The 70,308-nt window shown below is 52.8% G+C and overlaps 2 protein-coding genes across 6 annotated transcripts in view; one reads left to right on the top strand and one right to left on the bottom strand.

Moving 5' to 3' along the window:
- TMPRSS3 (transmembrane serine protease 3) overlaps positions 1-15,817 on the bottom strand; it is a 21,181-nt gene extending 5,364 nt beyond the window's left edge. The window contains exons 1-10 of the mRNA XM_047847104.1: positions 15,693-15,817; positions 14,213-14,357; positions 10,109-10,219; positions 9,150-9,266; positions 8,655-8,778; positions 6,535-6,660; positions 5,284-5,327; positions 4,441-4,606; positions 3,533-3,702; positions 1,361-1,456 (exon numbers count right to left, since the gene is read on the bottom strand). Of these exons, the coding sequence (XP_047703060.1) occupies positions 1,361-1,456; positions 3,533-3,702; positions 4,441-4,606; positions 5,284-5,327; positions 6,535-6,660; positions 8,655-8,778; positions 9,150-9,266; positions 10,109-10,219; positions 14,213-14,357; positions 15,693-15,713 (1,120 nt within the window). The 5' untranslated portion in view covers positions 15,714-15,817. The remainder of the gene's footprint in view (positions 1-1,360; positions 1,457-3,532; positions 3,703-4,440; positions 4,607-5,283; positions 5,328-6,534; positions 6,661-8,654; positions 8,779-9,149; positions 9,267-10,108; positions 10,220-14,212; positions 14,358-15,692) is intronic.
- A 7,465-nt stretch (positions 15,818-23,282) lies between these two features.
- UBASH3A (ubiquitin associated and SH3 domain containing A) lies at positions 23,283-64,070 on the top strand. Of its 5 annotated transcripts, none has more exons than XM_047847052.1 (14): positions 23,285-23,462; positions 25,248-25,301; positions 28,021-28,207; positions 30,419-30,617; positions 34,021-34,190; positions 35,508-35,716; positions 44,065-44,191; positions 48,907-49,006; positions 52,325-52,447; positions 54,102-54,194; positions 56,658-56,802; positions 57,529-57,635; positions 60,119-60,225; positions 63,533-64,070. In XM_047847052.1, exons 1-14 carry the CDS (start codon positions 23,350-23,352, stop codon positions 63,668-63,670), a joined length of 1,872 nt encoding a protein of 623 aa, XP_047703008.1. In that variant the 5' UTR covers positions 23,285-23,349; the 3' UTR covers positions 63,671-64,070. The 5 variants fall into 5 exon arrangements, with proteins under 5 accessions (XP_047703009.1, XP_047703011.1, XP_047703008.1 ...); XM_047847051.1 differs by having other exon boundaries at positions 23,286-23,462; positions 60,116-60,225; XM_047847053.1 differs by lacking the exons at positions 60,119-60,225; positions 63,533-64,070 and adding an exon at positions 57,782-59,043 and having other exon boundaries at positions 23,283-23,462.
- The last annotated feature ends 6,238 nt before the right edge of the window (positions 64,071-70,308 follow it).

Here is a 70,308-nt window from a genome sequence, read left to right as displayed (position 1 = left end):
CTCAGCCCCAGTCTCCTGGCCCTCAAGACGACCACAAAAAGAATTCCCCGCCGAGGGGCTGCTGTGAGAAGCAGACGGTGTCTCACGGAGACATCCGGCTCGGCACCTGGTACGTGGTGAAACGGAGCTCAGCGTGTGTGCGGAAGAAGCTTCTAGTATGGGCGAGAGGAAGCAGCCAGCCACACGGGTGGGACCCTGCACGCGGAAGATCTGGGTACGCCCCGGGGTGCCTTGGACATTCGGGAGGGAGCAGACTCAACTAAAAAGCCTCGAGAGGGAAATCCTGAACTTTCTGTGTTGGGGTGAGCTGCACCCACCCCCCAAAAAACACGCTCACCCGCAACCCTAGAAGGTGCCCTTATTTGGAGTAGGGTCTTTGCGGATGTAGTTAAGGTAAGAATCTCAAAATGAGATCGCCCTGGATTTAGGGGGGCGCTTTAAGCCAAAGACTTACAGAGAAAGGGGAGAGATCTGCGACATGGGGTAAGGGGGCACGTGAGGCTGGGACAGAGACTGGAGGGATGTGTCTACAAGTCATGGGAAGCCAAGGGTGGCTGGAGTCATCGGAAGCCAGAGGAGGGGCTGGGGACAGGTTCTTCACCCCCAGAGCCTCCAGAAGGAACCGGCCCTGGGACACTTTGTTCTCAGACTTCCAGAGCCGAGAGACAATGAGCCTCTGCTGTTAAAGATCCCCTGTTTATGGACCTTTGCTGCAACAGCCCCAAGAAACCCACACTCTTCCTACCAGGGAGAAAGCAATTGGCGGAAAAACTCCACGGGTGGCGAGCACATGTGTGCCCCCCGAGGACGGATGGGGCGGGTTCCAACTGCGTGCACGGTTCTTACTAAGATGACTACTTCTGTTAGGATTAGAGTGGTAGGGTTCCGTTTGTCTGCTTTCTCTGCTTGAGTGAAATAACACATCTTCCAAAGTCCTCACCAGTTACAAACGTCTGTCTTCTGAACAGACCTCGGGAGGGGTTCTCTAGGGGGTCCTTGTGTGCTCAGCAGGGTGGGGAGGAGGAGGAAGGAGACCCCCCTGGTCATTCGGTAAAGGTCTCCCTGACAAGGGGCGGCCACGGTTCCCCTTTCCGATTTGTTCCTCTCCTGACAAAGTCTGCAATTTCACATCCCGAGACAAACGGAACCATGACTCTGACCCACAAGCGCTCTGCGAAGATCGTGTGTCCAGTGGTCGACCCGCACCCCCTGCCCGGGATTTGTGAGCCTCCGGGGGGCTGCGCTGGGGTGGGGGGGACACTGCGCTGGGACACGGGAGGAGCGTGTGGCCGTGGGCGTCCACCCCGACCTCACGGCTCTGGGTTCCGTGGACTTAGAATCTCGACTTCAGATGACTGACCTCCATCCTCCGTGGCCCCCCATCCTGACGTCCAGCACATTTTTCCATCAGGGAACTGTTCCTCGGAGTTAGGCAGACAGACTGGCTGGATCATCTCTGTTCCAAGGGGAAACAACAACCTTGAACTCGACTGAAGCAGAAACAACAGCTTTGAACTTGACTGAAACACTAGTCCAAGGAAACAATTAATCTCTCCGGTGTCTGCCTCTCTGAGGGGCTCAAACCGGCTCCCAAAGGAAGGTCAAGCCCTGGGTCGTGTTGAAAGCTACCGGCTCAGAGCAGGGACTTCCCCCCGCCAGAGCCGTAAACCTTTAAACACCCCTAAACCGTGGCACCGTGAGTGAGTCTGGACCAGGGGCTGGCATATTTTCTGTGAAGGGCCACATAGTGAATACCTGAGGCTTTGTGGCCCCGTGGTCTCTGTCATAACTGCTCCTATCTGCCACAGGGGCGTGAAAGCAGCCACAAATGCACCTGGTCGTGTTCCACGGAAACTCCATTTGCAAAAACAGGCAAAGGGTCAGATTCGGTCCCGGGGCCCCGGCTTGCCCGCTCCTGGTCTGGACCATGGGTACGTCGCCTTAGGAAACATCCCTCCATTAGTATTCCCGTCCCTCCTGACACATCTGGAGTCAAGAAGCTTGCCTGTCCCTGCCGGCCGTGTCACATAAGCCCTCCGCCAGAGGCAGGGTCATGGCTGCGTGAGGCTGTCAGGGAATACATTCTGACACGCTCTGAGTTTTTCTGCATGGGACGGTGATGGGAAGGCAGAGAAATAATAAAGGTGCTCGTTAACTTTTATCAAGGTACAGGTGCAGGGGTGCCGGGGGGCTCTGTCAGTTGGGCGTCTGACTCCTGATTTGCGCTCAGGTCGTGATCCCACGGTTCATGAGTTCGAGCCCCGAGTTGGGCTTGTGAACACGCTGCTGATTCTTCCAGGTCAAACCTGCCACTGACCTTGTGCCGGGATCCCGCTGCATAAGGGGCCCCGTTGACTGTACCTCCGCCCGCGCCCCGAGCTGCTGGGGAGGGAGAAGGGGGCTTTGATTGACTTAGCAGTGGGCTCCTAATCCTTCCTTCGCCTCTGCAAAGTGTTTGAGAGTTCTATCCTGGGTGGCTTTTCTGGTATTCTGGTAACTTCCGGAGGTCAGGACTTGCTGTCCCCCATGGAGAAACGTGGCCTGCTGAGCTCAGCCTCTGGGTGGGAGAGAATGTTTCTGAGTCCCTCTGGGAGCTGCAGGTGCCAGTATCTTCTGGCTAGTTAAGAAATGGCGGCGGGGGGGGGGGGGGCGCCTGGGTGGCTCAGTCGGTTAAGCGTCTGACTTCAGCCCGGTCACGATCTCGCGGTCCGTGAGTTCGAGCCCCGCGTCGGGCTCTGGGCTGATGGCTCGGAGCCTGGAGCCTGTTTCCGGTTCTGTGTCTCCCTCTTTCTCTGACCCTCCCCTGTTCATGCTCTGTCTCTCTCTGTCCCAAAAATAAATAAAAAACGTTGAAAAAAATTAAAAAAAAAAAAAAGAAATGGTGGAAGGGACGATCACGCTACAACCGCGGGCTGACCTGGGAAGACCACGCCTGAGACACCGGGCAGAGGAGTGGCCCCGGCAGGGGACCTCACCACAAGCAGCTCCAGGACAGGGCACAGCTCTTTGTCCCCACGGGCCAGAGACCCCCTTCCGCCACCTGGGGGCACCTGGTGGCCTGGCCTGGGGAAGTCCCTTTCATCTCCAGGTACCACCAACAGGAAGAAAAGTGGCACCAGCGGGAGCCCCAGTGGAACCAGACAAACCCAATTGACCCAAGTAGAGCCGTACAGTCTCTAAACTCCAACACCATCAGAAGCACAGCCCACAAATAGGAACATCACGCACAGTGAGCCTGAACAGGGTCACCACCCGCTAAACCCGAAGATGGCTAGGGACCCAGCGTCTCCTAACGCAACAGCCCAGCGTCCAGGATGCTACGGAAGGTGACTCATTGTACCAAGAACCGGGCAAGTCACAACTCCAGTGAGAAAAGACAATAAACTGAGGCCAGCAGCAAAACGAATCAACCAACCAGTGGGATTATCCCGCAAGATTTCAAAGCGGCTGCCATACAAATGCTTCAACGGACGATCACAGACAATCTTGGGACGCACAAGAGGAACGGAAAAACAGAGAGACCCGGACGTACCGTTGAAGGTGAGTGGCCCGGCCAGCTTCATGAGGGCAATGTCATTGCCCAGCCTCTTGGGCTTGTACTTGCTATGGTAGATGATCTTTTCCACCAGGTGGGAAGGGGCCGGACTGTCGAGCAGGGAAACCAGGCCCACCTGGATGGTCCACGACTTGGGGATGTACAGGCTGCAGTGAGAAGTCAGAGAGGGGGAGCGAGAAATCCCCAAATACTCTAACCCACGGACCTCAAACGTCCGGAGACCCTGTGCCAGGCGGGCGGCCGGGACAGAGGCTCCCCCCTGCACCTCCCGAGCTCGCGCTTGGCCTCTGACCACGCCCTCGTGCCCCGCACAAGTGCAAGTGTGCCCCAGGAGTTTCCCAGGCAGGCCTCTGGGACTTCTGGACCTTTGAGGCTGTGAGGGGTCTGTCAGGGCCCATTCTCCGTCAGAGAGCAACCGAAACAGAGCGAGGCAGAAAACAAACAAAACAAAACAGGCCATCGAAGAATTAGCCAGTGTTTGGGGACTCTCTCTGTGGCTTTTCCCCCGAGCTAATCCCCCTGCCAGCCTGCCCTGCCTCCCACCCTCTTGGCCGCCACACGTCACTGTAAGTGCCACAGGGAGGCTGGCGGGTTTCTCCCTGCACCAGAGCTTCCTTCTGATGCCTTCTACCTTCTCTGTACGAGCTGCAGGCCTGAAATCCTCAGAATGAGCTCAGAGTCCCCAGTCACAGCCAGCGGCGACAGTGGTGGTGGGTCCACGGTGGGGGGGGGAGGGGGGTCCCTCGGCTGGACGTTACTTTGTGACTATCTGGTCTGTTTGCCTGCTTTTTCCGGACCTGCTGCTGAGCCCTGAAATCTACCCAGTCTAGACGGAGATCTGCAAGCAATGAGGCCCACGCCCGGGAGGCCAGGGGCACACTCACTCGTGGACGCAGTGGGCAGCGGTGACCACCCACACGGGCGTGATGACAGAGCCCCCACACAAGTGGTAGCCCTGGAACTGGAGGCTGGCCTGCCACGGCCACTGCGCGAGCGAGGACACGTTTCCACCCACGATGCGCGAGCTGTAGCCCATTCTCAGACCGCAGGCTGCAGAGACAGAACAGGGTTCAGGGTGGATCCCACAGAACTTTCTGGGGAGACTGTGTCACAGCCACAGAACACCCCCTCCCTGGCATCCTGTGCCCTCCCAGAGCTCACAGCTGAGAAAGAGAGCTGGGAGGGGAGAGGAGGGAGCAGATCCCGGAGATGTGGGGGTGCAGTGGGAAGAACCCCTCCCTGTGGCGCCCGTGACCCCGGTATGACCACGGCTCACCGGGGGGGCACGGGAGCCCGGCTTCTGCAGCGCTCCCCTCAGTAATGCGGGGCAGCGTGCATGGGCCTGACTTCTCCAGACCCCGCTTGCTGGGGCGAACCCTCCCCGGGGCCAGAAGCAAGGAGCCTGGGGCACTGAACGGCCAGTGCAGGCTTTTCCTTGAGGCGGGAAGGGGGTGGGGAGGAGAAAGCAGCAGTTAGTCAGGCTCCTGGAGCCACCACGGAGAGACAGGGCCTCGTGGACCATGGTCCGTCCGCTGCTGAGAAGATGCTCTGGGCTGTCTACCACCCCGCCCCCATCAGGTGACAGGGGCCAGCACTGGCCTCCTCCTCCTGTCAGGTGGGGCCCAAGTGTTCCCACCTGGCACTCAGGAGAGGGGACCCCGGGCAGCCGGAGCGGGGCAGGGGGGACAGGAGTCTGTGAGCGACCTCTGTGGTTGGAGAACTCTTACCCATGCACTTCAAGGCAACCACGTGACCCGAGGCACATTCCTCCCTGAGGAGGAAAAGAGTAGGTTTGCGGTGAATACCCAGAGGCCTGTGAAACGGGCGCTTGTGTAGACTTAATCTTGGGGTGAAAGAAAAAGGAATTCTATTCCCCTGCTCTGGAATACAGACTGCAATGTTAGTCTACGACACGAGTGTGAGGTCACACATTCACCCCAAAACACTCGGCTACCGTGAAGGATTGTGCATGCGACAGGGCACGGGGCATTTCTAAGCTTCGTGTAGCTGGTGACAGGAGATACCGAGGACCCGTATTATACAAACGCACACCGGGGTCACGTGCAGGTGGATTTGACCCCAGTGTTCTTCGCCGGCCCCGGGAGGACACCAAGGGCCCTTTGGACCGCGTGGCAGCCTCTCCTGGCACAGAGTCCTTGCAGCCCGGATCCCCCTCCTCCCCAGAACACAGCCGCGATTGCTGCAGGAATGACACGTGCTCGCCCTGGCATGGGTGGGAGCCGGGACACCTCCAGCCGCGTCCCTTCGTGACCTTCCCTGCCTTTCGAGCCCCAGTTCGCTCATGCAACAATGCGAGAAAAAGGGAGAGTCACCAGACTGAGGTTTTAGGACACAAGGGATGCGCGGTCCCCACGAATCGCACGTGGGCCCCGGGGGGGAGGTGACTGTGAATTATGCAATGACAGGCTGACCAGCTGGTGTTTCCCAGAGCACAGAACACGCTCCTGGGATTGGGCCCGACGTGCCCGGAAGAGCGTATAGAGATGCCTGACCGTGGGGGCAGGGGACCAGGCGGGGACGCGCTGGGCCGCGGGGACCTGTCATTTAAGGGCATCTCATTTTGCCTTCCCCCACGAAGTGCTGGGGGGAACACAGAAGAGAAACGGGGAGTGTTAAGTACTTTACAGACAGATGACACCCGTCTGGGTCTTACTCTCTTTCTTTCTAGCTTCCTTGTCCCTCCGTCCTGTCCCGCACGCACACACCCGGCGCCTATGAAGAGAGGGCCCCGTAGCCCTCACCACCCCCTCCCCCTGCCGGGCCATCTTCGCCCGGTTCCGGGTGGGTATTCCACCCCAGCCGGTGCGTCCACCCAGTCTAGCCGCGGTGGCCAAGCCCCCACCTCGCATCCGGAGAAACGCTCGCCCGTCCCTTGGGTCCTCCTGGGGCCGCGCAGCTGGACGAAGCCAGCAGGCGACTCGACCCCGTGCAGACAGCGGCGCCGCCTGGCCGCCTACCTCACGTACACCGAGTGGTGGAGAGCCGTCACTTTGTCATCCGGCAGCAGGTGATTGACGGAAGCGAAGTCCCCCTGCAACCGCTCTTCCACTAAGTCGACCCTGAGGGCGTCTGAACTCACGTAGCTGCAAGCACATCGGGAACGCAGACCCCACGCGTGAATTCTCTCGGCTTCAAAGCCAACGCTCCGGTCGGTATGCCACACGTCTCACACTAGGCCGTGTCATTTCCCCCCAGCCCCCCCCCCCCCCCCCCCCACCGCTCCAGGACCACGCTGGGAGCCAGGCTCGCTCCTACGCGCTCCGAGGCCGCTCGAGTCTCACACGACCCTTGAGAGCGGCCGCTACTGTTCTCCAGATTTTCGAGGCCCAAGTCAGGGAACTGGGCGGAGGACACGGGGGTTCGAACCCAGGTGATCCGGCTCAACAGCCCCTCCTACTTCTGTCATCATAGACAGTTGACTCGGGACACAGCCGAGCAGAGAAAGGCAAAGAAGGGCTTTCGGAGGGAAGCAGGGAGAGAAAACAGAAAGGGAACAGAGGTACATCTTGGAATTGAAGCACCAAATAGGGAGGGAAGGACGGGTTCGTAGTGAAGGGAACGGGCCACGTTGAGGGGTAACCGGGGAACGTGGCCTTGGCCGCACGTCCCCTGAGGGGCGCATGCTGGGGTGGGCAGGACTCTCTCACCCTGGCCGGGCGGACAGGGGTTCAAGAGAAGGGGTCTCTGGGTCCTTCTGCACAGCAGAGGGAGGCTGTACGGTTCAGGGCAAGGGGTGGCGCTCCAGGAGGGGGAAGCAGGGGAGCCGGGAAGGGATGCCCCCCCCACCGTGAGTCCATGAAAGGGCCTCCGTAGGGAACAGAAATGCCGGTGGAGGCTTTCAGCCCTTTGCACTGATGGTGGGGGCAGTGGTGTGTGTGTGTGTGCATGTGCGTGTGTGAGTGTATACGTGTGTGTGTGCATGAGGCTGCGTGTTGTCTGAGTGTATACATGTGTGTGATGTAGTGTGCTGTGTGAGTATATGTGAGTGTATGTGACTTCATGTGTGTGTGATGTGCCTGATGTGGTCGTATGTGTGATATGGTGCGTGTGCATGTTGGTGTGTGGTGTGTGGAATGTGTGGTGTATGTGCATGTGCTGTGAGCGTGCATGTGTGTATGTATGTGTATGTGGGGTGTGTGCTGAGTGTACGTGTATGCTGTGTGTGGTGTGTGTGCATGTGTGTGGGGAGGGGTGTGTGCCTGTGTGAGGTGTGTGTGTGTGTATGTGTGTGCACATGTATGTTTGCATGTGTGTGCTTGTGTGCATGTGTATGTATGTGTATATGTGTGTGGTGTGTGCATATGTGTGGTATGTATGTGCATGTGTGTCTATGTGTGTGCACATGTGTGTGGAGTGCGTATGCCTGTGTGCAGTGTATGTATGTGTGTATGTGTGTGCATATGGGTGTGTAGTGTGTGTATGTGTGTGCATGTGTGTGGGGAGGGGTGTGTGCCTGTGTGAGGTATGTGTATGTATGCATATGTGTGTGTGCGCATGTATGTATGTGTATGTGTGTGCATGTGAATTGTGTGCGTGTGTGTTCCTGTGTGCATGTGTATGTATATGTATATGTGTGTGGTGTGTGTGCACATGTGTGTGGAGTGTGCAGTGTATGTGTGTGTGCATGTGAATGCGTGTATGTGTGTGCATGTGTGTGGTGTGTGTGCATGTGTGTGGGGAGGGGTGTGTGCCTGTGTGAGGTGTGTGTGTGTATGCGTGTGTGTGCACATGTATGTATGTGTGCGTGGCATGTGTGTGCATGTGAATGGTGTGCGTGTGTGTGCCTGTGTGCATGTGTGCATGTGAATGTGTGTATGTGTGAGCGCATGCGTGTGCATGTACGTGGGTGTGCGTGCATGTGCGCTTGTGCGCGCTCCTGTGTGCGGTGCACGGTGATCACGGCACTGAGCGTGCGGGGCCTCAGTGTGCGCACCTGTGACGTGAGGACACTGTCCAGCACCAACGGCTGCCGTGGGGACGCAGCCTGACGAGCCACCCGCCCAAAGGGAGCTTCCTCCCTCCCCTGTCCCCGCCATCCAACGCTTTACCCGGCAGCTGGCGATGCTCTTCACGTTACCTTGGAAACCCCAGCTGGGCACAGGCGACGTTAGCGTGGTGACCCCTCCAGTCGTCAGAGCACACGGTCCTCCAGGCGGCAGCCGTGAAGACCTGCAGCACCGCGTTCCGGCCGCTCACGCGGACTGGACGGCGCGGGCAGAGCGGTCCCTTAGCGGCCCGGAGGCCTGAGCCCGCGGGCGGAGGCCCCTCTGCCGCCCGCCCAGGTCCCTCCTCCGCTGCCTCTGGCCCGCCCCTCCCCGCCGGGGGCACGTCCCCCCTGGCGGGCGGGCCCGAACCCCCAGCTCTCTTCTGACTGCTCCTGTGGCCTCCCCAGGCGAATCTCGGCCCCGGATGACAGCCCCTGCCTTGTCCCAACCCTGCCACCCCTGGGGATGAGTGCCAGCCGAATCCCAGCTAAGGCTGAGACCTGACAGTGGTGTGGACCTGGACCCACTTCACGGATGGGGAAGGTCAAGGCTGGGTGGTGCTTCCGCAGGGAAGAGCGCGGCCTTACCGCAGCGGTACTCGTCCTCCCCATCCCTGCAGTCCGAGACCCCGTCACATCGAGCTGTCAGTTCAATACACTTGAAAGACGAGCGACACCTGTACTTTCCGGAACAATCGAAGTGGACTGAGGAAGGGAGAAGACAGGTGTGGCAAGGAAGGGCTTCTTCGGTGCTCAACACTAACAACCATCCACTGGCCACGTGGCCTTGAGCCATCAATAATGAAACCATCAATAATGAAACCTGCACTGAAATTGCAGCCTGTTTCCCTCAGCCCGGTTTCTGTGCCAAATTCCAGAGGGTGGGGCCGCTGTCTCACTATGTGGCCTGGAGCCACAATGCGGGGGGGGGGGGGGGTTCAAGGTCAAGAGAGAAAGGGCCTGGCTGTGGGCCGACTGGCTGAGCCTGCTGAGCAAGGAGCTCCGAGTGAGGGCCACGCAGCCCCCAATCTGCCACCTGTTGTCTCCGACTCCGGGCAAGAAGAGAAGGGACCATGGACCACACAGCCGAGCAGGTGGGCCGGTCATTTGAAAGAGGAAATGAGATACTGTTCCCTATCAGAGCCCATCCAAATGACTCACTTTCTCAAAAGCCACACGAACCTTCTTTTAAAAATAGCAGGTATGCCCGGCCCGGCATGAATGGCCTCCTTGTCTTCTCCTCCCGGCCACGCACCCCCTCCTGCCCACAGGATTCTATTTCATCAGCTGCTTTGGGACACTTCCAACTGAGCAGGTTCCTTGGTGACAAGGCCCCGAGTGTGGCCAGCAGCCCCTCCTGGGCCCCAGGCTGGCTTTACACTCGTGCAGGCAAATAAAACTCAAAGTCAGCAAACCCCAAAGACGTTTGCCTCCGGTAATTAAGGCTGAGTGGCATGAGCTGGGGGCAGGGGGATTGGGGGGGCTCATGAAAGTTTAAATGCCTGAATAGGCATTTGAGAGCCTACTAAATAATGAATCGTACTCACTGCCCAGACCAATGGCCAGTGCTAATATCAGTGCAATGATCCCGATGACGATGATCGGAAAGAACTTCAACGGCAGGAGGGACAGTATCTGTGCCGCGACCGCGTCCGCATCTGAAAATCGGAAGGCGGGGCAAGAACAGGAAGCCACAGAGCGGCGGATTTCAATAAAACAAAACCTAAAATTTAGCTATCTATTCCCCCTTCCCCCGGAGCAGAGAATGTTCCGGCCCAAAGCAAGTGGCCACCTACCTGGGGACACGTTGTCCCGGGGCTCAGCCCCACACTCTCCGCCCTTGGCCCTGTTGTGTCCATCCTGGGTTGGGGGGCGGTGTTATGGCTGAATTGTGTAACCCCCCCATCCCCGATTATGTTGAAGTTGAACCCCAGATATCATCTTATTTGGAGATGGAGTTTTTACAGACCATCAAATTAAAAAGAACTCGGGGCACCTGGGTGTCTCAGTCAGTTTAGCATCCAGCTCTCAGTTTTGGCTCAGGTCATGATCTCATGGTTTGATGGGTTCAAGCCCTGCATCGGGCTCTGTGCTGACAGTGCGGAGCCTGCTGGGGTTCTCTCTCTCTCTCTCTCTCTCTCTCTCTCTCTCTCCCCCCCCCCCCCCACTCACGCTGTCTCTGTCTCTCTCAAAATAAATAAATAAACTTAAAAAAGTGTTTACAAATTAAAATAAAGTCATTGTGTGGGTCTAATCTAATCTGACTGGTGTCCTTTACAAGGGGGACATGGTGCATGGTGTGAAGACGCACAGGCATGACCCCATGTGAAGATCCAGGCAGAGATTGGGGTGGTGAATCTACAAGTCAAGGAACCCTGAATGGTACCAGACAAAAATGGGGAGGAAGAGGTGGGAAAGAAAGGAGGAGAGGGAGAGGAGAGTAAGAGAAGGAACGGGAACAAGAAAGGCCATACACTTCATGGCCCGAAGGATACAGAGCAAGGGGGTGGGGGCAGAGGGCAAGGTCTTTGTTTTGGCCGCAATGAGCAGGCAGCTGCACTCTCAGAGCCTAGACCGACACTTGGCGGGCAGCGGTCCTTGGTCAATATGGCTGTCCATACAGCTGACCCTTGAACAACGCGGGTTTGAACTGCGCGTGGAGGTTTTATAGGATGGTCCGGTCAATGTATTTTCTCTTCCTTATGATTTTCCTAATCATGCCTTCTCTTCTCGAGCTTACTTTATTGTAAGAACAGTATATAATACGCACAGCAATCAAAACACTTGTTAAGTGAGTGTTGATGTGATCGGCAAGGCTTCTGGTCAACCGTAGGCTATCGGTAGTTAAGTCTTGGGGGAGCCAAAAGTTATACGTGGATTTTTGACTGTGAAGGGGAGTCAGCAACCTAACCCGACCCTGTGCTGTTCAAGGGTCAACTGTGTCAGGAAACTGAATGGGTGAATGGATGAATGACATCATGATAATGGAGGTTGTCTTATCTCCGCAGAGGAGATCAATTCCTTTCAGGGCGACCAATCTGCGGTCTTGAGTTAGTAGAGCAGACTCTTCCCCCCAATCCCTTCGCGCCTCTGGAAGCCTGCACCACATCACTGAGTCCCCCTTACTGAGAGCCCACTCTCCATTTACACTTTAAAAACCAGGAGGAACCCCAAGAATGACCTCTTATCATTCCAGTCGCTCTGTGTCTAAGAGTTGGATTTAGGAAACCAGTCCAAATGGTAGATTCAAAGATCGCTGTTCATTTAGAACGTTTAGTATCCATTCACATTTGCCCCTTGATAGTGCCTCGGCCATGGTGCCCTGTGGGCGGTACTGTGGCCCTGCTCCCTCTCCTCATTCTGTCTTTGAGGGCATGCTTGGAATAAAAAACAAAAATGCATAGCACCTCTCCAAAGAAGAAATGCAGATGATCAAAAAGCAGGAAAAAAACCTTCCACCTTCTCTGGGAATCTGGGAAACTGCAAATTAAATGTAACGACATATCAACCTCACAACATTTATCATTATTATTATTATCATCATCATGATTACATCCCCACTGTCATCCAAAGTGAAAAGAAATGGACCCCCACTTACAATCGATAGGAGTATACACTGTGGAAACTAACTTCTGAGAGTTCGAATCGGAAATATGAACCAAAAGGCTTAAGAAATGGATGGAGGTTTTGACATAGTAAAACCACTTCCGGGACTTTATCTTAAGAGGTCATCATTGATGCACACAAATTTCTACTGACTCGGATACTTAAAAAGGTAGCATGTGTAATACCGATGCACGGGAAATAGCCTGAATGTCCATCAGAAAGAACTGGTGACAGAACAGATGTGTAGAGTTAGTTACATGATAGGGAAAGGGGGTTGGCAAACCTCTTCTGTAAAGGGCCAGACAGTAAATATTTTAAACTTTGGGTGCCATATAGTGTCTGTTGCAACTACTCAACTCTACTATGGTATGAAGGCAGCCGTGGACAATAGTGAATAAATGTATGTGTCTGGGTTCCGATAAAACTTTATTTATAAAAACAAGTAGTGGGCCAGATTTGGTCCATGGGCCATAGCTTGCCGACACCTAAAAAAAATTTTTAATTATTTAATGCCATGGAAAGAATAACATAATATTGTTTGGTTTGGTGGGGGGGGGGGGTACCTTCAAAATCGTATATGTCACTTCCAAAGGAAAATGCTGATATGCTGGACAGAAAAAGGCAAGAAATACAATACTAAAGCACAAATAGGGTTATCTCTGAATAATGGTAAAATCGTGGGCAATTAAAAAAAATCTTTTTGGGGGCGCCTGTGTGGCTCAGTCCGTTGAGCGTCCGACTTCGGCTCAGGTCATGATCTCATGGTTTGTGGGTTCAAGCTCCGTGTCGGGCTCTGTGCTAACAGCTCGGAGCCTGGAGCCTGCTTCAAATTCTGGGTCTCCCTCTCTCTCTGCCCCTCCCCAACTCATGCTCTGTCTCTCTCTCTCTCTCTCTCTGTCATAAATAAATAAACATTAAAAAAATTTTAATAAAAAGTAAAAAAGTATTTTTGATTAACTGTGTTTTCTAAATTTCTATAAAGAACAATACATTGCTCATTTTTTTTAAAAAAAGCACTACTAAATTCCTACCACTAGGAATTAATCATGAAGAAGTCATCAAAAGTTAGCAGAGGTGACTGTGTATTGTGTTATTCCTGCTCATATTATTCGTACTATAAAAATATTAGAAACAATTGTATGTCAAATTATGATTTTTAAAAACCATGTAAATTACACATCTACTTGATGGGATGTTGTGATGTTATGAATGAAGGCATTTATAAAAACCAAGGCATACATGGAAAAACACCCGTCTGGACCCATACTATGCGTGAATGTGTACTTATCAGCAAGGACAGGAAGAGAATGAAGACAAACATAATATATCCTGGGGGTCAGGTGATAGGGTATTTTTTAAACTTATATTTTTGCCAACTTTTTGAGCTGTATTTTAAAACCTGTCCTACCTCAAGTCTTCTCCACCACCCCCCCCCCAACCACAATTGTCCAGAGGGTTTAAAAAGAATCATTAGGGCAGCCCCCACTCCGTGTTTTCTGGAACCTCAGCCAGAGACCCCAGGTGACCCCCTTTCCGGTCCCAGAGGTCAGCACTCCTGAGAGCACCCAGGACCAGAGAGCTACGGCTCACCGTGACAAGTCCTGTGTTTGTGACCTCTTTACAAAACCAGCTTTCCTTCCTTGTTGCTCAGAGCGGCTCCTGTCTCCTACAGTTGGATTTTAATCTGGGCATCGAATACCTTCAGCAATGCCCAGCTTATTTTAAATTTCTTGGAAGAGCTGGTGAGTCCTAGTTCTTAGGACTTTCAGGGGGAGAGGGGGCTCAGAGATTTCCCGGCAGGACTTGACTCCTAACTCCCAGGGGCAACTGGAGTCTCAATTTCTGAAAACCTCCATCCAGAGAATGCAAACTTCTCTCTCTGGGAGTTGGTAAGGGGCTGGACAAGGTGATGCCCTCTCCAGGGTTCGGTAAACCCAAGGAAATGCAAGCATCCAGGTTGTGGGTGTGAGAAATCCTGGTGGGGTGTGTGCCCAGAGGGACATTCTGGGGACGCTTCCCCAGAAATCATACCTGGTTCCACCTACCTGGTGCTACAGGACTTATTTTCAAATCGTCAAGTCCAAAAAGCGATCTGAAGGAGAAGGGGGCCTCAGCCGCGGGTGGGTCATTTTCCCCCATGGTGACTATTTCAGGACCTCTGAGACTTGGCTCCACATCGACCTCCACCTCCTTCACCGGGAAGAACAAAAAGCATTTGTTTCCCTGTTTATAGTTTTAGCATCAACGCATCTTTGACAAGTTAAATCTCTGAAATCTAACAATCCACATAAAGCACATTCAATACCGATTAATCAAACCATTTGTCCAGTGAGAACGCATTTTTTTCCAAGCCACAGCAGGTAACAGAGAAACTTCCAGAGTTAGTAAAAAACTATGAACTTACTTCCGCTAAAATAATGACTTTCCCCTTGTGTAGGCTACCAATCTTAAAACCAATTCACTAGCCATCTTTAGAGATATGCCTTTTCACGATTTAGAAATTACTGCACCATTATTTTTCAGAAGATAAGTCACTTTCAAAGCACTTTCCTTCTCTTGTCTGCATTCTTTGTCCCATGTAAACTCATCCCTTTGCCAGCACCTGTGGGACACCTATCGTAAACATGACAAGTTTTTTATACTCACGTAATGTCCGTGCCCCAAAAATGTAGATGGCACCAGGGAGGGGATGCTCACCCACCGTATTTGTAGTTTCCTGTAAACACAGCCCTTCCCGGGCTCACGCGGACATGACCTAGTTAAGGATGAAAATATCCATGCCTTCTGGATGCCCCGTCTCCCACACAGCAAAGGGAGGAGTGGCTGGGGACCGCTGGCTTGCATCAGAGCCACACTGGGGCTCTGTTTCCTCCAAGAGAATTGCACCTATCACAAAGCCAGAGAGGTCAAAAGCCTCTGGAAGTCATTCCTGCAACTCTAAGAGGGGTGGAGTGAACAAGAAAATGGCGGAATGTTCCCAAGGAAATCCCAACTCGCCCTCCCAGGCATCAGTCAGGCATGAGTTCTCTGGGAACCTGCTTCCTCAAAAGAGGTTCCTACGGGCATATAAGCATAGACACTTACATCTTTCTGTTCGGTTGGTGGCAATGTTTGAGATTTGAAAGGAAGCTACGAAGCCATTGAACGCACACTTTGTCTTTGTGGTCTTAGGAAAATCTAAGCAGGAGTTATGTGCTAAAAGGATTGGTTTCATTTCCATCTCAAGAGTGGCTTTGAAGGGTACCTTAGAAAACTAATAAATTCACATCCAGCATTTTTGCCTTTGATTCTTGCTGTTACTTGCTTCCTACTATCAGCATGTGGCAAATTACACAGCTTAACTTTATGACCAGAATAAGAACAAATGGTAAAATGGTTTCTGAAACCTTGAACCTGGGCACAGAAGTCCCTTCCCAGACAGGCCATTGGCGGTCGGTTTCAGAACACTGAAAAATGTTGAGAAATCCCCTTTCAGAAGAGACTCACTTCCCCAGCCCCACCCCCCCCCCCCCCCACTTTACTCACCATTTCTGGAGCCGCCATCATCCAAAGCAGAAATATTTTCCTTTTTCATTATAAAAGCAAGCGTGATGGTAAGCAGGCTGCCAACAGGGTAGTCCAATCGGGAAATACTTCCTTCCACCAAGTCACCCAGCCTTGTCGACTGAATCGTCACAGCGAATGGCATTATCGCGGGCATCTGTGTAACCCAATATGGCTGTGGCTATCAAATAGCCATTGGTGGTATGACTGCAGAGACCAGGGAGGGGAAAAAATGTGACTTGCCTTTAATTAGTAAGTAAGGTAAGCAAACCTTTTCAGAAACTTCGCATAAGAGAGTCTTCTGAACACAGACACTCCTTTTATAAAATAACAGATAGGTCCTGCCCCGTGCTAAGCAAGTGCGCCAAGAGGGGCAGGCAAAACGCTTTGGTGGGGGTTTCTATTCCTCCCTGTGACTGAGTCTGAGTTTAGACTCACAGCCGCTCCACAGACAAAAGAGAGGGAACCTGGGGGTGTTCTCACACAGTCAGCACTCTATAGAGACACTTGGCACTCTCTTCTGTGGGGGCCTCTAGGTCCCAAGGGGTTTCTGAACACAATACAGCTTTAAGATGTTTTATCAGGAGAGAACATAGCCCTGCCGCCATGGGCAGAGGACTGAGCCCCATTGGAAGTCTAGTGGAGTGGAGCTGGGTGTGAATCGAGCATTCACTTATTCACCTAATATTTACGGGCCATCTGCCATGAGCCTGGCATCTAAACTCAGAGCAGATGGCAGAGGGGACAAAGCACTCACCTGTGGTCTCAGGTGATGACAAATGCTAGAACAAGATGAGGCTGGGAGAGGCTTAGGGAGTGATCAGGCAAGGTGGTGGAGGAAGGCTTCTAGGAAGAAGTGGTATTTTAGTCAAGACCTCCATGGTGGGACAAAGTCAGTCTTGTGAGCTAAGATGGTTCCAAGCACGGGACCGTCAACTCCAAAGGCCAGGAGAGATGAGCTGGGGATGTTTGAAGAACCCCAAGAAAACTATGTGCTTGGAGATTGGCAGATCGTGGAAGGCCTGGGACACTGGAAGGACTCGGGTTTGGTTTCTTTGAGATGGAAAACCACCAAAGAGCTGAGCAGGGCAAAGTCGGATTCTACGCATGTGCAAGAGGTATAGAGTGAGAGGTGGATTCACAGAAAGTCAGGAGGATGCTACTGAAAACCTGGGTCACCATGGCGGTGACTTGGACCAGGATGCTGGTGGTGCAAAGGCTGGATTTGGGATTGGTTTTAAAGGTATCGGTGGCAGGATTTGCCACTGGCAATGAAGCCAAAGAAATATATTCAGCCAATTGTGGTTTCATTCAGTCTCGTTTTCCTGCCCACACCTCTCAATGTTTTTTGATTTAAGACCAGGAATCCTTCAAGCTCACCCATACGTCCTTTACATCTTTGTAACTACTGTCTCTAGCCCTTAAACCAACATTTGCCCTCAAAGACAGGGACGGAAGACTTAGAACTTAATTCTTTCTTTGTTTTCACCTGGGTTGCTGTAGATGGTGCCCCCATGGAACAAAGCTCTTGGAGGACAGAGTCTAGAATGTACTCTCGTGATGCCCGGCACAACGATGAGTGTGTGATGGGGCTCCACAAACACAGATGAGCTGATCACAAACTAGGTGGTGGAATAATACTGAGTAGACACGTGGAAAACCAAAAGCAATCATGAGCAATCATTCATATATTAACACGTTGACATCTTGGCATGTGTTTCAGATGAAGTCTGTTTGCCGAGGTATAACAGGGAGATGACCCGTGATGGTGGCTGAACTTCTATGACCACATAGCAGCCTCTCAGAAAGTTCACCTGTAAATCAATCCCATCAAATTCAAAATCAAATTTAGAGGAAATAGAAATCAGCATCTCCAGGGCTGGCATCTGACATTCACCGAGGCCGTGTTTTGCTGGGTTTGGTGCGGAGGTATGAGAAGGGACACCCTACCCTGAGGGTCCTCCACGAGCTGTGAAGCTTTTGTAACCATCTGCACCCAGCTTGAGGTCCCGGCATGGTCTCAGTCTCCACCCCGATGCTGTTAGTGAGAGAAGGGTAGCTTTGAGGGTAAGGCACAGGAAAAATTGTCAATCAAGAAGCTTTTGTCGCTTCACTGTTGGTCTTGGAAGGTAAATTTTCAAGGTAAGAAAAAGGGATTGGGCTTGAGAGGGCATTTCTTGGCTTACATAAATAAGATTTTTTCCAGAGAAATTTATATTTTAATATGTTGTAAGCACAGTTGCTCAAAAAGTGGTTTACTATTAAGAAAAGAAAAATATGTTTGAGTAGAGGCTATATTCCAGACCCAAAATCTGCTTTTTTTTTCTTCTGGATACCAAGTTTTGTCTACTTTGAGACTTTTAAATTTAAGATATTAAATTCATTTAATTATGAAATTGTTTTATCTTTTGGATTCCTCAAAGCAAAAAGATATTTTAAAACATAATTAAAAACTTACAAGTGCAGTATTGAAAACTTTTCCTCCGAAATGGGGGAATGCAGGGAGATGCACAGCATTGATATATACTGTATCTATTCAACATTTGGAGTTCATTCTAGTTCAATAAAAGAAGAAAAAGAAAAGGAAAAGAAAGAGGAAGAAGAAAAAAGAGAATGAGGAGGAGGAGGAGGAGAAAAGGAGGTAAATGAGGAGAAAAAAAGAAGAAAAGAAAAAAGAGAAGTAAAGAAAATTTAAAAGTAATGAATATGTACTGGTAAGAAAGAAATAAAAATACCATTATTCATAGACAACTATTTTTGTACATATAATATTTTTAAAATTCGAAAGATTATGAGAATTAATAAGGAAGTCAAGCCAGACATAAAATTACATATAAGTTCAATGTAAAATAATGTGAAAGCAATAATATTTTGATTTACCAGCAAGAAAGAGTATGAACATGAAATTTTGAAAAGATAATTTAGGGGCACCTGGGTGGCTCAGTCGGTTGAGCATCCAACTTTGGCCCAGGTCATGATCTCACAGCTCGTGGGTTTGAGCCCCGTGTCGGGCTCTGTGCTGACTGCTTGAAGCCTGGAGCCTGCTTCAGATTCTGTGTCTCCCTCTCTCCCCCTCCCCCACTCATGCTCTGTCTTTCTCAAAAATAAATTAAAAACATTTAAAAATAAATAAAAAGATAATTTACAGTGGCATCAAAAATGATCCAATACATAAGAATAATCTAATAAATACTGCAAGACCTCTACACAGAAAATTATGCGACAAAATCGAAAGAAATTTTTAAAAACCTGGCCTGCTATGCCAGGAAATTTGACCACTTCGATAACATTTTATCTAAGGAATTTATCTATCAAAATCTTTGAAAAACAACTTAATGAAACCAATACTAGAAGAATACTCCTGTATCCGTTAAATAAATTAAATCCATAATTTAAAACTTTCCAAGGAAATTCTAGGCCGAGATGACTTGGCCAATAAATCTTTTCAAACATTTAAGAAAGAAGTTATCCCCATCTTTAAAAAAAAAAAAAAACTCAGAGAATTGGAAAAGAGGAAATATTCCCCAACTCATTTATGAGGCCAGAATAACACTGACACCTCGAGTGACCAAGTGTTCTTGACTGCCTGGGACTGAGGGTGTTCCTTCAGTATTGTGACCAGGAAGTCTCAAGAGCATCAGAATGAGCTGATCACTCTACTGACACCAACATGGGAGAAGGAAATTATAAGAAAGGAAAACAACAGGCAAAGCTAATTCACAAACACTGATGCAAAAAAATTCTGAACAAAGTATTAACTAATGGAATCCAGCAATATACACAAAGGATAACATATTACGATCAAGGTTATATCTTAGAAACACAAGGTTGACTTAACATTCAAGAGTCAACTGTCGCAAGCTACCTCATTCACTGAATAAAGAAGGAAAACAATATAATCATTTCAATAGAAAAAGCCTTTGATAAAATTCATTATCTGTTAATAAATTTTTAAAAATACCTCAGTGAACTAGGAGTGAAAAATTCATTTAATCTGATATAAGGTACCTATCCTTTTTTTTTTTTTTTTTAAATTTTTTTTTTCAACGTTTATTTATTTTTGGGACAGAGAGAGACAGAGCATGAACGGGGGAGGGGCAGAGAGAGAGGGAGACACAGAATCGGAAACAGGCTCCAGGCTCTGAGCCATCAGCCCAGAGCCTGACGCGGGGCTCGAACTCACAGACCGCGAGATCGTGACCTGGCTGAAGTCAGACGCTTAACCGACTGCGCCACCCAGGCGCCCCTAAGGTACCTATCCTAAAAGCCCCTTTTATTCAACATGGCACTGGAGGTCTTTGTCAGAACGATATATATAGCAAGGAGAGGAAATAAAGTTTACAAATATTGAAATTTTTTAATATATCATAATTTTGAAGTATACCATCATTTGAATATACCATAATTGATTGAATATACCATAATTTATGTATGCATTCACCAGATGATGGACATTTGGGTTCTTTCTCGTTTGAGTCTACTGTGAATACAGCCATCAAGGACATTCACATACAAGTCTTTGTACGGTCACAGATTTTCACTTCTCTTTGGTAGACAGTTAAGAGTAAATTTGTCATATAGCAAATGTATGTTGAACTGTATAAGAAACTGTCAGAATATTTTTCAAAATGGTTGAACAATAAATAAAAGTTCCAATTATCCCACAGCATTGTCAAAATTTAGCATTGTCGATCTTGTCAATTTTTGCTCTTCTGGTGAATGTGTTGTGGTATCACAATGTGGTTTTAATTTATATTTCCCTGATGAATAATCAAGTTAAATATCTTTTCACGTCCTTATTAGCCATTTATGTACCTTCTTTTGTTAAGTGTCCCATTTTGATCTTTTGCCCATTTTAAGTTGGATTTTTTGTTTTCTTAGTATCAATTAAAAGAATATGCATATGCACAATTATGTTACATTCTATAAATTCCGGATACAAGCCCTTTTCAGATATATATGGTGATATTTTCTCCCAAGCTTACATTTTAATTTTCTTTATAGTGCCTTTCAAAGAGCAGACATTTTCCATTTTTTTAAAGTTCACTTATTTATTTTGAGAGAGAGAGAGAGCACGAGCAGGGGAGGGCAGGGAGAGACGGAGAGAGAATTCCAAGCTGCCTCTACTCCATCAGTGCAGAGCCCGATGCGGGGCTGGAACCCACAAAATCATGAGATCATGACCTGGGCCAAACCAAGAGTCAGTCGCTCAAACAACTGAGCCACCTAAGCACCCCAGAAGTCTTCAATTTTGATGAAACCCAACTTACCGATTTTCTTCTTTTACGACTCTTTTATGAAGCTTCGCAAACCTCAGCATAGCAAAGAGTTCTCTCCTAAGTGTTCTTTTAGAATTTTTGTAGTTTTAGCTTCTACATTTAGGTCCATCATACATTTTGAGCTAAGTTGTGTGCATCATGTGAAGTAGGCATTGACATTCATATTTTTCCCATATCAATAGGCAGCTGTCCAGCCTCATTTGTTCAGAATATTATCCTTTCCTTTATTGAATTACTTTGGTCCTTTTGTTGAAAATTAAATGACCACATACGTGGGTCTTTCTGCAGTCTCCAAAGGCACACTATGGTGATCTAATTTTTAAGTTTATATGAAACAACAATGGGCCTAGAGGAATTAAGGCAATCTTGAAGAAAACAAAATCAGAGGAGTTAACACCATAGTAATTAAAACCAGTATAGTGTAAACACAAAAATGAACAAACCAAGGAAGAGAGTAAGAAACAGATTAATATATATTCAGCCACCTGATTTACAAGAAACATCCAGTGATTCACTGGACAATGGATGGTCCTTCAATGAAAACAGGTGTAGGGAAATAAATGAACATTTACCCCTACCTCACACCATACACAGAATGAATTCAAATGGATCAAACAGCTAAATATAAACAGGGAAAATAGTAAACTTCAAGAAAAAAACACAGGGGAATATCTTCATCAATGTTGGGTTAACAATGATGTCTTCAATAGGATGCAGAAAGTTCTAACTATTAAAAAAAATGCTAAATTACTTTTCATTCAAATTAGGAGATTCTGTTTCACACAAAGACACTAAGAGATTAGAAAGGCAAACCACAGCCTGGAAGAAGTCGTTACCATTAAGCACATCCAAAAAAAGACTTACTATCTCCAGAGTTTCCACAAGTTGATAAGAAGAGCCCAAGAACCCAATTTTTCAAAGGCAGAAGATTTAAGTAGGCCCTTCCCCAAAGAGGTTATTCAAATGGCCAAGAGCCTGTCTCATGGGGCTCAATGTCATTGCCATTTGGGGAAAGGCAAATTAGAACCACAGCGGGACACCACTCCACACCCCCAGATTGGCTACAACTAAGAAGACTGACAGTAGAAAGATGTTGGTGAACCGGCCCCTTAACCCACTGCTAAGAGAGCAAATAGGAACCACCGTTTGGTAAAACCTCTTCGTAGTTGCTAATGAAGTACGCACATATCCTATGACCTAAAAACCCCAATCCTAGATGTGTACTCAGCATGAATAACATAAATCAGGCACTAAAAGGCATATACACAAGAGTGTCCACTGCAGCAAAACACCCGACAGCCACCCAAATGATACACCAACAGAGAAGTGGAGAAATAGGTTATGTTTCATTTATCGGATCGAAAAATACACAGCAATGCAGCGAACGAAGTATAGTTACAAGCAATCGCGTGGGTACGTTTCACACGCATAGTTTTGGGGCAAAAGAGAGATCACACACAAAAGGGTATACGCTCTACGGCTCTATTTATGTAAGACTCAAAAGTGGCCAAAGTTAATGTACACGTGAGCACAGCAGTTACCTTCTGGGAGGGAGGGAGGAAATAACTAGGAGTCGGGGGGAGGGGTGCTAGGGGGGAGGGGTGCCTCTGAGGTTCTGGGTGTGTTCCAGAGCAGATGTTGTCAACCTTGATGCTCTTGATATTTTGGGCTGGGTCCCTCTTTGCTGTGGGGTGCGCCTGCTCCGTTCCTGTCCTCTACGTGATAGATGCCAGTAGCAAATGTCCCTGCCTCCAACTGGGACCCTCAGAAGTGCCTGCAGACATTGCCAATGGTCCCCGGGGGTGGAGCCCAAATCCCCCAGGCTGAGGAGCCCCGTTTTATTGCTGGTCCTGGAGGGAGCTAGGTATGTGTGCTCACTTGCCAGGTCACTGACTTCTACATAGGATTTGTCAACTTCTCTGCACCCACATTAAACTTCAGAAGATTCTAAAATCAAAAACAGAGTCAGTGAATAATTAAAAGAACCAAAAATGTCAGAGCCCGCAGGGACAGTAGATGGCGTGTTGTTTAACATCTCGTTTGCAGGCAAGGGGGCTTGGGGTCACCCGGGGCCCATGGCTGGTGGCCCCAGTGGGGAACTGAGTCAGGGGCTGATCCTGCGCGGGGGCTTGGCTGGACCTCCGGAACGTGAACCCCATGTGGAAACAGGGCCGGTGGACATGGCGCCCCAGCACCCTGCAGAGAGTATTCTGAAAACCAACATCTCATGCAAACAGGATATTAGCTTTTGTCAGAGAGATCAAAACGGGCTTGAGGTTTTTCTTCACACCCTCAGCCTTGCCTGCGTGTGTCTCTATCTCTGGCTTTATCTATTCATTTCTGTCCACAGGCAGGAAGAGATGGCAGCCGGGGACACTCAGCTCTACGCCAAGGTCTCCAACAAGCTCAAGGTCCGTGGCCCGTCCTTGCTGCTGGAGCCCCTTCTGGGAATGGGCTTCCCGGTACACACCGCGTGAGTACTGTCCTGCTGGCCGCTGGACGTGCGTTCCCGGCCCACTGAAGCTTCTGCCCCCACCACAGAACTGCAGGCAGCTCAGAGCACTTACTTCCTGCCCGAGGGGTGCGCTTTGCCGAGCGAGATACGCTCTCAAAATACAGCCCTTCTCTGCTTTTTATAAATGACATACTCTTTGCCCTTTGGTCAAACTGTGCTGGCTGGCTGGTGGAGGGACCCTAAAAGTTGTGAAAGTCGGAAGCCGCGTGTTCCGGGGGCACCCCCATTTCTCAGGGTTTGGAGGGGCTTGGGCAGCCTCTTTGTGGTTCAGGGACCGAGACGACCCTGGGAGGCATTTCAGACTTTAGGCCGAAGGGAGCGGTGGAGGGCACCACCACCTAGGAAATATTTCTAAGTGGTGCGGGGGAACCAGTCACCCGTAGGCAAGATCTCTTCAGTGTCTGCTGGTGAAAAGAGGTGGTTAAGAAACTACCGGAACAGTGTTGATCGATCCTGCTTACCCAAGGAGGAGGTCCCCGTACAGAAAATGTTCATCGTAGGATCCACCCTGTCAGAGAGAGACAAAGTCCCCAGAAGCCATGAGCTATGGTTGGCACATGGGATACTGATTTTTCAGACTTATTCACTCCTTGGACTGGGGACCAAGGTTTCCTGAAACGTTATAACAAAGCCCTGAGCAAACTAGCTGCCATCACTTTGAAGTTTCACCCTTTTCTTTTTCTTCTTTAAAAAAATTTTTTTAATGTTTACTTATTTTTGAGAGACAGAGCATGAGCGGGGGAGGGGCAGAGAGAGAGAGAGAGAGAGAGAGAGAGTGAGAGAAACAGAATATGAAGCAGGCTCCAGGCCCCGAGCTGCCAGCACGGAGCCCGACACAGGGCTTGAACCCACAGACTGCAAGATCATGACCTGAGCCGGAATCGGACGCTTAACCAACGGAGCCAGCCAGGCGCCCCAAACTTCACCCTTTTCTTTTCTAACCCAAACCAGAACTTGGTCGCTTTATGTTGATAATAAACCGGGGGCCTTTGAAATGGGCAGCGGAGCCGTGTGCCAGGCCCCGCGCCGGGCACCTTCCCCTGGGTGCAGCCAGGGATACCGAAGCCAGAGAACACAGGCGGTGGAGGGGTGGGGCCCTATTCTTGGCACCTCTAAAGCCCACCCTTTATGATGTTCTCGAGGCTGGACTCATGCTCAGAATGCCTTGTGATTTAAACCAATGTCATCCTTGTCGGTATTCACCAAAGAGCAGCTCTGAGCAGCGTCACGTGGGTCCGCTGATCAACTCCAGCTGTCTCCAGGCTGGATTCCTGAGTGAGTTACCTTAGCCTCCTTCCATCCTGACCAAGTTGGCCCCGTTCAGTTACCCCAGTGTCTGTACGTCCTGGGTTATAATGATGAGTGGGACAGGGCTGGGCCTCAGGGACCCTGCAGGCCGGTAGAGGAGGCAAACAGACACAAGCTCATAGACGAGGCAGGGTGGCCCTATGTGGGCAGGCTGGGGGTGGGGGGGGGCTCGGGGAAGGTTTCCTGGAGGTGGGAGCCCCCGAAGGAAAACGATCAGGGGGGTGTGAGCAGGTCCGCGTTTTCAGAAATCACGGTGAGGCCGCACGGAGGCCTGGTCAGGGCATCCGGCTTCAAAGTCTAAGCAGTGCAGGTCCTCGTGGGGCCCCCAGCCCGGGTCCCATGTGCCACAGTGCTAGCCCTGCCTCTCCCGTGCCCCCCACCCCCAAAAAAGGGAAGGCAAGGTCTGAATGCTCCTCCCGGTCTGCTCTCCTGTAGGCTGAAGGCGCTGGCGGCCACTGGAAGGAAGACAGCGGAAGAGGCATCAGACTGGTGAGTGCGGCTGCCTCCACGGGTGTGCAGGGTGTTTGGCTTGAACTGCTCGGGCCTCGAGAGCTCCCCGGGGTGGGCGTGGGAGGGCCCCATACACCCTGGGCAGGCACCCTGCCCACCCAGCACCCAGGGAAAGGAATAAAGAGCCGGCATTTCAAACGGAAAACAGGGGCACCTGGGTGGCTCAGTAGATGAAGCGTCCAACTGCGGCTCAGGTCGTGATCTCACGGTTCGTGAGTCCGAAGCCCTTGTCGAGTTCTGCTCTCAGTGTAGAGCCCGCTTTGGATCCTCTGGCCCCCTCTCTCTGCCCCCCTCTGCCCACTCCCTCGCTCACGTGTGTACTCTCTCTGTCTGTCTCTCAAAAATACACATTAAAAAAAAGGAAAACAAAGTAGAGAGATTGAACTTGGAACAAGCCTTTCTTCACTTAAAAATCTGAGTTTATCCACATGTGACTGTCAAAGAAGGAAGAAACCCACACAATTTGTTGAGTAAATAGGGAAGAGCTATTTCTTCCGACATAAAATACAGGCCGCCACTCTCTCAGGCTCCCTCGGATGGGGAGAGAATTTACTGGTGGCCCCGAATGGTGCCTAAGGCATCGGCACCTTGCACCTTAAGGGGGCCGGGTGGTGGGGGGCGGGGTGTGGAGCTCAGGGTGCCAGGAGGTTCTGCCACAAACCGGCTACGCGACTGTGCAGGCCGCCCACTGTCTCGGGCCTCCGCTTTCTGCTCTGGTCCTTTTAACCCCCGGTCCCGCCTGAATGTGCCATGATGCCATCATTCTGTCCTGAGGCGGGAAGTCCCCTCACGCGCTGCTCTGGAAAACCACAGCGAAAATCAAACACTAAAAACCGGGTCTCACCCAGCTGCGGTGCCCGCCCCGGAGCAGGATGGCAAATGAGGACAGTGGGCCTCTGAGGGGCCAGTGTGTCCTCAGCGGGGACCTCCTTCTTCCCCCAGAACCTCTAGGCCAAGGACAAAACGTGCAACCCGTCTCCCAGGCAAAGGGAAACACCCAGAAGCTTCTGGGTGAGGCTACCTCTAAAGTCAGTCGCCAAATTTGAATTTCAGATGAAACCCACGGTTTCAAGGGCCACGGTTCCTTCCCCCTGGTTACAACAGGTCAGCCAGACCACGAGTCCCACCGAGGCCCGGGGAGGCAGTGGGGTCCCCTAGGCTCAACCAGGAGTGGGCCGACCTTACCGAATCGGGGGAGCGCAAATTCAGATGCCGTTAAAAACAGAGGGCAGCTTCAAGCGTCCACGCGCGGTCTCTCACGGTCCCGGTGGCAATCGCAGCCGACCGCCCGGTTCCACGTCCAAGTACATGCCGTGGAAACACACAAAGGGCCTAAAAAAACACGGACCAAGATCTTGATTACAGCGCCATGACATTTTTCAAAGAGAAACCAGTTTAAGTGTCCAGCAGCGGAACGGATGAGTGAAATATCACCCGCGAGTGTGACGGGCACCCACAGCCCTTCGAAGGGTCACTCGGACCCACTTAACCAGATGCCTCCGTGCCAGTGTGGATAAAGCACAAAAACGGGGTCGACGGAGAAAATGTAAACTGCAGAATAATTTAAGCAGCAGCTTGTGATTTATGCAAAACACACACGAGTGTTATCTATGGATTTGTTACTTGGGTTTCTAGGAGGAGAAAGCAAAGTGACAATAGAGGACACGTGTGTGCAGGGGGAAGGGGGTCAGGATAAAGGGTCAGAGCGCCCCCTGTTGGTATTTGTTTTTACTCTTAAGGAGACTATATCTGTGCGAAACTAGTGTTTCCTCGAGGGGCGGCACACTGCCCGCTAAACTTACTTTCACATCCCGGGCACGTCTCTGAGTCATTAGAAAGTTGTCAAAACTGTGGATCCTGATGAATACCTGGTAAATACACTCCTCGTCCTTCATCTCATGTTTCCTAACCGGGACCCGTAACCGTACAATAAAATATGCGTGCAGTTTTAGGTATACCGTCTGCTTCCTGCTTTGGAGAAATTTCTGGAAGTAGAAATGTTAATGGAATTGTAGAATCGTCGGATGAAATGGGTATTTTAAGGCTCTTGGTGCGTCCTGGCAATTTGCTCATGTACACACAAATTTGCGCAAATTCGCTGCCCCTTTGACACCACTGGGCGTAACTTTTATCCTTTCAAAGGCATTTTGTTAGTTTGACGGATGAGCAAAATAGCACCTTGGGGTTGTCCCCATTCTTGTTTTTGTTGTTAGTGAGAATGAACTTGAATTTGGGGTTGTAGGTCATGTCTCCTTGTCCTTAAAGCAAGCTTCTGAATGCAAAGAAAATATGTAATAGCCACCTAAATTTCGTCTATTTTTTTTCCTGCAGTTTTAACTTTTACACTCAATTTGAAGTCTGCTACAATTAAAATGTGAAGTTTTTCTGCAAACTGTTCTCAACACTAAGGGGGATGGCTGGGTCCCAAAGATCGCTTGAAGAGGTGCTGAGGTCTCCCGTCACCTTCTCTCATTTTCTTGGTCTCTGGCCTGGGAGTCAGACTAACGCGGGTCTGAGACTCGGGTGGCCCCTGAGCTGCTCCGCGGCCTGGGCCCGCTGAGTCCCGCCCGAGAGGGGCTGGGGGTGCAGCGTGGGTGCTGGACGCGCTCGGCACGGCCTGTTCCTCCGAGTTGCTGCCCTCCGTGGGGAAGGGTCCTTTCGTCCTGGCTTCGGGTGACAGCGCCGTTCTCTGTTACAGGCTACGTTGTCATCGCAACGACCCTTCTCTGGACGATCCCATCCCCCAGGAGTATGCCCTGTTCCTCTGCCCCACGGGGTCCCTGCTGGAACAACTTCAAGAGTTCTGGAGAGAGAGCAAGCGTCAGTGCACGAAGAACCGAGCTCATGAGATCTTCCCGCACATAACGCTCTGTGACTTCTTCACGGTGAGTCGGCCCCAACACGCCTTTAATGCTCATTACCAGGCCGCTGAAGCCATTTCCCTGAGATAACTAAGCGATGTTGGATACAACTGAGGGCAGCCACGTGATCTACTTCCCACGACTGTAGTATTAGCCGTCCTCTTCGTGTGGGACACCCTTTACTTTCCTCCTCAGCCTCATCCGGTCAACTCCAACGCATTCCGCAAAACCCCACTCACTTATCCCCTCCCTCTGTTAAGTCTTGCCCAGCTCCCTGGGCAGAAGGGGCTGCTGCCCTTTGTGCTCCCGTCATCTTTTGGCGTGTATCTCTCGTGGCACTGTCCATGTGGCGTGACCATGTGTCCGGTGCAGCCCTGCAGCCCCCACGAGGCTGAATCGCCACAAGGTGGACGCCTCACTCACCTTTGTGGCCCGAGACCAGCACGGTGCCCCAGAGCGGGTGTTGCGGAAATGTGTGACGGATGAACTAAAGAACGGTCGCTGCTGGCCCTTGCAAGTGCGGAACCGTTCCCTGCTTCTGTGGGGACCGGCCCTGATTTAGAATATGGCCCAACACGCAGCTTCACAGGGGTCCTGGAAAGGGGAGAAGGACCTGGGCCACTCAACAGAGAAGCAGGAGGGCATGAGAGAGAGGGAGGGGCCGACAGCCACTTCCTGTGTGGCTTCACACCAGACAAACCTGGAGAGGACACGCCCTGGCCGGCCGCCTCTGCCATCGGCAAGCTCTAAGGGGCCCACTCATTTCAGGGGTCCCGCCAGGGCCCGAGGAGCGCTCCGTGCCAGGCTCCACGGCGTGCACGGGAAGGGGGCTGCGAGCCTCCGCCGGGAATGTTTCCAGCAGATTCCCCGGGAGCCTTTGACGGTCACCCCGATTTACCAGGGGCTGAGGGGTGGGGCTCCCAAGGCACAGAACCTTCAGTGCTAAAACCAGGAAAGTCCCGGGCACACTGGGGCGCGTGGGTCACCCTACTTTGCCGGCAACGGCATTTGTGACGGTCAAGCTGTTTTCCAGCTTGTGCTTAGGAGCTCGTCAGGGAAAGGAAGGAGCCAGAGACTGTGATGAAAATAACCATCAAATGGGCCATGCTTCATCACTCCAGCGAGGGGGCCACCTGGGCCTTTAGGTCCTCTTCCCACGTCCACGTCCAGACACACACACACACACACACACACACACACTCCCCTCCCTTCTCCTGCATTAGCCGCCCCACCAACCCCTAGCCCCGTCCTACGCTGCCAGGCTGGCTGAGCAGCCGTTCCGGCGAAAGAGTGACAGGGAAATGCAGCCTCTGCTTTTGACGCTGTGAAAGGAAAAAGTCCAGCCTCCACGGGCGGGTGTCCATTGCGGCTCTGTTCATACACGACCCGGTGCCCCCAGACTACTGACCTGAGACCGAGAGACACGCTGTGGACAGACAGTCATTTATTCAGGGTTATACCGTCCGTGCGTCAGGCGCTTTCCCAGGACCCGCGAGGGCCACAAAGACGCAACACACAGGGATGAGTTTAGCGAGCCGCTGGTCAGGGGGGACGTGAAAATGCATCTTAAAACTACAATGCAGCTGATTCGAACAAGAATGAAAGGTGCTGTGGGAAATTTGGGGGGAGCCAGTGCCGGGAAGCACAGGGCTGGGCTAACTTCCTGCTTGGGGGGGCGGGGGAGGGTCTGCGTCTCACCGTGGTCTCACTGTGGTCTCACCGCGGTCCCACGTGGCCACGTGAGTCTTCCACATGGAGGAAGGTCTTCAAGCCCAGGAGGCACTTGGGCAGCGCTGAGCCCAGGAACCAGGAGTGGGGAAGGGCGGTGAGGGTCCGGCCGGTGCCCGCAGCCTGGCACTCAGGCTGAGCAGGGGGCCCGGAGCCGTGCATGCACCGTGGCTGCCTCCGAGTCTAGGAGAAGCCTCCAGAAGTCCGAACAGCTGAGCACAGCTGTGGGTTGAGTCAACATGACACAGAGGGACGAGAGGTAAGTCAGGGTGACAGGCGTTTCCAACCTGGACCCTTAGAGGACACTCCATTCCAAAAGGAATCTTACCTGGAATCTCTAAGAAACCGAGGCGGGGTGCAGAACAAATCCATAGCCCCAGACGCGGGGGCGAGAGAATCATGTTCCAGCACTGTGGCCACAAATAGGCTCGCGGGGCTGCCTGATCCGAATCAACTAAGCTAATAGCTGCCCTTCTGAAAAGCACATCCTTGTCTCTTCTCCCCTAGTGCGAGGACCACAAAGTGGAGTGTCTGTACGAGGCTCTAAAGAGAGCCGGGGACAGGATCCGGGGTTCCTTCCCCTTGGTCGTCCCTCTGGCTCTCCATTCTTCCATCAGCTACCTGGGCTTCTTCGTGAGCGACAGCCCTGCGGACGTCATCCGGGAATTCGCCACGACGTTCGCCATGGAAGTGGCTGTCTTGGCAGGTAGGCAGCCCTGGCCAGTTGCACACGAAGGTCGCGGTTGACAGGGACTGACTGCTCTGTGTCCGGGGCCGTGCTCTGCTCCTCAGGCGCCGCGGGCCAGCCGCGGGGGGAGCGGGCTGCGGGCTGCTCCTTGCTGCCGCCGGCTGGGCTGGGCTCAGGGGACGCAGACGCCCTGGCCCAGGACTTTTCCATCGCCACCTCTCCCTTTTCAGTCAGATCCTCCAACGTGGCCTTGCTCTGGGGCTGAACAGCTTAGCCGGAGCTAAATCTAATGAGCCAGGATGTCCTTCAGAAGGAAAGCAGACTCTGAAAGCAGAGGCCACATTTTCTCCAAGTGGGAATACCTTTGTCTGCATCGATACGGGTTTTCAGAACACTGGGTGCGCTCCAGCTGCCTGGAAAACTGTCCCAGGAGGAGACCTTGAGTGGTCACGTGATGACGGTGGATTACAGGCTGGTTCCCACACGGGGACGTCCGAGGCTCCCCAGCTCCATGCCCGCCTTGGGCAGATGCCCTCCCGGGGTCAGTGCTGTGTGTAAAACACAAGTCCTAGCTGGTTTTTGTTGATGTTTTAGGGAAGACCATAGTGTTTTCTCCATGGCCTCTCGGGGAAGGATCGTCGAGATTCACTTTGAGAATCTTTGAGCCTCCCTTTTTCCCCAACCCCTGCACTGGTCTGGAGACAGGATCCGGCTGGGGTTCACGGGAGGGACTCTGGACTTGACCTCAGAAGAGGAGCGTCTCTCCCTCGTCTCTGGTTAGCGCTGGGCCTTCATCAAGTCACATCAGCCCCAGAAGTCGCTCTTTCTCTGCAAATCGGCGAGGACTCTGGCCCTTCAAACAACGCAGCCTGTTTCTGTGGAGTTTCCCCCTCGGTCCTGACACACAGAAGAAGTACAGTGTTGTGGTGACTCCCGGCACCCTGGTGGAGAGACGCCACCCTACCCCTCCACAGGTGTCGAGGCCCCTTCTGATCTGGCCACGCCAGGAGGTCACTGAATCCCGGATTTCCACTTGGAGGCTGGCCTCTGGGCTCCGGGGTCCTATTTGCTGGACGATTAGCAGCTTACCCCATGGCTTTGTTGATTGGCGTCCTTTATAGAAACAAGAGTCAGGTGACGGCTCTTTAGTCTCCTTGTGGCCAAAAGGACAAGGTGGTCTCGTCCTGCCCTGCCCCGTCAGCCCCTCGCCTCAAGGCACACCGGGCACCTCCCTTACGCACTGCATCCCCCAGTTGGGTCTCACTGGCCCCATTTTAAAAATGAAGAGACCGAAGCCGGTGAAGGGGAACATTCCTGTTCGAGGTCATTGGCGCGGGGGAATCGTGTCCCCTGAAATTCCTGTCCACCCTGAACCTTAGAAACAGGCTTTATTTGGAAACAGGGGCTCTGCAGACACAATTAGTTAAAATGAAGCCAGACTGGCAGCCAGACTGGAGGGTGGGGTCTAAATTCAGCGACTGGTGGTCCCATGAGAGAGGAGAGAACACAGAGACACAGGGGTGGAGGCCATGGGGAGGACACAGGGACGCAAGGATGCGGCCACACGCCAGGGACCACCCGGAGCCCCAGGAGCTGGGCGCAGCAGGGAAGGGCCTCCCCAGAGCCTTCAGAGGGGACGCAGCCCTGCGGACGCCTACAGACTTCTGGCCTCCAGACTGCGAGAGAGCACCTTTGTGTGGTTTTAAGCTCCCCAGTTTGTGGCCATTTGTGACCACAGCCCCCGGAAAGCAATAGGGTCCCCTAAGCGGGGGTCAGAGCAAGAACCTTAGTCCAGCTCGGTCTTGCTCGGCCCCACCCGGGTTCAGGCTGACCGGCCCTGGGCTCCGCCAGGGAGGCTCCGACCCCACGGCTCTCACCCTGCCCTCCACGCCTGTGCCCTGGCCTGACCCCAAAGGGCTGGGAGGGGCCGGCCAGCTTCAGTGTGTCCCCATCAGGGCATCTGTGTCTGCCCCCAGAGACACACCCCCAGAGGCAGGGGCTGGGGAGAGCGGACAAGACAAGGGCCCTCGCAGAAGCCACGTGTGGTTCACAGATGACAACCAGCGTGGATCTTTCCCGGGCCACACTGACTCACGTGGCCAGGTGGTCCTCCGCCCACGGCCGAAACACCCAAGAAAAGAATGTCCCCGCCACCCACACGTGCTCTCAATTTATGCTTCTCGCCTCGGCGGTTTCTTGTTTGCCACTGAAGTCTCATGTAGCGGATGGGAGACATCACTGGGCCACCAGGTCTGGGCCCAGGAAGCAAGTGCAACATCCGGACCACGTTCCAGGGGAGAACGGGGCCTGTCTGTTGGTATGTGTTGCCCGGGGGAGAGGTGGCCGGTAACCAGTAGTTACGAAAAGACTCCCCGAGATGTGAATCAAGAGACGGGTTTCAGCGCCACCCCAGCAGGTGGCCCTCACCATCCTCAGGCTGCTGCTGTGCAAACGCAGCTCTTCCCAAGGTTGCCCCACCAGGAGAGGAGGGTGGCTCTAAAGCCAGGCCTACGTGACACCAAAGTCCGAGTTCCCGTCGGTCACTGCCTCCCCCAAACACAAACTACTTTGTGGCCCAGAGGCCGTCGGATCCTGGCTGACCTCAGGGCCCTGGAATGAGGACCAGGAGGGCAGGACCCACCAGGGCAGAGGCCTCCCAAAGACACCAGGGACCGACCACTCCGAGGGCTCCCTGCTTCGCCAAAGTGAGAGAAGCCGTCATGCTTGACACAGTTGGGTTCCCTGTGGCATTTTCTTCCCGAGATTCTGCAGCAGAACCAAAACCATCGGCCCAGAGTTCAAGGTTACGAGTCCAGGCAGCTGGGTAGTGTGTGCGCCCCGGAAAATGAACGGAGAAGCTGTGACTACATCCACTTTGATCAGAGGTTCGGGCCACTGGCTTGCAAACTGATAGGCTCCAAACACCCGGACCCGTATCTCCACCCCTCCTCCTTCCTCCTCCTTATAGGATTTGCAGTACCCAGCTATGTCCTCTATAAGCTGAACTCTGGGGGGTGCCTGGGGGGCTCAGTCGGTTGAACGTCTGACTTCAGCTCAGGTCATGATCTCACGGTTCATGGGTTCAAGCCCCACGTCGGTCTCTGTGCTCACAGCTCGGAGCCTGGAGCCTGCTTCGGATTCTGCGTCTGCCTCTCTCTCTGCCCCTCCCCTGCTCATGCTCGCTTGCTCTCTCTCTCTCTCAAAAATGAATAGACGTTACAAAATTTTTTAAGCTGAACTCTGTGAAATGGCACAATCTGGGGGGAAGGCGGGGGCAGAGGCAGGAGGCACCAGGCAGACAGGCTTCGCATACCAGCCCTGGGCACGTAGCCGTCGTGGATGCATAGCCACCCCACACACACGCGGCGCCCACGGTGGGGGTAAAAGCGCCCACCATCCTCGTGTTGACCTGGTTTTGCAGACTGCACCGTGAAGCCCTGCGCCAAGCAGCTGCACCTGACCCTGGCCCACAAGTTCTACCCCCACCACCAGAGGACGCTGGAGCAGCTGGCCAGAGCCATCCACCCAGGCCACAGCTGCCAGTGGACCGCCGTGCTGTACTCCCGAGACATGCGCTTCGTGCACTACCAGGTGAGCGAACCCAGGCCGGGAGCCTCGGCCGGAGTGGCCCTGGCCAGGCGGTTGAACTGGACACTCCCCAGGGGAGCCAATGGCGGCCCACCAGTAGATAGAGCACTTACCCCCAGGAGCCCTCCTCCTCTGGAGGTATTTCAGGGACAGGAAGCCCTTCTACTATTTTTTTTACGTCATTCCTATTTCTGTGCAAATTTAGAACTAGTATTCTTTTTTTTTTTTAATTTTTTTTTCAACGTTTTTTATTTATTTATGGGACAGAGAGAGACAGAGCATGAACGGGGGAGGGGCAGAGAGAGAGGGAGACACAGAATCGGAAACAGGCTCCAGGCTCCGAGCCATCAGCCCAGAGCCCGAGGCGGGGCTCGAACTCACGCGAGATCACGCGAGATCACGCGAGATCTCGCGAGACCGTGACCTGGCTGAAGTCGGACGCTTAACCGACTGCGCCACCCAGGCGCCCCAGAACTAGTATTCTTTTATGTATGACTGGCAGACACAAAAAAGTTTGAAAAAAAACACCAGTACCATTTCTGGCAATAAAAAGTGGACTATTGCAAAAATTTATGAGTACATGGTGTTGCTTATTAATTTGCTTAAATGACGATTTCAGTGAAACCTCACGCAAGACTTCCTCCCCCGAGATGGATGGTTTAGATGGAAAGCTTGCAGTGCTCCTTTCAGACCCGTGGAAGTAGCATGGATGAATCCACCGTGTTCCGTGTTGTATGAAAGGCTATAAATAACCTTACGCCAAGGGAGGTGGATGTGAATGTCTAATTCTGCTCTAAGATCTTTCATATTAGAAATAAGTAGTAATAAGAGATGATAGACATAGGTAGATAGATAGATGAATAGATCATTGATAGATGTGGATAGATAGATGATAGATTAGACAGGTAGATAAGATAAATGATAGATAGATAGATAGATAGATGAATAGACAATAGATACGAATAAATAAGTAGATTAGAGAGATAGGTAGATATGGATACATACGTAGAAAGATTAGATAGATAAGATAAATGGATGGATGGATGGATGGATAGATACATAGATACATAGATAGATACATAGACAGATGATAGATAGATGATAGGTAAATACCAGAATTCATTTCCAAACCTATCCAAAGAATTCTGTGCCATAGTGTGTCATCGGCTACTATCTGTCACCCGACACAAGCCTGGACAGGCCCTGGAGTCGTAGAGCACAACCGGGGAGCCTGGGGGCAAAGGGCAGATGTCATCTCTCTCATGCTGCCATCTTTCCCAGCCCAAGTTTGAGCCATGAAAATGCTCGCGTCTTTTCCAGACCCTCAGGGCCCTATTTCAGTACAAACCCCAGAACGAGGACGAGCTGACACTAAGCCCGGGCGACTACATCTTCGTGGACCCCACCCAGCAGGAGGAAACCAGCGAGGGCTGGGTGATTGGGACCTCCCAGCGGACAGGCTGCCGGGGCTTCCTGCCCGAGAACTACACGGAGCAAGCCAATGAGTCTGACACTTGGGTCAAGCACAGGTGAGTACTGCCTCTAGCGGCAGCCCAAACGTCTTCTCTCTGATTAGCAGCCAAGAACGTCCCTCGGAAAACAGTGGTTGCCGCGTGCTTGTAGACCATTCCATCACTGGAAAGAAAATTGCCTTCTCCATGCTGGTGACATTATCCCTGCAGGTATACGGTAAATATCTTGGCCAATCCATGGTTTTCTGCAAATAATGCTCAGAAAGCATGAATTGCTCTATGTGGCTTCTGAGATCGTAATCCCAAAACGACTGTAAAAACTTCCGTATTATGGACCCGACAGATTATATCAGAGAGCCTGAGCTTGGCTTTACCTAGCCTTCGGCTCAGCGTGTCAATTGTCAAGTCCGAAGGTCCATTACCAGTTTTCTACTGCTCTGTAGCAGATGACCGTGAACTCCCCAGCTAAAGCAGCACACGTTTATTACCTCATACTTTTCCTGCAGCAGGCATCCGGGCACGGCTTAGCTCGGGGTCTCTCGAGGCCACATTCAGGTTTCGGCCGGAGCTGGGGATTTACCTGAAGCCCAGGGTCCTCCCCCAAGCTCACGTGGTGTTGGCAGAACGCATCTCCCAGAAGCCTTGGGGCTCCTGGTGGCTTCTTCGCGTTCAGCTGGAGAATCTCTTCATTTTAGCAATTTTAGCCTCGTCTGGAGAGGCTGGGGTTGCTCAGAGTCATTAGGTACCGGTTCCTTTTGTCCCATTTACTTCCCTCCATTAATCTCTTTCCTCACATGTGTTACTGTGAGCAACAAAAGGAAACCGGTGCTTGGAAATATTCTTAGCGACGCGACCAACTTCACTCAACTTGCTGCCACTACATGGTAGGGATCCCCCTTCCTCCAGTTTCCTGGAACGTGTGACTCTCACCAGCATCCATAAGACCACGAAGAGTCTGTCCAAAGTAATTTTTTTAGCGTGTGTCTCAAAATTCTCCCCACCTCCACCCACGGCTCAGTCCCAGAGCTGCTCCCGTATTTTAGGTATTTGTCACAGCAGCACCCCACGCTTAATACCAAGTTGAGGAGCAGTTAAGGTTTAGCCAGAGAAGCAGTAATTTATATACATATCCACACATACAATAGAAATGCACTTATAAAATGTAGAACATTTTGTATTTAATATACAAAAAATTATCTATTAATAATGTAATAATTTCTATTTACATCATATTATTTATATTATAATGTATGGCCATGTTACACACCACACACATACACACACATTTAAGGAATTGCCGTGTGTGACTGTTGGGGCTAGCTAAGCAAGGACAGGCAGGCAAGAAGGGAGGGAGGGGACCACAAACGTTGGAAGCCATGACTCCTGGAAGCACTTGTCTGCCTCTGACAATCGGGGAGGAAGCCCCCCAGGCAGGTGGGAGAATGGTTGCAGGCACAGCTGCTATTTGGAATCACTGAGCTCCAGGAAGCCCTGAGCCTTTTTTAAAGACCTTCCAATGAAAGAAGTCAGGCTCCCCTCCCCCCCCACCCAGGATAATCTCCCTTTTCATTAATTTAAAGTCTGCCAACCGGGACTTTAATAGCATCTGCAAAATCTCTGCACAGCAGCACCCTGCTTAGTGTTTGGTTGGCTAACCAGGAAAAGGTGTGTGTATGCTTCCCACCACGACCTAAACTTCCCCTAAAAGAGACCGTTAAATCATGAAACAATGTATTAGTGAAATAAATTAGGATATATCCGTATAAAACAATACTTGCAGTCTTTAAAAAAGGTCACAAGAAAGTATTTTACGTGCTGATATGGAAAAATCCAAGATAGGTTGCAGAACGCGGTGTATATTACAGAGCTATTTGTGGGGAAGGGTAAAGTAAAAAACCATTGTCTGTACATATATGTGCTTAATATGGATTTATATGCATGCCTGTGCCTAAACATTGCCCGGAAAAGAGAATCTCTAGAAACTTCCCACAGTGGTCCCCTGGGAGTTGGGAAAGGGGCTGGGGAAGAGAAAAGGACTTGGGGAAGGGACTTCACTCTCTACCATCCATGATTTGTAAGTATTTGAACCATATATATATATATATATGTATTACTTATTCAAAATATAAATTCATCCATTTTAAATTTGAAGAAAAGAATATAAGGACATGGGGTCAAAGAGACAATAAAGGGGGAGAAGTCAGACAAATCCAGGGCTAGGTTGCAGCCGGCATGCATGCTGTGAGATCCCTTCCCACACCTGATGCAAAAGGGACACAGCTTCCACAGAATGGTCACGGCCAACCAAGATGCGGTAGACCAGTTGTCTGCGAGAAACACCACCGTGTGAGGGCAGACACGGCCATGGGTCCTGTGGGCTACCACAAAGTCATGGGCCATTGGTGCCACAAGGGACTGCAGAGATAATCCAATAGGGCCTCCTGTCCTGGAGAGTCGAGGACACTCTGGCCCAGGGAGGTGGGGAGGCTGGATGATGTCACACAATTAAGGAAGAACTTGTTTCCCTTGAGAACCAACTCCATCCACCATCCAGTCTAATGAACTGTTTAAGAAGTCAGGAGATACTGGTTATACCCTAACTGACCGTCGCAGTTCCAGGAAGGGTGAGGCAGGTCCTTCACTCTCTGCTCAGGATGTGAGAGCTTCACTGCCACCAGGAAGTTGGCAAACTGAGATATTTCTAGAACTACATGGCGAAGATTCTGTAGAAGATGAGTTTTTGGCTCCTACATTTTTGCTTCACAATTAATCCTCCAGCCACCTGTGGCCAACGTAACCATTCTGGACTTTACCCCTGACATTTCTGGGACTATTCTTCCTAAAGACACGTTTCCCTTATGAATTAATAAATACTAAGGACAATCGAAACAAAAAGAGAGAAAAATAAGTCATAGTAGGCTCGGCGATGGGGTGTCTGACTGGCCATGTTTTGGAAGCACCCCCATCCCCTCTGGGAGCTTTCAGGACTCCCACTTGGCATGTGCAACCACTGGCCTTACAGTGCCCGAGGACAGATGTGCACGTGCACCGGGAGCAGCCCCTACCTGCCAGAGGAGACACCCTTCTCGGTATGAGGTTGCATAGGTATGTTCTACCTATGCACATCTAGGTGTGTTCATTGCTTGGCGATTGAAACATCAGTCACCCATCATCAATACAATGCCAGCCTTTTCGAAATGGTCCCAGGCGTCTTTGGATTCACTGGGCAACAAAATCGCCCCCCAAAAATCTGTCCACGGCCTTGAAGAAGGAGATCAGAGGGGACCAGCATGATACGATGAGGGAATGTCTTCCTGGTTCAGAGTGGTTTTCAATGCTCTACGTAAAAGAATGGATATAGCATAATCTAGAACAAACAGCAGAGAGGTTTTGAAGGTTAGAGCTCAGAGAACAGTTTGTCCTCTGGGCAGGGTGAGAAGATTTTCAAAACTAAAGCCACACCTGTCCAGTAATTTCCAAAGCCACAGAGCGAGTCGGTGGCAAGTATCTCAGATGTAATAAAGGCACTGTCATGGGCTGAATCGTCTGCCCCAAATTTCTATGTTGAAGTCCTGGCCCCCAGCACCCCAGAACGTGACTATAGAGACGGGATCTTCACAGAGGTGATTAGGGTAGAATGAGGTCCCTAAGGTTGTCCTGACCCAATCTGACCAGTGTCCCTGTGAGAAGAGGGGATGAAGACACAGACACATGCAGAGGAACGACTGTATGAGGACACGGTGAGGACAGCATCCACACCTCCGAGACAAAGGCCTCAGGAAGAGCCAGCCCCGCCCACACCTGGATCTTGGACCTTGAACTCCAGCCCTGAGACAGTAAATGTCTGTGGTTGCAGCCACCTGGTCTGTGGCGCCTTGTTATAGCTGTCCCAGGAATCTACTATGAGGATGTGGTCCACACAACCCCACAGACTGCAGTTACGCCCTTTTTAAAAGCCACGGTGAATTTAAACCCATCTATTTTCATGGTGTAAGTTGGCCATTAAGTAGTTCTCTTAAGTTCAAGAGAAAATCCGAACTATTTAAATGTTCAGTTATTTCCTTTCTCCTCTCGTTGTAATCTTGATTATATTTCCTTTGTTGGGGGGCCCGGGTGGCTCAGTCGGTTAAGCGTCTGACTCTTGACCTCAGCTCAAGTCTTGAACTCAGGGTCGTGAGTTCAAGTCCCACGTTGGGCTCTGCCCTGGGTGTGAAGGCTACTCTGAAAAAAAACTTGCGTTTGACAGACAGGCAAAAAACAATTTGGTTTTCTCTCTGACTGTAGACTTCACAGATGTTATTTATAGATAAGGAGGCTTCGCTGTCTGTGAGGTAGAGGAACACTAGCAGGATGTGCCATTCCCTCCCCCCCCACCCCCGCCCCGGAAGAGGAAACCACGACGTTTCCTTTGTCAGTAGGAGACTGCGAATGGGGCCTCTGCTACGGGAGGAGGGAAGAATGTCAGCGGTCTGGACGTGGATTCCAGTGTTCTTGGTCCACTTATGGCCAACGAAAGCCCGCACCTCTCAGGAGCTGGCCACCGACACTGTGACAATACATGAGCAGAAGAAATCCATGTGACCTGGATCCCGCCAGTGGGAGTTTCCAGCACAAGGCAGGGCAACAACCCGAAAACAGAAGGTACAACTTGCAGACATTTTGAGAAGTGCACTCACCAAATCAAAACGCCACGCAGGCACGAATGGTCCAGGGCACGAGGCGGTGTGTGTGGGGGGCCGGTGGCCAGAGCCTGGGGTGCAGGGGGCATGCTCCCGGGGAGCCCCAGAATCTGACCCTGGTCAGGTCTCAGCATGAACTTGTGGGGGCTAGCGGTGACTGCGGGCGAATCGGGGACATGACGTCTGTATGGGAGAAATACAGACATTCACACACGGGCCGAGGAAGTACAAACACACCACGTTCATGACTGAGGAAGAAGAATCGTGAATGTATCGATTCCTCTCGGATTCACTTCCAGGTTTAATGAAATTGCAGGAAAAGATCCCAACGGAATCATTTGCTGGAACTCTACCGAATGGTTGAAAAGTTTATCTGGAAGAATGTATGGGAGAAGAGCTGAGAAAACTTTGAAAAATAAAAATAATGAGAAGAGATAGTTACTCTAGGATGTTAAAAACCTATTATAAACCGACGATATAGTCCTGGATTGAGGGAAAGAGAAAAACAGATCAGTGGCACAAAACAGATACCAGAGCGGGGAACCTGGCCCGTCAGGAAGTTTACAACCTGCTCGACACATCAGAAGCAGAGGAAGAAACGGGCATAAAACGAACAGTATTTTATGTGACCTCACCTCATACACAGAACTCCATTCCCGACAAAGATGAGAATTGAACGGAAGCAGAAAATCATGTCAGGTAGAATGCACTTTAAATGAATGTATTTCTGATTTCTACACTGAGGGGAGCTTTGAAAGCATACAAGTAGTGGAAGGAGTCTTTTTTGTGTGTTTATTTTTGAGAGAGCACAAGCAGGCGAGGGGCAGAGAGAGAGGGAGACCCAGAATCCGAAGCAGGCTCCAGGCTCCGAGCTGGCAGCACAGAGCCCAATGCAGGGCTCGAACTCACGAACAGTGAGATCAGTCTGACGCTTAACTGACGGAGCCACCCAGGCGCCCCCAGAAGGAGTCTTAATCAGAGACCTAGCAGATCGGTCTTTAACACTGACTGTTAAAGGCTTAGAATTTAAGGGTTTGGGGTGTTAAGAACAATGAAGTACACTACAGTCGGAAGGTCAGGAGGAGAGCAATGCTCTTTGGAGCACAGGAATGAGGACGATGAGCCCTGATCGGTCGTCCCCGTGAGCACATCACCTCCCCTTCTCTCCCTCCGTGACCACACCGGCTGCGACCTGGGTGTCCGCCCTCTGGGTGATTCGTTTCTGACGTTTTCGTTTCCCCAAGAGGTCACCTACCGTATTCTTCACTCTTGGCCACAGTGACAGGTGAACAGTCAGAAGAGAGGCCACCAGCTCTGGCCACCAGGCCACCCGCCCACCTGCAGCCTGGGCCCACGTGCCCTTCTCTCCCATCAGACCACACCGGGCTTTTGGAACTCCTGCCCAGGGGCCCACGGCGCCCCACACCCCGTGCCCCCAGGCATCCCACGCCCTCCGAGGGCTCCGCTCCAGCATCTGCCCTTCCCAAGACTCTCCCCCCGCGTCATTCCCGCCAGCAAACAAACACGCCGCTATCCTTAAAAACAAACTCAAGCACAAGCCCTTTTTTCTTGTTTCCCTTTCTAGCTACTGCTCCTCTTCTCCACTCAGATTGTAGGTTTTTTTAACTAAATTAATTAATTAATTTCATCATAAGTATACTCTTTGATCCCCATCATCTATTAACCCATCCCCCACCCACCTCCCCTCTAGTGACCATCAGTTTGCTCTCTGCAGTTGAGTCTGTTTCTTGATTTGTCTCTCTCTCTCTCTTTTTTCCCCCTTTGCTCATTTGTTTCCTTTCCCAAATTCCACATGAGTGAGGTCATACGATATTTGGCTTTCTCTGACTGATTGATTTCACTCAGCATAATACCCTCCAGCTCCATCCACGCTGTTGCAAATGGCAAGATTTCATTCTTTTTGATGGCTGAGTAATACTCCATTGTATCTATATACCACATCTTCTTTATCCATTCATCAGCTGGTGGACACTTGGGCTCTCTCCGTAATTTGGCTACTGTAGATAATGCTGCTATAAACATAGGGGTGCACATATCCCTTTGAATTCGTGTTTTGTGTTTGGGGGGTAAATACCCAGTAACACAATTACTGGATCGATGGGTAATTCTATTTTTAACTTTCCGAAGAACTTCCGTACTGTTTTCCAGAGCGGCTGCACCAGTTTGCATTCCCACCAACGGTGCACGAGGGCTCCCCTTTCTCCACATCCTCGCCAACACCTGCTGTTTCTTGGGTTGTTAATTTTAGCCAGTCTGACAGGTATGAGGTGATAGCCCACTGTGGTTTTGATTTGCATTTGCCTGATGATGAGTGATGATGAGCATCTTTTCATGTGTCTGTTGGCCGCCTGAACGTCTTCTTTGGAGACATGTCTGTTCGTGTCTTCTGCCCATTTTTAGTTGGATTATTTGGTTGTTGACTATAGATTATTTTTATATTTATTTTTTTTAAGTTTGTTACTTTTATTTTGAGAGAGAGAGAGAACATGCACACAGGAGGGGCAAAGAGAGAAAGAGAGAGACAGAATCCCATGCAGACTCCACACTGTCAGCACAGAGCCCGACACAGGTCTTGAGCTCACAAACCATGAGATCGTGACCTGAGCCGAAATCAAGTCAGAGGCTCAACTGACTAAGCCACCCAGGTGCCCCGACTGTAGATTATTTCAACATAGAATTTATAAACACGATTTCTCCTTTGATAAAATGAATTTCCCATAGGGAACTTGGCCAGTTTCTTGCTCGTGGAGCAGGTAGATGACCTTCTCTGTCCTCCTCTGGCCACTCTCCCTGTTCCTTCCAGACACACTCACTTGGGGCACCTGCATGGCCCCTCTCATGTTGAGGAGCTCACCCCACTCTATTTAGCTGTAACTTTTCCCCCTCCGTCCTTCCCAGGCCACCTGGAGGCGTGCCCACCTCACAGCATCTCTCTTGGTTGGTCGGACAAGTAGCGATTTCTTCCCTGCGTCCCACCCCTTTCCTCCGTGTTTCTCTAGATCTTAATGTGTCTCTTCACTGCTTATTCATTCTTATATCCCAACCACACCTATCTTCCCACTGTTGGCTATTTCAGAAGGTGAATCTATGAGGATGTGGTACTGGGTTGCCTGGACCACCCTACCGCACAACAGACCCGGGGGTGGAAACCACCCGCATCTATTCTGTCAGGGTCACAGGCTGCAAGTCCAGGATCAGGGTGTCGGCAGGCCTGGTTCCTCCAGAGGCCCCTCTCTTTGGTGTGTAGACGGCCACCTTCCCGGTGCTTCTTCATGGTCTTTCCTCTGTGCCAGTATCCGTGTGTTTCTCTGTACCTCCTGGTCTCTTCTTATAATGTAGAATCGGGCCACACTGCTGACCACATTTTACCGTAATTACCTCTTTACTGTAATTACCTATTGGAAAAGACCCCGTTTCCAATAAAGTCATGCTCTGAGGTACTGGGGGTCAGGACTCCAAATGTCAAGGAGACGCGGCTCAGCCCATAACCGGTGGCGACAGTCATGACGGACAACCAGGATTTACTCGGGATTTGTTATGCGCTGAGCACTGAGCTCCTTGAACACGCCATTGTGTTGTGTCCTCGACAATGACCTTACCTGCCCATCTTGTCGTGAGCATTCCCACACACATGCGTGACCAGATGCAGGCAGGTCACTTCCCAATGCCTTCATGACAAGAGCACCCTCGTTTCTTCCTCCACAGGACGTACACCTTCAGCCTGGCCATGGACCTGGTCTCCAGAAAGGACGGGGAAGCCAGCAGCAGGCGAAACGGAGAACCGCACCCTCCACAGACGCCGAGGGACGTTAGCAGCATCCAGGCTTTACAGGTGACAGAATTCCCTGCTTTACAAGGTGAACGAAGGGAAATCACACTTTATGTCAACTGCCTGGGAGACTCAGGCCCTCGGGTATGGCTACAGACCCGGGGGGGCAGAGGGATGGACGCCCCATAGCTGTGAGCCGGCCTGCGAGCCCCTCACGGCAGCCTGCTGGGCATTGCAAGAACACAAAGCACGTGTCTGTCGTTCTGTCAGTAATGATGCCAGGACATAAGGCAGGGAAAACGCAGGGACACAGCCCTACCCAGAATCCCGGACTCTAATACCAATGATCTCATCAGCAAGTTGTGTGGCCCTGAAGCAGCCACCTCCCCCAGAGCCCCAAAAGTTGGAGGTTCTGAGGTTTCAAGTCTGCACTGGGAGAGAGGATGCTGGTGCTCGGTAATCATGAGGGCCAGAGGCCGCAGGGCCAGGCGTTGGGGCACAGCAAGGGCACGGAGGCCCTGCCACCCGCAAGGCGTACGTGCATGGGTGAAGGCTGCCCGCAGGACCTCCTCGGGGCAGGCAGCCCCTCCTCCAAAGCACACAAGTGACATGGTGTCCCCGACGCCGTCAGGGCGGTGGGCAGGCTGGCCCTCTGGTTCCTTTCCCAGGAAGCCCCAGGGGGCAGGCCAGCACGTGCAACCAGCCCTTGACCACTTCCCGCTTCGGTGGGGGTGCCTCTCTGACCTGAGGAGTCTCCAAAGTGGTCCCTCCACGCCCCGCCTCCTGTGCCCCCACACTGCGCGAGGACTTCATCCCGGCCACCTCCAGCCAGCATGGGATATGTCAGCCCTCATGTTACAGATGGGAAGACTGAGGCTTACGGACGGGAGGAAGCTTGCGGGGGCCACTCAGGCACGTAAGCGCCCCTGAACTTGGGTGTTTTGGAGGATTACGGGAAACAAGGTGCCCGCCGCAGGCCAGGCCCTCAGTGCTGAGAGTCTGTTCCTGCGCAGAGAGCAGGCCTGTGCTGTCTGGCTCGTCCCTGTGTCCTCAGCACCTGGCTCGGGGCCTGGTTTGTAAGTCTCGTTGGATGAATCACCGAACGACCAAATGAAGACCCTCATCGGGACTCTTGATCGAATCACCCTAAATCCAAACTCGCCCTCCTTCCCCAAGAAGCCACCAGCCCCTCAGAGGCTGCCTCCAGGCTGAGGTGGGCTTGGTCCAGACGAGAGCTGAGCACAGGACACTGGGCACTGGGGAGGCCACAGATCGTCCCCTGTAGATGGATCTCCAGTTCCAGAACGGCCCTGGGCAGAGCGGCCGCTGGCTGGGAGCCAGAAACAGACAAAACTGGGGCTCCTTTACCCAGACTGCCCAGACTCCGGAAGGCACAGTGGAGGCGGGACTTGGCCCCCTTGGTGGGCTGCAGGGGGGAGGGCATGGACTGGGGTGGGGCTCCCTGAGGCCATGCCCCCCTTTCCAGATGGAAGGCGGGAGAAACTGGAACGGGAGGGTCGGCCCACAGATTGGCCTGTGTCTGAACTTGCCGCGGCTCTAAATGGGCGAAAGCCTGACAGACGTCTCCCTGCAAGCCGAATGCTCCTCACCTGGTCTGAGGTCCCCCCTCCACATGGTAAGGAGAGAATACAGTGGCATCAGCTTTGGTGAATGGACGTCAGTAGGCTGAAGAATGGCCCCAAAGATATGGGGAGCTAATCCCTGGAACCTACAAATGGTCTCTTATAAGGAGGAAGCGTCTTTGCGTATGGGGCTGAGCTAAGGGTCTTGATGGGGAGTGTCCTGGGGGGGCCTAAATCTAATCGCAGCAGCCACTAGGAGGGGGAGAAACAGGGGATCTGACCCACAGGGAAGAAAAGAGCACGCAGATACACAGAGGAGGAGGCTGTGTTGAGTATCGGGACAGAGACTGAAGTGTCTCAGCCAAATCCAGGGATTGCTGGGGCCCCGGAGCTGAGAAAGCCAGGAAGGATCACCCCCTAGAGCCTCAGAGGGAGCACGGCTCTGCTGATACGGTGACTTCGGAATTCTAGCTTCCAGACTCTGAAGGAACACATGTCTTTTGCTCTCAGCCTCCAGGCGGTGATGTGTTGTTACAGCAGCAACACTTAACCTCCACCCGGGGACCTCGTGTCTAAAGAGGCGACACGGCCCTGGTATCCCCTGGACCCCCAAAGCAAGGTCATTCCACTCCCCGTGGACCCTGCACTTTTTCTTGATACGCCTGTTGCAAAGCTCTGCATTTCAAATTTCAAATGCTCCAAATTAAAAAACCCAGGGAAGAAGATGCTCCAAACTCAAAACCCCAGCCCAAAGCGATCAACAGTACTTGGAGACTCAGTAAGCAGACTAAGGCTGGGAGCCCTGTGTGTCCTGCAATCTGCCTGCAGACAGGGGGCAGGGATGAGACATTTTAATGTTCATCCTCCTGGGGAAAGGCATCCTGGTGGAAATAGGCATCAACCATACTTCACAAGTGGAAGACAAGACCAACTTCCCTTTGGTGCTCTACCCGAGAAGGTGGGTGTTTGCCTCCAGAACCAAACGTCTGCGCCCTGTATTAAGAGACCATCATAATATTGGCTTTACTTTGACCATATGTCCACTTTGGAGCATGGGTCCCGAGGCCCTGAGAACCTGTGCATGGAGACTTGGAATGTTCCACGGGCTCACAAGCAACACATTTCATGCACACATCAGAAGGCAGACAGACTGGCCAGGAATGGCCAGCGGGTTAAGCCGCTGGAGACTGTGCGTGGCTGTGGACTTCACGAGGGACGAGGGTCTGGCAGGAGCTGTCCGTGGTACTGGCCCCAAGAACACCATGAGGCACGTGGTGTTTGCCCGCCACCTCCTTCTCAGCACGTCCCAACACATGGTGCCACTTGACCCTGCCGACAAACTCAGAGAAGTGCTGAGAAAGGAGGCAGTTGGTGCAGACCCTCCAGGCTCCACTCTATTTGAAGAATCAAATCTGAAAGGGAACGGCCAGTAGCATTGCCTGGGGTACAGATGTGTCATTGTCTCTCCAGGGTGCTGGGTGTCCAAGGCATCTGCGTTTTCCATTCTAGGATTTGGGAGAAATCAGAGCAGGCCTGGGGATTGGTGATGGGGCTCCATGCTGAGGAGGGCCATGTCTCGCCGCCTCCCTTCCTTACTCCACTCTGCAGGAAAAACACACAATATCAGCTCCTTCCTTCTCACCTCTAAGCCCAGCCTCAAACTGCTATGAGGCCAAAGATGGGAAGCAGGAGGAAAGGGTCCATCTGTGGAAAAGGAACTGGGCAAAGACAAGCTGACCACCAGCTACAGCTGCCTGCCCAGTGCCCTTCTCATTCTGACCATCCCTGGTGAGCTTGGCCAGTCCATCCTGGTGACTTTGGCCCATTCATCCCCAGTGACCTTGGCCCACCATCCCCGGTGACCTTGGCCCCAGGCATGACCAAGTTCCATGTCCTACCTGAAGTCCCCCCAGCCCTCCTGCCGTGGTAGGACTTGCCACCTCTGCCTCTCATCTTCTTCTACGACTCATCTTTCTATGTTTTTCCCTTGGTCCCAATGAGATCCAAGGTCCCTAGGTGGGGAATCTGTGAATTGAAGCTTGTGTCCTAGTCTCTGACATGCATGCTCCCAGTATGCTAGGCCCCAGGGATGCTGACAGCAGTATCTACATGCAGAGAAAATACACAGTATCTATTATATGATAATATATATGTATAGATAGAGATAATGTCCTAAGAAGTCACTATGGAGCGATACTCTTGTCTGAATGTTTGCGTCCTAACTGCCAATGTGCTAGCATTAGGAGGTGGGGCCTCTGGGACTCGATTAGGTGAGGGGAGGTGGGGCCTTCATGATGGGATTAGTGCCCTTATGCTGTTGCATCCACATGACTCCTGAAACAGAATGCTACAGGCACCAGTGACAGTCACAACAAAGTTTATTGCAGTGAGAGGCAAGGCAAACCAATTGATCGGGACCGACACTCTTGACCAGAGTGCGGTCTTGAACAGCCGGGGTACAGAGTTTTTATAGCCCACCACATCATCTTATTATCACCTGGGAACAGAACAAAAGAATAGTTCCCAGGTGGAAACAGTTCAAACAGGCCCTTGTCCCCATCCAATAAAACACTAATCTTTCCCTTGATTGATAGGATAAGGCTGTTATCTTTTAACCTATAGTGTTAAAACAAAGCTGTTATTTGTTAAGGCTACAGGTTAGCCCTACACTACAATTTAACCCTTACAATACAAGAGACCCCACAGAGATCCCTTGCCCCTTCCCCCATGTGAGGACCCAGCAAGAAGTCAGCCCAGAAGATCACCAGGCACCCTGATCTCAGATTTCCAGCCTTCAGAACTATAGGAAATAAGGATCTGTAGCTAATAGCCCCCAGCCTGTGGTGTTCCATGAGAGCAGTCTGGAGGGACATGGGGTAAGGACCTAGAAGAAACAGAAAGGTAGACAAGTTGATGTGCGATGTATGGCATAGGTTATTCCTGTGGGTTTTCTTTCCCTTTATAATGTCATAATGCCCAGGAAACAGAAAGTGGCCAGAAATTAAAGAGATTCCCACCTTCAATTCCCAACCTTCTTTCATTGCAATGACTTTGGTGAAATGGGCTACAGTCCCTGAGAAAGGAAGACGAGACTCTGTTTCTAGGCTACCTGTGGGATGACGAGGGGAGGTGCCCATTGAGTAAGTCTAAGAATGGGGGTGTTAAATTGCCCATGTCTTTCCTCCACCATCTCAGGCCACAATAGCGAGGAAGAGTGTGTTGGTGGTGCGCCACGGGGAGAGAGTGGATCAAATCTTCGGGAAGTCGTGGCTGCAGCAGTGTTCCACTCCTGATGGTAGGTAACATCCTGGCAGGATCTAGCCCCAGAAAGTATATAGATCTAACAAATGACATCACTTCTCCGTTTCCTGAGCCGGGTCCCCTGTGGCACCGTTCTTCAGGGTGATAGTATATGTGGGAGGGGTACGTGCTATATCTTTCTCCAGAGATATTCTACACGTGCACACTGTCTGTAAGTATCTTACCTCAAATGCCTTGTGGAAGATGGGGGAATGGCTATCAACAGTAAGCAATCAGCTGGTGTGACCCATGGACAGTCGTCTTTATTCTGGACGCACACGCGGCAAGTTGGTTAGCGAGTGCAGCATTGAGTTGACACTGTGTCACTGTGACCTGCGGTCTCTGAACCCTCAGCTGCTGGCACAACCCTATCTCAGTCTCATTGCTGTATCTCTCTGAGATAATCTTCGCTGCTGTGGTCACTTCCCTGCAATGTTTAGCTGTGCAACTCAACCGATGGACATATTTTGAACGTGTGTCTTGCTTATCCCAAGTTCACCCCACTGGAAACCAGGAACGAAGGACAGTGCTTATAAATACAGCCCACCCACAACAATACGCATCTATACCAATGCACATCCCTGAACGGAAAGCCCAGCATGCCACAACATCTAAGCCACAAATAATTGTACAACTGAAGATACTGAATGAACAGAGTGATAAAATCTATTCACAGTAACTGGTCTAGCTAAGCTCTTTTGGAATTCCTCTGGGAGCCCAGCAGGATAAGAAAAGGGGGAAATGAGTAGGGGAAACCACTGGCAGATGACCAGCATGCACCAGGAAAATTCTGAACGGATTACATCATGGCCAAACATATCTACAAGACCCTACAGAAGTGATGCTATGTTTGTCTCTATAAAACAAGATCCATCACAGACGCAAAGGCTCAGGAAAGAGACAACAGGATGACACGTGGCTGTGAGGACAAATTGACATTCAGACGTGCAATGAGAAGAAACTTCCCTATAATACAACAATTATTGAAACCACAGATTGAAATGGCACACCACGTCAGTGTGCGTGTGGCCGTGGCGGTGTGAGAACCGACACAAAACAACCAGCGCCAAAGACGTTCATTGGACATCGTGGAAAGAGGAAGAATATTGGGGCGCCTGGGTGGCACAGTCGGTGAAGCGTCCGACTTCAGCCAGGTCACGATCTCGCGGTCCATGAGTTCGAGTCCCGCATCGGGCTCTGGGCTGATGGCTCAGAGCCTGGAACCTGTTTCCGATTCTGTGTCTCCCTCTCTCTCTGCCCCTCCCCCGTTCATGCTCTGTCTCTCTCTGTCCCAAAAATAAATAAACGTTGAAAAAAAAATTTTTTTTTAAAAAAAAGAGGAAGAATATTGACAAAAGACTGAGTCATCTACAGGGGAAAGACACCGGATAGTCCCAGCTGGAAGGAGGCTCCTGGTGGGTCTTTCCACAGGCCGAGCAGGCCTTGATAACGTCAATACTGACAGTCTAATTTGTCCAAACTTTGCGTATTACATTGTTTAATCAATTACAATGGGGTATTCAGGGGGTGCTGCCAGACACTCCTCGGACCCCAGATTTCCTCCTCGTTTCTGCTCACTTCTGGCCCTCATATGGCCCTTCATTTCTCAGTGGTGCTAGCCAGTTGACCCCCCTCCATCTGTGAGGCTCTACACCATCAGACCCTAACTTTGCTCCAATCTTTATCCTCTTCTGAGCTCCGCTCTCTGCTTCTCACAGATAAAGCGTCAACGAGGACAAAAGACCTACGTGGAACAGGTTAACAATACCATCAAGGGACCTTCTCTGGGAAGAAAACAAATACGACTTTCCCCAGAAAACACAAGATATGTTTTGGCATTTAATGAAAGCCTTTCTTCAAACAAAGTCTCTGCCAATGGAAATGCCAAGGAGGGAGCTTCCAGGAAAGTCATGCATGAAAGCAAGGCATTCAAAGTAGCAAGCTGCCTCTTTGCGTTTGTGAAGGGCTAGGAGGCCATGTGGAGGGCTGGGCTGGTGTGCTCGGGCAGGGTTAGTGACAGGGTCTACCCCAGGATGTGCAGCAGGTCTCAGGAAAGGAGGCTGGGCTGCTAGAAACTACCAGCAGCCGGAAGGTTTGGGGTTGCTTGGGGGGATGTGAGGGCTTGGTGTGGCATAGTGTCCTCTGTAGGGGTAATCAATAATTCAATATGAGGTTGAGCTTACCACTTATCGACCACCTCCCCTGAGCCAGGCGTTGGGATCCGGGCATTACCACATTGATTCGTTGTAACAGCTCTATCATTTCTCCCTTTCACTAATGAGGGAGAGTAAGTCAGTTGACTCTAATCATACAACTAGTAACTGGTGGTCCCAGGATTTGCACCTGGGATTGTCAGATCATAGAGCTCAAGGTCAAAGTCAGGGTAAGCATTTTGCAGCCTCTGGTTGGAGGGTTGAGGGGAGACCCCACGGATCCACCTGATTTCCAGCAATCGACTGAAGGAGCATTCTGGCCATGTGTACTCTGTCCCCGGGGACAATGTAACACACTGTCTGCTGCAGGGATGGGTAGAATTTCCCTTCCGTAATTAATGCCAACTTGAGATGTCTATCAAGTTAAGCTCAGTCAGTAATGGAGACATTCCTTTCTTAAGAAGATTGTATGAGTGAATCTTCTTGAGGAGACCTCAGGGGACACAGAGGGTCTCGAGGTTTCTGGGGTTGACATCTGTGTCCTGTGCATTTGAAGAGATGTGTCACGGTTGACTCCACATCGCAGAGCACCTTTAAGAAAAAACACAGATGAGGGGAGCCTGGGTGGCTCAGTCGGTGAAGCGTCTGAATTCAGCTGAGGTCATGATCTCACGGCTCGTGAGTTCGAGCCCCGCATCGGGCTCTGTGCTGACAGCTCAGAGCCTGGAGCCTGCTTCGGATTCTGTGTCTCCCTCTCTCTGTGCCCCCCTCTCCCCCACTCGAGCTCTGTCTCTCTCAAAAATATATAAACACTGGGGCGTCTGGGTGGCTCAGTCAGTTAAGCGTCCGACTTCAGCTCAGGTCATGATCTCACAGTTCATGGGTTCAAGCCCCACATCAGGCTCTGTGCTGACAGCTCAGAGCCTGGAGCCTACTTTGGATTCTGTGTCCCTCTGTCTACCTCTCCCCCACTTGTACTCTGTCTCTGTCTCTATCTCTCAAAGATAAATAAACATTAAAAAATTTTTAGAAAAAAGAAAAAACACAGATGACAACAATTTGAATGATAACCTTTCTTCCGATGTGGGTCGTGATCTTGGGGGCTTCAAACCTGCACTAAGTCGGTGGACCTGAACGCCTGGTGATTATTTATGCTTCAGGGAAATACTACCGGCCAGACCTGAATTTCCCTTGCAGTCTGCCCAGAAGGAGCAGTGGAATCAAAGACTTTGAAAATGATCCTCCACTATCATCGTGTGGAATTTTCCAGTCCCGCATGGCAGGTATGTTTGGGGATCATTCTGGTAGAAATAGTAACATTAATCACAGCAATGATGATCACTAATGCATACTGAGCCCTTGCTACATGCCCGCGGAGGTCCGTGTTAGCATTAACCCCATTCTGCTGAGGAAGCGGCTCAGGCACAGAGAGGTTAAGGAAGTTGCACAAGGCCACACAGCTAGTAAGTGCAGGTGCAGGGGTTTGACCCAGGATGGATAGTTGGGGGGGGGGAGGGGGTCGGAAGGAATGAAAGATACAAGAGAGGGGAGGAAAAAGCAATGAACACTAAAAAAAAAAATTTTTTTTAAAGAACATATCCTCTCTGATTTTACTTCAGAATCTGTCAGTCTGGGCTTATGCTTTATGTCTGGGGTTCTGGCCCCACATGGTTGACTTTTTGGAGCCAAAAAAAGCCAACGGGTTCATCTGGTCTTCATTTTATGAATGAAAAGACCCGAATCAAGAAATGAGGGAGGTGTGTGGGCTTGCACACTGCTGGTTACCGGAAGGAGCTCAGGGTCTCTGAAGGGGTGTCCGTGCGGGCAGTTTTTGACCTCTGCACTCATTTCCGGGGACGCCCTGATGAGGTGCCACAGGTGGAGTGGCTCCATCAGCAGAAATGTGTTTGTTCTCTTGCGGTTCTGGAAGCCAGGCGTCTGAGTTCCTCCCGAGGCCTTGAGGGCGGCTGCTCCAGGCCCCTCCTCCGGGCTTATAGACGCCGCCTTCTCCCTGGGTCTTCACGTCGCCTCCGTTGCCTCCTCGCCTCCCTCTGTGCCCATCATGGCTGTGTCCCAACACCCCCCTTTGAGAAGGACGCCGGTCAGATTGAACCGGAGCCCCCCTACCCAGTGACCGCATCGTAACCTGACTGCCATTATAAAGACACCGTGCCCAAAGAAGGTCACACTCTGAGGAACGGAGCGTGAGGACCCCCCGCAGATGAATTTGGGGGGTACGATCCAGCCCGTGACAGCCTCCCCTACAGCCTTGCCAGCTTGGCACCGTGCATTTCCTAAAAAGGTCCCCTTCTTTCCCAGGGGCCAGGCCCTCTAATTTTGCGAGAGGAAATGTGAGCTCCGGGCTTGTCCCTCTCTGCTCAGGATCTCACAGCCTGAACTCCAACTGTCAGCAGGGCTGAGCTCCCATCCGGAGCCTCTTGGAAGCAGTTGTGGTTTCCCCCAAAAGACTGTTGGGGGAATTCGGTTCCCTGCGGTCGGTCGTAGGACTGAAGTCCTGGTTCCCTTGCTGGCCATCACCAAAGGGCTTTCTTTTCTCAGCTCCCACGCTCCTTGCCATGTGGCCCCCTCCATCTCCGAAGCCTGCAGTAGGGAATATCTTGCGTGCGGAACCCGCATACCTTGGACTCTCTGACTTTTTTTCTGTGACAGCCAGAGATAAATCTCTGCTTTTAACGGGCTCGCCCGGATGGGTCAGGCTTACCCGCAATTATCTCGCTTCTGCCGTAGGACACAACACTCCCACATTCACAGCCTCCAGCCACACTCACGGGGACCTTACGGGTGGGTGCACCAGGGGCTGGAAATCTCGGGGCCATTTAAGATCCTGCCTACCTCAGGTAGCGAGCCCGCCCTCAGAGTCCTCCCCATGGGAGGTTACAATTATGAAGAGGGGTTTTTGCACCTGCTGTTTTCCAGGAGAAGCACTACGGGACAGCGGCATCAGAATCACCTCCGTCTTCACCTCCCCAGCCCTCCGCTGTGTGCAGACAGCCAAACACATCCTGGAAGGTCGGTAAGAGCTGCAGTGAGCATCGCAGGTGGCCCTGACCTCACGGTTATTCTCCAAAGGGGGGAGGGAAGGGAACGGGGGTAAGAATCGGATGAGTGGCAATGAATGGCCACAGCAGTCGCAAGACAGTTTTGGACCAGTCCTCTGAGAGCTGTTAGCAGACACTGAGCCCGTCAGCATTTCTGGAATGCCAGGATTCTAATCGAGTGGCAGGAGCCTATCATCACACTGTCCACCTGCATCTGCTTGTATCCAACATATGTTTAAAAAGAGAGAGAGAGAGAGAGAGAGAGAGCAGAGGAGGCGCAGAGAGAAAAGGAGAGAGAGAGGGTCCCAAGCAGGCTCTGCACTGTCACTGCAGAGAGCCCCACGTGGGGTTTGATCCCACAAACCGTGGGATCATGACCTGAGCCGAAGTTGGACGCTTAACTGACAGAGCCCCCAGGCGCCCCTGCCATGTGGCTTTCAAAACAGCATCTGAGGAGGGTTTTCAAAAGCCCACAGAGCTGGGAACAGCTGTGGTCCCTTCTGAGGGCCAAGCTCATGACTCTTGCCAGGGTGAGAGGAGCGGCTGCTGGGAGCTGTCCAGCACCACTGAAGGCTGATGTCCCTTAGGAAGCCCCCAGACCACCTTTCGCAGCTTCTGCCTGCAGGAAAAAGAAAGTTCCTGCCAGAGAAGTGCAGCCTGTTCTGGTGGCCTTGGTTCTTCATCTGCTGCTGGAGCCCTGCCCTGCCCTCTTGGAGGGAGGGGGCAGGGGGCAGTGGACATGATGTAGTCAGCAGTGCAGGAGCACAGGCCAAAGCCCCACAGTGATGGGACAGAGGGCAGAAGACGTGGACACAGACACAGCAGGTGTGCTAATGTGGGGGAGGGGGCTTGCCTCTACTTTCTTAGAGACAGTGGGGGTCAGGCCACCAGATGGAAGTGAGAAAGGGAAGGACTTCTGGAGGCTTGGGGTGCACGGAAGGCACGACATGTCTATCAGAGAGATAGAGGGTGGTCACTGAGTACTGACTTTACATGGAGACCCAGCCACCACAGGGCCTGGGGCTTTCCTGCAGGGGCAGATGTGGAAGACCAGGTAGAGAGCTGGAGCTAATGACGGGTGGGCTCAACAAGTGAAGTACAAAGTTCTCAGAAATGTTCTCCGGTGATGATAACGTCAATGTCTCTAATACGATGTCTCGTGGACTTTTGGTCTATATGCAGAACATCTTTTTTTATTATCACGATGCTGTTTAAAGTCCAAGTGTATAAATTCTGGGTCGTTCAGGAAAATGAGGGCGCTCAACCTTCTTCACAGGTCCTGGAACAGGACAGACTTGTTTTCAGACTGACATCTGAGAGGCTTACATGCTACCCTTAGTTTCACTGTCATGTCAGTGACTGTCCAGATGGACCATTTCCCAAAATGTGACCCACAGAACAAAGTGGCCGCAAGATGGCTCCACAGAAGGAGTGGCCAAGACCATTTGGGAACCTCTCCAACTGTTCCCACTGGACACGGGCCCTCCACAGGCTGGAGGGAACTCAAGAGCCTGGTTAGACCGTGTAACTCCCTTTCGTAAATGTGCTTTGGCAAAGGAACTTGTTCCGTGGACCTGGAATACATTTGGGGAACTGATTTATTTCCAGCATTGGAGCTTAATGACATTTTCTCCATTGCAAATAAAAGCATTCAGGCCCTTTTTCCCCCACTCAAAGAGATAGCCTTATGCTATAGGTGTTCTCTTGGTCGAGGTATGAAATTCTCGGGAAGGGTAGCTGGGAGAAGTCTGGGTGTTCCAAGAGACAGCTCCCTTCACCCTTCACCTTCTCCTCAATCTGGGTGTCTGTCAAGATGGCGCCTCAGTGGTGGCCAGTGTGCTCCTCGATTGGCCGAGTCTTTTCCATGGATCGCTGGGTTGGTCGACATGGTGTGCTCTCACTCTTGATCAATGATGAGGCCCAGTGCTAGTCTGGCTGTAGAGATATATGGGACCATCAGGGTGAGCTCACTGATAGTGGCATCTCGCAGGCCCGGCAGACTCTGTCCCCTTCCTTATGGATAGGCATCACCACTCCTCAGATGCCTTTCAACCATCTGGTGGGTTCTGTCTTAGAAATAGCATAGCAGGGGCACCTGGGTGGCTCCGTTGGCCAACTGTCCAACTCTCGATTTCAGCTCAGGTCATGATCTCATGGTTTATAAGTTCGAGTCCCAAGTCATGCTCTGTGCTGACAGCTCGGAGCCTGCTTGGGATTCTCTCTCTCCTGCTCTCTGCCTCTCTCTCTCTCTCCCTTTCAAAATAAATAAATAAACTTTAAAAAAAAGAAATAGCACAGCTGTAAGTAATCACAGAACAGTATTTGCCAAGGGAAAAAAACCCCACATTTTTTAAAAAAAGTATTGTTTAAGAGACTCACATAAAACCAATCTGGACACTGAGGATTACAAACACTTGTATTCCGTTGGATCCAGAGCTCAAACTGGAGAAAACAATTAAGATAAGAGTGGAACCTGGCATCTTTGAATGGACCAAATGGGAGTCCGGCAAAACCACCCCAACCCTCATGACCCTGGACGAGCTGCAGGAGGCAGGTTTCAACGTCAGCATGGATTACAGGTGGGTCACTCCCTCCCTTTCTGCTGGGGTGGGGCACCTTCGTAGCTCCTGCTCAAGAAGAAACATTCACGACAGCATTAAAGACTGTATTTGGGGGACCACTGCCCTGGGGGTGTGACCAGGGACCAGGACTGGACCCGGCTCTGAACATAATGGGGACAAGTGAGGGATTTTAGTGAAGGAGCAGGGCAGAGGTGGGACGCTACTAAGGGATGGGGCAGTGGGGGGGGGGGGGGCAATTCTCCGTACACCGCCAGAGCAGTAGCCTCGCGGAGGCAGGCCAGAGAGAGCGTGTGCAGGCATCACCTGTGGGTGACAGGGGAGGCGGGGTTTGCTCAGGATTCGAGGAGGAGCAGACACCAAGGGTGGGGGTTCCGGGTCCCTGTGTCAGCAGGAGTCTCGCTAAAACCGACTCTACACGGTTGGACACGGAAGCCCACGGTCGGCCTCATGAGACGCGGGCTCCAGGAGCCCGGCCAGGGTGTGGTCCAGGAGACACAGTTTGTCCTTCTCTGCCACGGCCCACTCTTTGCCGTCACAAACCCTCCTGGGGTTCAGTGAGCGTACTTGCTAGAGAGATCTAACGTCGGCCCTCGGCCTGCTTGGGGCCCACGCTGGACTGTCACGTGGACCTAGAGCCCCGCCCTCCCGGAAGGGCGTCTCCTTCTCCCGATGACCACACGGCCAGCAGGCCGGCGTGGCAGCCACCCCCGTCTCCTCCTCCAGGCCTGCGTTTCCCCTCGCCTCCCTCATGCCGGCCGAGAGCTATGATGAATATGTGAACAGGTGTGCGGTGAGCGTCGGATGGATCACCAGCATACGCCCACGGGATGGTAAGGGCCTCCCACGTCCCCCAGCCCCCAGCCCTGGGGATGGGCAGCCCCCCGGGGAGGTGGGGTCTTACCTCTGGGGTGGAAACTGGCCAATTTTTAGAGTTTAGGAAAGCCCCAACCTCGTCCGCCCCCTCCCCAACCAACAGTGTCACACGGAGGCCTCTGTAGTCACCGGGCGCGTGGCCACATACCTGTCACCACCCGGGGGTGGGGGGGGTCCCAATTCTGTCACCGAGAGCCGATGGGATCCAGGATGGCAGGGTCAACACAAACCGCTCGTGTCCGACTCCTAGGAAACAAGAGACTAAGAATGGAACGCGAACCAGATGTCAGGTCACATTCGAACAAAACGTCTGTACATGTAGACAGTTGAGACCGTTAGAGAAACCTGAATACGGAATTTGAGTGTGGAGTCTGATTGTGGACATGCCTGAGAAACCGTGTGAATTCTGTTAGGTGTGACGGTGGCAGGCTGGGCGTGGCAGGGTGGGAAGCGGTCACGTGAAGGGGCGGTGTAGCTCATGGATGGTGCGCGATGTGCCGATGTCACGCCATTGCGGCTCCGGGATGCGTTAGACCCCCCTGTGGGCCTACTGGGGGATATTTGAAAACATCCGTGGTAAAAGTTGACACGTAACCCTTTAGAATTTTAAGTTAGCACGCTGAACATCAGCGACGTGTCAGAGACCAAATAAAACGTCGTGGGGAAAATCCAAGCGAAGAAGGCACGCACTCTGCCCTCAAAGAGTTTGGAGATTGTTGGGGAAAGGCATGACATCCAGAATATTAGGAGTTTTGAATAACACGAGGAAGAGTCTCCGAGGCAGTGAGAGACCACCAGACCCGCTTCCCCACCTGGTTATCCTTCGTCCCTCATCCCGCAGACTCAGAGATGTCTGCTGACGAGGGAAGACCGTCTCTGCTCTCAGGGAAGAGCTGAGCACCTGGCCTCCCCAGACAGTCCCAACGCACCAGGGGGACACGCTCCCTCACATCCCGTAGGAAGAGACCCAAACCTTGCCGCGCCCAGCTCCCCCAAAGGCAGCCGGCCACGAGGCTGCTTTACAAATGGCCCATTTTGACCGGTTGGCACCCTGGGAATGTGCTTCCGGAAGCCACACCTTAGTGGCATTTGGTTGATTCTCAGACTCCTGTTACGCACAGTTACTGCGACAGAGCGCCTCAGGACAGACGGTGACATGAGAGCCTTTTGCTGTACAACGGGGGCCCGTCCTCAGGCCACCGCTGTCCAGCTGCTCCAGTTCGAGCCTCCGTCCTGAGCTGAATTTCAGTGTCCACAGGATGCTCTGCCCTTCCGAGGACACTCCCCCCGTTACAGGGGTGAGGCCTTCCGGAACAGGGATGGGGATCTGCTCAATCAGCTCCAACCCCTCTGAACACTGTCTTGTGACGCTCACCGCAGGCAACACAGCCCATCCGTCCCCATGTGGCTGAGGCTGTCAGGATGCAATGCTTGAGGGACAGGACAAGTCGGATTTGGAAGGTGAGCGGTGCCGGAGAGGGGACAGCATGAAGCAGGTGGGAGCGTGACAGGTGTGGCCAGCGGCAGAGGAGGAGTAATAACTCCAGGCGGGCTGGAGGGTAAGAGCCGACCCCACCGGTCCCCGGGCAGACGTTATCTGTGAACTGGTCACCGTCCTGCACAGCCTGGCGTCACCTCCATGCACACCCCATGACTCTGCAGCCCAGAGGACTGAAGCCTACGTGCCCACGTCACCCGAGCACCGAGAGCACAGACCCAGAGTCGAAGCCGTGCGTCTGCCTCCCAGGCGGCATCCCGGCTGCCACCGCACCATGACTTCAGAGGCCAGAGATGTGAGAGCGGAATTAACAGGAAATAGTACATCAGGGCTTCGGTCACGCTGGAGAATTCAGTGTCAGGAAGCAGCAAGAATGAATTGTTCTGTGTCGGCCAGAACCTTCAGGGGAAGCTCTGCACCCGACTGCCTCCTCCAGGTGGATCCTGTGGGGCCGGCCACAGCACCTCGTGGACCCACCAGGACCCGCCAGCTCCCCCAGCTGTGACTGGTCCCCGCGGCAGTCACGCCCGCCGGCAGAAGACTCGCTCCACCCGTGGACTCGGGGTGTCGTTATTGAAGCGAGAGGCATCAGCAGGCTCATGGTGGCTGATGCCTCTCAAGCTGAGGGACCCAGCCTGGGAGGCAGCCACCATATCCCGCAAGAGGTGGTCCCTCAGGTCACAGCACAGTCCCATCCCCGAAGCTCCCGACAGGCGCAGCCACCCCAGAAGGTGCACGAGGACGTAATACAGCAGGGACCGTGCACACGCACGGGGGACCCGCAACTTGGGGTTACCTGCCGCACCGCTTCCGACCCGGGATCTCTCAAGGCTTTGTGTACCCCGGGGGTGATTCCACCCGACGACTTTGGGGACTCTCGTTCTACTAGAAGGCGCTCTCCGTGCCTGCTCTGACTCCGAGGTGTCCCTTTCTGTACAGTAGGCGTCATCCTGATCGTGGGCCACGGCTCAGCGCTGGACTCCTGCACCCGCCCGCTCCTTGGGCTGCCTCCCCGCGACAGCGGAGACTTCGCCCAGCTCGTGAGAAAGGTATGTGCCCGCCCCTTCCTCCCCTTCGGGCCGTGAAGTCAAGCACCCCGAGCACACGGGGTCATCACGCTCCCCTCTCAGAATGAAAGCAGGCGTCCAGACAACCCGGGGCAGCAGGGACGCCCCCCACCCCACCCACCCTGTGTCCTGAGAATGTGTGCACCTGCTCTTACACAAAGGGCGGTCCTGGGTGGGGGGCTGATGGGAGCGGTTTGTCATTTTTATCATCATTATGGCAACTTTGGCCATTTGCTGCCCAGATAATATGAAAAATAAGAAACAGGCAGTCCCTGTAGTGGACCAGATGGTCCAGTGAGTAGTAAGCCATGTGGATACAAGGACAAAGGACAACTGCGGGGCTGGCTTGCTCTGGGGACCCAGGGGCAGGGGGTGGGGGGCTAGAGGACAGAAAGGAACCCCCACCCTTCGCCTTTGGAGTCAGCCCACCATGGAACACACAAGCACTTGTGGTGACGGCCGGCATGTCTGGGGCCGGGCTGAGGCTCTGCAAACACTCACAAGAAAAGCTAACAGGTGACGGATGTGTAGAGAAGGGTGGTGAGTGGTCTGCACCGACCTGTTGACCGTCACCCAGTGAAATGACTCAAGGCAGGCAAACTGGGAGCTCAGACACACCCCCTGCTCCTGCACCGAAAATCTACTCAGGGCCAGACTTGCCCACTGTCCTTGGCCTTTTTATCAAACTAATTGGCCAGTGACCTTGAGGCCAGGAGTACAGTGGCATAAACGACACTTGGGATGGGTGATGGGCCCCTGAGCTGGTTCCTTTGTGCAAAATCGTCACAGGACCACGACCAGCCCCAGCTTGTTTGCAGAGGGGCAGCCCCGTGCCCTGCCCGGCCCACACGGGCTCTGTGCCTACGCAAAGTTCCCGGCTTTCAGAGCCCCTCCCTGCCTGCCAGAGAAAGCCAGGTCCTCCCTCACGGGGGGCGAGTCAGAGAGCGATACCTGCGTGCACCCTCTCTCTTCCCATTCACTTTCCTCTGGACCTGAGTGGAAGCCCCTCAGAGTGCCCCCGAGGTGGGCTTTCCCAACTGTGACCCAGATGTTCCCGAGCCCTTAGGGGTCCTGGGCCACCGACTACCACTCTCCGAGTACAGGGCTCGAGGCCACACTGGGTGAAGATGCACTTTTCTGGGGTTTTCCTGGTCGGCCCCCGCGCACCTGCTCCCCGTCTGTTGCTCTAGCCCCTGTCCACCTCCCCTGTGCTCCCGTCCTGCCTGCTCCTGCTCCCGCACCCCTCCCCCCTCTCCTGGGGCTCCAGGTCACCCCCACGATGGCCACCGCACATGCCAGCTGCTGACCGTTGCATGTGGAGGCTGTTCCAAAGCCCTATTAGTCTTTGCAGCCCCATTCCCACCCACTGCCCTGACCCTTGGCCAGCCTTGAACTTCCAAATTCCTCTGACATTTTTATCCTGACACTTTGGTGCCCGCCCCACCCCATCCCCAAATAAGCTGCACTCGCCTGCACACAGCAGAAATTTACCAAAGGGCTCTGTGGAGCCACGGGCCTTCAAATCGAGGGCAGATGGAAACAGATCGTTCACGACCTTCCCCTTGCCCACCCCATCACGCTGCCTCCCCGTGTACACACACACGCACACGCACACACATACACTCACACGCATACACACACAACCACACTGGTGTACATGTGCACGCACATAGATGCATACACATATGTGTGTACACATACATACATGTGTGCGTATGCATACACACATGTGTGCACTTGTACAGGCACACGTGCATACACATGCACGCACACATACATGCACGCACACAGGTGCACACACATACACATGCGCATCACACACATACGTACACACACATACACACACATGCACACTGGTGTACACGTGCACACACATACACAGGCACATGCACACAGGGGTACACATGTACACGTATGCGTGCACATGCACACGTATATACACATGCATGCACACATGTGTGCATGCACACACATACACTCACAGACACAGATGCACACAGGTGTACACACAGGTACACACGTACACATGTGCGTGCATATACGTGTATACACATATATGTGCATGTGCACGCATGCACACATACATGCATGCGTGCATACAGATGCACTCATGCACACATACACACGCGCATGCACACAGGGGTACACATGTACATGTATGCATGCACACACGCACACATATATACACATGCATGCACACATGTGCACATGCACACACATACACTCACAGACACACATGCACACAAGTGTACACACAGGTACATTCACACGTGTGTGTACATACACATGCATGCACACGCGCGTACACATGTACATGCATATACGTGTGTGCACATACATGTGCACATGCACACATGCACCCACACAGGTACACACATGCATATGCGCATGCACACAGAGGTACACATGTGCATGTATGCATGCACACACACATACATAGACATGCATATGCACATGTGCACATGCACACACATACACTCACAGACACAAATGCACACAGGTGTACACACAGGTACACGCACACGTGTGTACATGCACCTATGCATGCACACACGTGTACACATGTGCGTACATGTACGTGCATGCACACACACGCACACACGCATGCACAGTCTCTCTAAGTAGGAGAGAGTCATCCTGAGTCAGCGCCATCATTCACGTGGACCCCCACCGCATGTTGGAATTTCTGCAAATTTTGTCTCACCAAGAAATTTCCAGACACCAAAAGAGAGAAGAAAAACAGGAAAGCAAAACATGCAAACCACAACAGCAACAACAAAGCCTTAAAAACAAAGATTTCCACAAACACATTCATTTTACAGATGAAGGGATTAAGGTCTAAAGTCTCACCTTGCGGTTTTTTCCTGGGCTCTGAAAACGCCTATATCTTTTTGCGATGCCAACTTTGAGAATGTAAGTCACTCTTCAAGCTGTAGCCTGGGCACCGTTGAGCCTCGGGCAGGGTACTTCTGGGCCGCGGGGCGTCCTGGGCACCGTGGATATCAGCAGCATCCTTGGCCTCTGCCCGTTAGATGCCAACAGCACCCCCAGTGCCACCGGCTTATTGCTGGTCCGCAGACACCGCCCTGGTCCGTGGGAGCGAGGGGCGCGGCCCCGCTGGGGACGGCTGTGTGAGGCGCCAGCATCATGTTTCAGGCAGCGGTGCCAGCGAGGGCCCATCGTGCCCACCTCCCGGGCCCAGCAGGGCCTGTCTGTTGGGTCTAGAGCGACGATAAAATCGATCGACCTCCTGCAAGATATTAACAAGTGATTGAAAACTCTGTCCTAGATTCCTTCTCTGGGTATGTGCTTCTGCGAAGAAAATAAAGAGGAAGGGAAATGGGAGTTGGCGAACCCTCCCGTGAGGACGCTGACCCACGGCTCGAACTCCGCGTTCAACTGGAGGAACTGGATCCCGGGCAGCTAAGAGACTCGCTCGTGCTCTGCGCGGCTCGTGCCGAGGAGGCCCAGCTCGCGGCGGGGCTGGGCGATGCCGGCGTTTGAGGGGGTCCCACGCCCCCTCAGTGTGATTTGTAGACGCACAAGACGCACTTTCACGTCCCAGGACGTTCAGCCACCTGCCGCCACCCTCGTAGCCGCCGCAGGTGGACCTCTGCCCTGCGAGCTCAGACCCTGTAAGGTGTGGACGTGCCGCGTGGCCCGGAGGGAAGCGGGTCACCGTGACCCACCACAAAGGACAGAAGGACCTGCCCACTGTGGCTCGTGGGTCCCCCGTCATTCTCCCGGTTCTGTTTCAACCCCCTTTGGGCTATGTCTACACAGACCCAAAGGGGGCGTAATATGCAATAAAATCTCACCAGAAACCACCCACCGGCTGGAAATCAGGGCCCCGCAGCTCGCGATGCCCGCTCCCCGGGTACCGGTTCTATCGCCACACAGTAAGTCACCACGGAGCGGCGGTCAGGGCTCTGCAGGTCGGGATTCCTCAGACAGGTCAGCGGACTCCGTGGCCCCCAGAGGCTGTGGGGGGTCCGTCTCCTGGCCGTTCCCGGCTGCAGAGACCCCTGCCCTCTCCGCCTCCATCCGCACACGGAGCGTCTTCAGGTCTGTCCCTGCCCTCCGCTTGCACCGCCTCACACCCTCACACCCCCAGCCCCCTGCGGTAAGGTCTCTTGCAGTTATGGAGGGTCCTCCCGACAGTCCGGGACGATCTTCTGCCTCAAAATCTGCAGCTTAATCCCATCTGCATGGCCCCTTTTGCCCTGTGAGGGACACAGCCGCAGGTCTGGGATTGGGATGTGGATGTCTTGGGGGACAGTCGTCACCCCCCACACCCCACACATGGGGCTGCTCGTACGGGGGCCCCGATATGAGTAGGAGACGCGCTTCCCTCGTCCAGGCCAAGTGGGGGGGGGCGTGGCCTGCCCTGACTCACAGGAACACCCACCGGCACGGGGACACCTGCCAGGATGCTGCAAATCCAGGGGTGCCTCTGACTCCGAAGCAGCTGGTCCAGGTGGCTGATGGGAGTCTCTCCCGTGGTGTCCTCTGCCCCCACCACCCACTGGTCACAGCGGACCCCACCGCCAGTGCACTCGGTGCCCCAGACAAAATCCCACCACGGTGCGGTGAGCCCGACTGGACTCCCTGCTCTCCCACCGCGCTCCAGTTCTGACATTTCATTGTCGCGACGGGGGACCGTGGCTGACCCGTGCCTGGCCTTTCTCAGGGAAGTGCCCGCCCCGTCCCCAGCTGTCCCCTGCTGTCTCCCGGGCAAGGCTGGGGCCACGCAGTCCGTGGAGCTCTTGAGGAGCAGAGACGGTGAACCCAGAGTGGACCCCGGAACCCGCACAGGAAGCGCCACATCCCAAGGGACACACACAGGCTTTGGAGTCTAACTGTGGAGAGGAAGACAAAGGTGTCTGTCCCTTGCTTTACTTACTCGTGACATCATTTTTCTGTCTCCAAACATAAAGCAGTTTAAGGGTGACACAGAAGAGAGAGCAGAGGGCGGCCGGCTCACAGGCGGCTCCCATATCTGGTCGACAACACAGTCTCGGGGAAACAACCTTGCACGCGTCCCAACAGGAACTGACCAGAAAGCCAATGGGTGCCCTGGGGCACCTCCTACGGGTCCGTCCTGCCTCGGAGCACCCGGACGGCCGCCCCTTTCTCTGCAGCAAGTATGTGACTGGGAAGAAGTATTTCCTTGTTTTCTCTCCCGGATACCCCCTGGTGCCACCCAGACACTACTAATCATGATGATGATTAAAAACCTTACAAATCAAGCAAATGGCATTTAAATAGTGGCCCCTTCTTTGGGGGCGGTCCCAAGGTGTCTGGATTTACCCTTTCAGGAGGGAGGCTTCTGGGTCACAAGCCCCTGACCCTCCTCCTTGCTGAGCTGCTGGTGGGGGTGGGCGAGGGACGGAGAGATGGGATTGAATCTCAGATTCCAAGGCCAAAGTGCAAGAAACGTGGGGCGCCTGGGTGGCTCAGTTGGCTAAGCATCTGACTTCAGCCCAGGTCACGATCTCACAGTTTGTGGGTTCGAGCCCCGTGTTGGGGTCTGTGCTGACAGCTCAGAGCCTGGAGCCTGCTTCAGATTCTGTGTCTCCCTCTCTCTCTCTGCCCCTCCTCTGCTCACGCATTCATTCTCTCTCTCTCTCTCTCTTTCAAAAATAAACATTTAAAAAAAACCTATAACAAAAATGGCAAGAAATGCCATTTTCTTTCTATTCTAGAATTCTGGTCCCCGCTAGCCCCTCATTCTGACACAATCACAGGAAAGCCCAGTTCTGTCACTTTTGGCTTCCAGAACGAGCCTCATCATAAGCACGGGACCCTGAGAACAGAGCCGCCCGGCAGAAGGGTGGGAATGGAAGTTTATCGTCAGTTGGTTCCAGTTTTCAGTTCTACGAGCAAGGAGCCCGGAAACCCAGAACGATCCCCTAAGCTCTTGGAGGGTCTGTCCAGCACCCCTGAGTTTGTGAGCCTAGACTGACCCCTGCTGACGTCCTCTGGAAATGCTTGCCCTATTACCGCGGCGCCCCCCCCCCCCCATCAGGGCCACCCAAAGAGCTCCCCGCACGTCTGCTGCCTGCCCTGATGTGGCGAATAATTTGTGCACGGTCACCAAAGCCCCCCTCCGCCCCACCACGGGCCGTTTCGAAGATGAAAGCAGGGGGGAGGGGAGGGGGGGAGAAACAGCAGCAAAGGATAGGAACCTGAGCCTGCTCTGATGGGGCACCTGGTGCCTCAGAGACACACGTGTGTGGTGACAGGCCGGGGGCCACCGTCCCCTGGCAAACACCCTCCCCCGTGTTGCCCGAGAAGAAACAGCCATCGTGATTTCTCCCTGGAACGAGTCTTATCTTAGAACCGAATGCGAGATCGCTTTTTTTAGACGTGAGTCATGTTGGCGAAGTTTGCAGGCTGAACGGTGTGCCCCAAAATTCATAAGCTGACGGCCGGGCCCCAGCACCTCAGGAGGTCAAGGCCGGGTCTTTAAAGAGGCGATTGAGGTAAAGCGAGGTCGCTAGGGTGGCCCTGATGCAACCTGGCCGGTGTCCGCGGGAGGCAGACCTAGACTGTGGTACTTTGTCACCGCAGCCCCAGGACGATGCGGTGCGTGAAAGTACCAGTATAAACACCAAAAAAAGGTACAGCTCTGGACAGCTGGGCATGGGCCACATCGCACAGCTCAGCACAGGGCGCGTGGCAAACGGCACCATCACCCGAGCCTGTTAAATGCCCATCTCCGTGCACCACCTCTCCTGACCTTTGCTTTTTCTTTTTGTCCTTGCTTTTCAGCATGAAACATAAGAGTTCGACCCCGCGTGGGCAGATGAGGTTAGCGTGAGGGGCAAAGGCAAGAACACGAGTCACCCGCGTGGCCTCCCGCTCCAGCCTTGGGGAAGAGCTTTGTCGCGGTGTTTCCTGGGCTCCTCTGTCCCCGCTCCACGCGTGCCGGGAGCCTCCAGGGGGCTCGTGGTGCTCAGGAAGGAGTCTGTGTGACACAGCCCCCCCAGCTTCCTTGCAGAGTCCACGGCCCTTCCCAGCCCCCCCTGTTCCGGAAGCCTCTGCTGCCTTAGCCAGCCTGCCCGCCGGGAAGAAGGCCAGGAACCCACCTGGGGTCACCACCCAGTGCTCCCAGAGCCTCCAGTGCCCGGCTGGAGGGAGCGGGCTTCTCCGCTCTGACTCCGAGCCACTTTGTCACCTGGTCTCAGGGGCTCACAAAATCCTGCTGCACCCTTCAGAGCCCCAGATCGGCGCAAGGAGTCGTGGTGGACGGAGGTGGGCAGCACAGGTCTCACTCCGCACACACCCAGAGCCCCTCCCCCCAGCCCGCACACTCAAGGCAAGCCGTCTATATTTGCAGACGCCAAGACCACGGCCCTGGAACCCCAAGAAAACCAACCGAAATCCTAGAGCCACAGGAAGCGAGTTCAGGAAGTGCCTGAGCTCAAACATAAAGCCCAGACGTTGGTGGATGTCGTGCACGCCGACATCGCCAGGACACGTGGTGACGGGAACGGCCCGTTTGCCCAGCACCGACAGCAGAACGTAAAATGCCCAGGAACACGCTTGCGGGAACACCTGAGCACATAAACGTGCCACTGAGGGGCACGGAAGAAGGCCCACTGGCTGGGCAGGTGCACCGTGTTCCTTTGCAGCAAGATTCGACACCCGGAAGGCGACGTCTCCCTGCGCCAATCCGCAAAGTGACCACGGAGCCCCTGTGATCACGACTCACCTGCAAAGCTGTGTGTCCAGGGTTTCGAAATCTCAGCACCGCTGACTTCTGGGGACGACAACTCTTCGTTGTGGGGGGCTGTCCTGGGCATCGTGGGGGGTTTAGCAGCACCCCTGGACCTGATCCAGTGAGATGCCAATGGCACCCCCCCTTGACAGTTACAGTAACCAAAAATGCCTCCAAATCTTGCTAAATATGCCCTGGGGAGCAAAACCGCCCCCTGCTGAAAACCCCTGACGTGTCCCCTTCGGACAGGTGCCGAGAGCCCTGGTCCCCGGTGGTGTGTCAAGGCCCTCGGGCACACACATGACGGCACAGGTGCGCGGGGGAGCCTGGAATAACTATTTCACACCCTGGCTGAATCTACACACTATTATGGACAAAAGCCAGGAAAAAAATAATAAGTCTATCTTTTTTTTTAATGTTTATTTACTTTTCAGAGAGAAAGAGAGAGAGAGAGACAGAGCATGAGCAGAGGAGGGGCAGAGAGAGAGGAAGACACAGAACCCAAAGCAGGCTCCAGGCTCCGAGCTGTCAGCACAGGGCCCGACGCGGGGCTCGAACTCACAAACCGTGAGATCGTGACCTGAGCCGAAGTCGGACGCTCGGCCGACTGAGCCACCCAGGTGCCCCTCTTTTTTTTTTTAATGTTTATTTTTGAGAGAGGGGGTGCATGAGCAGGGGAGGGGCAGAGAGACGGGAGACAGAGGATCTGAAGCTGGCTCTGCACTGACAGCAGGGAGCCCAATGTGGGGCTCGGACTTAGGAACCGCGAGATCATGACCTGAGCCGAAGTCAGACGCTCAACTGACTGAGCCACCCAGGCGCCCCAGAATATGCCTATATCTTGAGTCGAGCGGCTCGTGATGTTCCGAAGGGCAGGGTTCCGTGAAATGAAGACGGAGGACGTCCAGGCACGAACCAGGCTTTCGGAAGCATGCGGGTGAAGACGTGAGCCCAGGTGGGGACACCTTGCCAGGGCCACCAAAAACAGCGCCGGCCAGCCAGAGGAGGGGGCCGCTCTGCCGTGGCGCCTGCATCCGGATGACAGCAGAGCCTGATTTGACCAAGCCCCCCGCCCAGACTCTCGATCTCGAAAGCGTGCCAGGATCATCTGGAGCCTGCAGAGTCCTCGGGCGGGGGGCACGATCCCAGCACCGCAGATGCTCTGAGAGAGGAGTCTTGTCAGCCCCATCTGGTGCAGGCATGAGGATTTGTGGAATTGCAGCAAACAGGTTCCGCTAATGAGGGAGACGGTGATCGGTCAACATAAATGAACATCAGCCACAATCTTGGGCAAAGGAATCACACTGGGACTCAGGACACCTGGGCTTGGGCCCCCATTCCGTCTCTCGCCCATTGTGACTTTAGCTGCAGGCCAGCCGGGTCACAGCCTCCCATCCTCTGTCCCGGAAGAATCTTCCGAGTGGTGAGCCGTGGTGGCCTGATCTGGAGTGTGTGCGGTGTCGGCCGGTCCCCATGGTGTACCTGCTCCCCCCACCCCCACCGTGGCTGATCATGAGCCACCAGTGTTTTAACAGCTCGTTTGGAAAATGCCTGAAAATGTAGGAATCCGCTCTCATGAGCGGGTGTGAGCCGACTTCAGCCCCCCGCTGACAGTAAGCATGAACCTGGCTCTGTGGGGAGAGGTCACCTTTAGCGAGAAGGTGCTTGGACAGGTCTGCCGGGGACCCGGGACAACACAGCATGTGCTTCAGGCTCCGCCCCCTTCCCCCGCCAAGGAAGTGAACAGTCTCCCCAGTGGGGATCGGGGCGGGGGGAGAGGGGCCGCGATCTGGGCTCGGGCAGGGCCAGGAGAGGGGAACAGGGACACTGGATCTGGGAGGGTAGCAGTGCTGGGGAGGAGAGTGGGCGAAAGGCCACGTGGGATCCCTCCAAGGCTATGCCTCCTCCAAGCTCCCCCCAGCAGCCAGCGACTCTGGCGCCCGGACCAAGCCTGCAGGGAGCCCGACTCCTTGCCTCCCCACCCGCCCTGTTCAACTGGATGTCTCTGCCTCTCCTGGCGGCATTGGCTCAGCCACGCCAGGAAGCCACACACTTCTGCCAAGGCGAGACGAAGCCAGCACGTCAGGTTTACTGACAGTGAATTTGCAGGCGGGCATCGGACTATTAAGTCGGACGGAATCTTTAGAGACGTGAGGGATTTTACAGATGCTCCATCACAAAGTGTAACCAGAAGCCGGCTGTGTCAAAAGGTGTTTGTAAGCTGCCGCGGAACATTTCCGGAATCGCTAACTTTTCATCCCCATTTGGTTCCAAGCAGATGCTACTTGCAGCTGTTGAGGACCATATGCTCCTAAAACTCGAGCCCACAGAATAAGCCAAGA

The sequence above is a fragment of the Prionailurus viverrinus genome, unplaced genomic scaffold, assembly GCF_022837055.1.
Source record: "Prionailurus viverrinus isolate Anna unplaced genomic scaffold, UM_Priviv_1.0 scaffold_42, whole genome shotgun sequence".
NCBI lineage: Eukaryota > Metazoa > Chordata > Mammalia > Carnivora > Felidae > Prionailurus > Prionailurus viverrinus.
This window is presented reverse-complemented; position numbering and strand designations above follow the sequence as displayed.

Bases quoted from the DNA above. Each gene is read 5' to 3' on its own strand.
- UBASH3A (XM_047847051.1), top strand. From the start codon at position 23,350: ATGGCAGCCGGGGACACTCAGCTCTACGCCAAGGTCTCCAACAAGCTC. The intron at 44,192-48,906 runs GTGACAGAATTC...CCACCATCTCAG, and splicing joins GCAGCATCCAGGCTTTACAG to GCCACAATAGCGAGGAAGAG. The intron at 52,448-54,101 runs GTATGTTTGGGG...GCTGTTTTCCAG, and splicing joins TTTCCAGTCCCGCATGGCAG to GAGAAGCACTACGGGACAGC.